The following is a 72,089-nucleotide window of genomic DNA, read 5'->3' on the forward strand; positions in this document are numbered from 1 at the left end:
AAAGAGGAGAGGAGGAGGCTCATGCAAATGAGTCCAACATATCAGGAAACCATGGTGCCTAATTACAACTGAACTGGGCTTGTGTGTGTGAATCTATACTGTAATCATGTGGTTAGAATCTCTGTGAATATACCAATGGTGCTATATTTTAGTTTTACATTTACTAGATAATACTGTGCCTTCTACTTCAAGTTTTTATACAACTTTGCTTTAGGCAAAGTGTGTGTGTGTGTGTGTGTGTAATAAACAGGTTCTGATAAATAGTTCCTGGTTTTGCCTGGGAAGTCAAGAGTTCTGGCCTTTACACTTTCTCTCTCATATGCCTCCCCAACTATCAGGCCTCTATCACAGACTTTTGAAGGTAATCTAGAAATTCCAACTGGTACACCAATTTGGATGGATTTAAAAGGGAGTTGGATTAATTCTTGGAGGAGAAGGCTATCAACGGCTACTATTCCTGATAGCTATATGCTACCTCCAGTATCAGGGACAGTAGACCTATCTATATTCACCAGCTGCTGGGGAACATGGGCAGGAGGTTGCTATTGCACCTATGTCCTGCTTGTGAGTTACTGGTCAACATCTGGTTGGCCACTGTGTGAACAGAGAGCTAGACTAGATGGACCCTTGGTCTGATCCAGCATGGCTCTCCTTATGTTCTTAACTGATTCTTTATTCTTTATGAAGCAGATACACATTTGCTTTGTTCTGAACGAATATATGCAAACAGCAGAAGGCCCCCTAGAATAGCCTTCCCTGACCTAGTACCCTCCAGATGTTTTGGACAAAAACTCCCATAATCCCTCACTATTGACCTAGCTGGCTGGGGCTGATGGGAGTTGTAGTCCTAAATCTCTGGAAGGCACCAGGTTGGGGATGGTTTCCCTAGAGGCTTGACATGGAACATACACATCATCTATCACATAGAAGGTTGGGTCAGCAGCATTTTGTGGCTCAGACTTTTTTCTATTGTGGCACCACAGATATGGAATGCTATTTCCAGAGAAGCCAACAAAGCTATTTTCCTAATATATTTTAAGAGGGATTTTCTCTCTCTCCCAGACATTTTAGGCGTGATTTGTATTGCTGTTGTCTTCTAATATTTAAGTGGGTTTTAATTTTGCCTAATGACCTAAGCCTTAAATTTAGATGTTCATGGATAATTTAAAAGTTTCAACTTGATATTTTCCACGTTATTGTTTTGTATACTACCTCGGGTGTTTATTTTATTACTTCTTGAAATATTTCTAACTTACTTTCCTCAAGGCTACTCCTAAAAGGTTCAAAGCAGAAAAACTGCTTTTATGATTTAGGAATGAAATACAATTTAAAAACATAAAATTTATGCCGCTGCACCAATGCAGCATATGAATTGCCAAGGGAAACTATATTCTCAATCATAAGCCTCATGGAAGAAGTGAGTCTTATACTTTTCCTTTAAAAAGAAATATACATCAAAAGAGATAGCTTTTGTCACTTCTTGGGAGAGGAGGTTCCACAATTGTAGAACCAAAAACAAAATGAGGAGAACATCCAACACAGGTCAGAAAAAGGGAGAAACGGGTTCTCGGGATGCAAAATGTTTATTTTCACAAAGCCTGACGCATTTCGGCCTGTACTTTATTCAAAGGCCTTCTTCAGGGGGTTATTAGAAGATAGTGTCTGCAGAATTTCTTCCAGCAAAATATTGTCCGTGTAATCATCTATGGCGGCTGGCATAGTTACAGGTAGTAAAACCTGCAGAATAGAGCTCATTTGATGAGTGATTTAAAGTATGAAGGTCCCAGTCCATGCAAGGCTTTAAAGGTTAAAAATAATACCTCCATTGGACCCAGAAGCACACTGGCAGCCATTGCGGCTGGCACAGAACGTGTTGAACATGCATTGGTTTTCCAGCATGGTGTGGAGAATATGGATAGGGATACACTTTTCTCCCTCTCCCATAATACAGGAACCCAGGGTCATCTCATGAAGCTGATTGGTGGGAGATTCAGGAGAGATAAAAAGAAGGGCTTCTTCACACAGCGCATAGTTAAACTATGGAATTCACTACCACAAGATGTGGTGATGGCCACCAATTTGGATGGCTTTAAAAGGGGGTTAGATAAATTCCTTGAGAAGACTATCAATGGCTACTAATTATGATGGCTATGTGCTACTTACAATATCCGAGGCAGTAAGCCTATGTGCACCAGTTGCTAGGGTACATGGGTGGGAGGGTGCTGTTGCACCATGTCCTGCTTGTAGGTCCCTATCAACCGTTGGCTGGCCACTGTGTATACAGAGTGCTGGACGAGATAGACCCTTGGTCTGATCCAGCATGGCTCTTCTTACGTTCTTAACACTTGTTTAGGAGTTGTGCTGCAGCATTGTGCACCTGTTGAAGCTTCCACGTTGCCTTCAAGGGCAGCACCACATAGAACGGTAGTCAAGTTATAGAACCAGCAACTACAACTTCCTTCTTAAGCAGCAGCTCTAGGTTTATTTATTTATTTATTGCATTTCTATACCACCCAATAGGCGGTTCACAAAACCACCCAGAGAGTTCCCTCAGACTTTTTACATTGTAAAATAGGGGTTACCATCACCCTGTCAATCATAGGCGGGCTTATGCCCTCCAGGCCACATTTAGGCACATTTAATCCGGCAAGGCAAGTGGAGGGTAATATATGCTAACCTCGAATACGATCTATTAGTGTGCTGCTGTCATTGATGCATCTTTTTTGTTTTAAGTACATGCGTCAGTGGTAGTACTGTATATCTTAGCGTAAACCAGGAAGGATCAAGGCGCTTTTTTGAAGAATGCAAACTGTTTCAGAATGTATTCTTTTCAGTTAAAATTCTTTGTTCTTCGAGCCAAAATGTTGAAAGGTATCTTGCTGGGCAGAGGGGGAAAAAATCATTATATCTCTTGGAATGAACTATAACCTAAAATGTTCAAGCCAAGAACATCAAGCTGGGCAATTTGAAGTTATTGGGAAGTTGCCACCGTACCTGTAGCTCTATAGAATTATATTGCTGGACTAAATAGGAGAAGAGGGGGCCAACTTCTCCCACAACATGAATTAAAGTTCATTCGAAAGTAGCCATTAAAACATACAGAAAAAGGATGACATTTTATGCTTGGTGGTATCTTGGAAATTCTATTTTTTCTTGATTATTAGCCTGCTGTTAGGGCCAATAATCAAGTTTCAATTAATAGGCTTAAGCCTCCTGTGCCTGCCTTTCATGATGGGAAATGCAAACCGGGTGGGATGGGGTGGGGGGAGTAAAAATCCTCATATTTTCTCATTCACTTGTACTTTGGTCCCAGCTATGACAGTAGGTGTTCTTTCCAGAAGAAAGAATTGCTGAACAACATCAGCCTGTGTCTATGTACATATGTACCTACTACAAAAGCTGAAATCACAATAAGGAACACTCATAGAATCGTAGAATAGTAGAGTTGGAAGGGGCCTATAAGGCCATCGAGTCCAATCCCCCCCACGCTCAATGCAGGAATCCACTCTAAAGCATACCTGACAGATGGTTGTCCAGCTGCCTTTTGAATGCCTCTAGTGTGGCAGAGGCCACAACCTCCCTAGGTAATTGGTTCCATTGTCGTACTGCTCTAACAGTGAGGAAGTTTTTCCTGATGTCCAGCTGGAATCTGGCTCTGAAGCAGAAGCTACTCATACCAACGTCTTTGATTGATTTTAATCAACAAACTGTCTGGATAGTTTCAGAGCATATAAAGAGGGGACACCAGATCTGATGCTCCTATCTCTTATGTATGTTAAGATAAAGCAACGTAACTTCGGAGGGTCTGCAGCTCCATGGTAAAGCACATCCTTTGCACGCAGAAGGTCTCCGTTTCAATCCCTGGTATCTCCAGGTAGGGCTGGGAAGGAATCCTGCCTAAAACTCTGGAGAGCTGCTGCCAGTCAGTGTCGACAATACTGGGCAAGATGGACCAATGGTCTGACTCTATATAAACAAGATTCCTATGTTCCTAACTTTATATAGACATTGTTGACTACAAAAACAAGAGTTTCTGAAGAACCTAGCTTGGCAGGTCACACATTGTGCAGGCCACTTAGGGGGTTGGACTAGCCATCTGAGAATTGGGTTCAAATCCCCACCCATTCATAAAACTCACTTGGTACTTGGACCAGTCACTATTGCTTAGCTTAACCTACCTTTCATGGTGGTTTGTAATGGTAAGGGGGGGCGGGGCGGGCGGAGCAAGGAAGATCCCTGAGTTGTTTGGAGAAATGGAGATATAAAATGCCATAATTAAACCATGACCAAAATGGGATGTTCTTGTTTGTTCAGTAACTTAGCTTGGGGCATTGGAAGGAGGCAGATGGTGGGGTAGCATGCTCCCCCAGACCAGTTCCAGAATCCTAGGCAGAAAACTGATGCATAGTCAGTGTTGTAGATGAGCCAGTAACCGGTTTGAAGTGCCGGGACGTTTTCATTAGTTGGGATTTATCATCTACTAGTCCTTTCAGACTACCTTGATCCCTCTAAGGTTTGCTGTAATCCTTACAGTGGCTTGGAGACAAATGGATTTTCCCAGCAACAGTATATACTCATGAGCTATTCCTGTTGTAACTGGGAGATGTATTGGATGGGCTTGCTCTTGAGTGGGCAATTAAGACCCGCTCTACGAAAGACCTGCTCTTGATGGAGATGAAAGGGGGTAGAAGTGGTTTGTTGATATAGATCAACAGAGCCCCATTTTGGGGGTGGGGCTAGGGCTGTAGGGGCGGCCTTGATGAGCAGTTGCACTTCGAAAATTTACTATACCATGGTGTGCCATTCCCTGGCAGCAAAACATGCTCCCCTGAGGCCTGCTATCTTCACAGCCCTGCCCCCAGGTATGTTTCTGTGCCTTAGGGGAACAGGGAGCACTTTGTGAGTGCCCTCCAAGTATTTTGCAAGCGTTCAGATCAAATGCCCACACTAGCTCAAGGCTTTACATTCATTCAGTTTGAACACTTTCAAAGGCTTGACCTCTTTTGGGAGGCTGCCAGATGCTCCTGCCTCTTTAAACACACCTGTGTCCTTAGATCAGGCTTGTAAATTTGCATATTGTCCTGATCCACCCACTTAATTTTTTAAAAAAAAATTGGGGGGGGTGTGGAGCAGGGAAGATTTATTTACTGTGAAAATTTGAATTCTTACCCTTGCAGAAAAGCAATCCTGGCGAAGTTTGAAAATGGGGAACAGGGGTGAGGTAGTGAATATGTTGTTCTGCTGGGAAAAAAACTGTGGCTTCTCTTTCTGTTTTGCAACTAGTAGATATCAATTTTGGAGTCACGCTTCAGGTTGCCTAGGCATGTCTTCATCACGGACTTTCCCTGAAGATCTTCTGAACCCGATATGCAAAGCTGTAATACTGCGCCATTCGTTGGTTCCATGATTTCCTTTCATGAATGTCATTTTAAAAAAACAACAAACCCAAACCTAGCATTCTTGATCTAGATGTAACTGTGCTGAAAGTAATCATGTTTGTGATTAAAAGCAAAATTTATCCTCAGATGTGTGCAAAGTACAAAGCACATTTTGAACGTTGTATTGAAAACCAGCAAACATGTTTTGCGACGTGTTTTGCCTTTTATGTTCAGCTTTCTTTTTTGTCATCAAGAGCCGGTGTAGTGTACTGGCCTAGAGTATTGGACTGGGAGTCGGGAAATCCGGGTTTCAGTACCAACTTAGCCATGGAAGCTCACTGGGTGACTGGACCAGTCACAGTCCAACCTACATCACAAGGTTGGTGTTTTGAGGATAAAATGGAGAGGAGAATTATGTATGCTGCCTTGGGCTCCTTAAGGAGGAAAAAAAGCAGAATATAAATGTAATAAATACCACACATAATATTTATAAACAAATATTATAAAAATAAAATAGTGTCTTACCAAAGTTTTACTAGATTTTTTAGGACCAACAGTATTCAGCCTTTCTCCACATGACATCTTATTTATTTATTACATTTATATCCCACCTTTTTTCCTCCAAGGAACCCAAGGCGGCATACATAGAATCATAGAATAGCAGAGTTGGAAGGGGCCTACAAGGCCATCGAGTCCAACCCCCTGCTCAATGCAGGAATCCACCCTAAAGCATCCCTGACAGATGGTTGTCCAGCTGCCTCTTGAATGCCTCTAGTGTGGGAGAGCCCACAACCTCCCTAGGTAGCTGATTCCATTGTCGCACTGCTCTTACAGTCAGGAAGTTTTTCCTGATGTCCAGCCGGAATCTGGCTTCCTTTAACTTGAGTCCGTTATTCCGTGTCCTGCACTCTGGGAGGATCGAGAAGAGATTCTGGCCCTCCTCTGTGTGACAACCTTTTAAGTATTTGAAGAGTGCTATCATGTCTCCCCTCAATCTTCTCTTCTCCAGGCTAAACATGCCCAGTTCTTTCAGTCTCTCTTCATAGGGCTTTGTTTCTAGACCTCTGATCATCCTGGTTGCCCTCTTCTGAACACGCTCCAGCTTGTCTGCGTCCTTCTTGAATTGTGGAGCCCAGAACTGGACGCAATACTCTAGATGAGGCCTAACCAGGGCCGAATAGAGAGGAACCAGTACCTCACGTGATTTGGAAGCTATACTTCTATTAATGCAGCCCAAAATAGCATTTGCCTTTCTTGCAGCCATATTGCACTGTTGGCTCATATTCAGCTTGTGATCTACAACAATTCCAAGATCTTTCTCGTTTGTAGTATTGCTGAGCCAAGTGTCCCCCATCTTGTAACTGTGCATTTGGTTTCTATTCCCTAAATGTAGAACTTGGCATTTATCCCTATTAAATTTCATTCTGTTGTTTTCAGCCCAGCACTCCAGCCTATCAAGATCACTTTGAAGTTTGTTTCTGTCTTCCAGGGTATTAGCTATCCCACCCAATTTTGTGTCATCTGCAAATTTGATCAGCGTTCCCTGCACCTCCTCGTCCAAATCATTAATAAAAATGTTGAAGAGCACTGGGCCCAGGACTGAGCCCTGCGGCACCCCACTCGTTGCCTCTCCCCAGTTTGAGAAGGTTCCATTGATAAGTACTCTTTGAGTCCGATTCTGTAGCCAACTGTGGATCCACCTAATAGTTGTTCCATCTAGCCCACTTTTAGCTAGTTTGTTAATCAGAATGTCATGTGGTACTTTGTCAAAAGCTTTGCTGAAGTCAAGATATAGTTCTCCTCTTCCTCGCACAGGCTGAGAGTCTGTGACTGGCCCAAAGTCACCCAGTAAGCTTCCATGACCAAGTGAGGACTAGAACTCGGATCTTCTGACTCCCAGTCCAACCCTCTAGCCACTATACCACACTGGCTCTTCCAGATACAGGAGCAGCAGTCCAACACATTTTGGGGGTGACGGCTCCAGTTTGAAGTAGGCTTCAGTAAGTGAACAGGGACCCATTCGCTTCCCTGAAGAGGGATGCAAGGTCTCTTTCCATGATGCCCTCCTAGCAGAACCCTACCTACGCATATGCTCCCCCTTTATTTCTTCTTGGCATCAATTAGATTGTAAGCTTGAGGGGAGGGATGGTCACACTTCGTAGCTCTGTAGACTTTTTGAGCTTAAAGGGTTGGGTATAAATATTATTTAAAACTAATAAATAAGGGAGCAATCCTATGGCCCCTAGACAGAGTCGCGGGGGTGGGGGGCATAGGATAGTTCCAATTCCTGGATCCGAGGTCAGAAACAGTGTTCACACCCAGGAGCCTAAGCTCCCCACCGCCTCCCTCTCACAGCCAACGTGGACAGAACCATGCTGGTTGCCTCCCCGAGCTTGCAAAAGCAACCTCAGAGGGGTGGGAAAGGGGTCGTGCTGGTGGGTGGGATCTGGGGAGGCCAGTTTACATCATATCCCCAGCCTTCTTCCCTCATGCTCCACGGAACCCCAGCTATGCTCTCTAGCCAAACTGCAGAGCAGGAGGAGCGTGGAGGTGAAGATGGCTTCCACCATCCCACCCACCCCGCTCGGCATTGGATGGCCATAAGCCTTTTAGTTCGGAGGCTTACAGCTATAAGCCTCTGGAGGGTTATGGCCATCCTAATAGGATTATGCCCCAAAACACTGCAAAATCAAATTAGACGAAGACAGTGATAGGGAAGTTTTAAAATTTAAAACACCTCTGCTTGATTTCTTGCAGGTGAAGCAATATGAAAAATAACTCTTTAAGTGATCAGTGATAAGAAATGGATATGCTTGCAAGTTTTATTGGTTAGGGGTTTAGGGGGCATCATTCCTGGAGTCTTACTGTGTATTCTTCAGAGTGTATCATGTCAAGTTTTTTTAAAAGTTTTTTTTACACCCTGAATTTTGGATATGAACTTAAATCGATTTTCTTCTGCCTGCAGGTTAAAGGAGTCCATTTTTGACGGCATCAACTGGGAACTGCTTCACTGTTCATTTTTCTGTTGCCTTATCTTTTCTGTTCAAACATAGATGTCCATTCCCCTTTCCTCTTCCATTACACAGGTAAGCTGTTGTATTGTGGGTAAGGAAACAATAATATTGATATTTAGCAGATATGTCATTCATGTCTTTAACCCTTGTGTTGCTGTCTGTCTTTTAATAAATAACAGATACTTCCATCCCAATGCAGGTAGCAGCCTCCACCCCATTCTGATGGGGCGTGTGGTGTGGACAATGAGTTAACCCACTTTCCCCAATGCTGCAATCCTTGCACTGTGTAGTACTCTAGCAAAGTGTAGAGATGGCAATGTGTTGGAAGAGTGGATCATGTTGGAAGTGCCATGTCAGGCGTGTTGAAAAAATACAAAATGGAAATAGAGTATAACTCATTTTTGGATTCCCAGTGTTTTCCAACTCTAGTCTATGGATAGATTTCTTTACAGTTTGTGATGTCTTGCAGCACTTAAGAAAAGGCTTCCTGGGTCAGACCAAAGGTCAGTCCGGAGGTCCATCAGTTGCCTCTGAGAAGGCCACAAGCAGGTCATGAACACAATTGCCGTCTCCTACTATTGTTCCCCAGCAACTAGCATACAGTGCCTTGCTGATTCTGAATCTGGAGACTCCATCTGTCAGTGATGGCTAATAGCCAACAAGAGCACAACATGATTCCATATGACCTTCCTGGAGCTCTTTCTATGAATCTTACCTGATGATGTCTGGGGGGCGCTTGCACAAATGCTTGAAAAACTTCATCCATCGGATCCAAACGTTAGATTAGCAATGGTTCATTATTGAAAGCTGCTGGGCATGTCTACATGGGGCCATATCCTTGGGATCATCCCGGGATCATCCCTGTGCATCCACATGACGCACAGGGCATCCCGGGAGCAGGGAGGGACAATCCCTCCCTTGCCCTGGGATATCGCCCTACCATTTAATTCTGATTTTTCCTGCGATCCCAGGATGATCCTGAGACTGCGGGATGTGTGGGCGACTATCCCGGTTTGTCCTGGTTCCTTGCGAGTAACCACGAGGAACTGGGAACTGAGCATGGAGCTCTTCAGGAGCTCTGTGCCCATCGGGGATACAGTGGGGAAAGCTGGAGTAATTTTTTTTTTTTAAAAAAATTACCTTTTCAAAGGAGCACTTGAGCACTCATCTTGAGTAAAAAAGATCCAAAATGGTGGGCGCAATGTCCTCCATCCTCCCGGGACGTCGTGCGCCGTGTTTAGACTGAAGGGGAGGATCTTGCAATCATCATATCGCGAGATATCCCCCTCGTCTAGCCATGCCCGCTGTTTCAAGGGGTGCAAATAATATGGGTTTGACATTAATTTGTGCAAAAAAAAATATGTTACCATAACATGCTAGTAATGGCTAATTTTAGTTCAAATAATGAGCTGTAGAAATGTAGCTATTTCCTCAGTGACTAGAATGATTTGGTGGAGGTGTGTCAGCATTGTCTTCCTTTTAATTAAGAGTATTCTTAAAAGATTTGTAGAATTGGTTGCCTATTTTCCATAGAAAATTATAGCATTTTGGTTAATGCCAAGGGTACAACTTCTTCCCTTCACTAGAAAGTCTCCCATCAATGTGATGCTGATGCCCTTATGTAGAGACTACAAAGAAGGCGAAGCTGTAGGTTGTGTGTGAGTGTGTTTTTCTTGTCTTTTTTTGCATTCTCACCACAATCCAGAAACTAGCATGACACCCAGACATAGTTTCTCTCCTCCCAGGCATCCCTTATTACTTTTCTGCTTCCTGACAGTCTTTAGGCTGCCAGCCCTGCTTCCCGGTAAGATATGTCTTACCAGTGTATTTTCTGGCAGCTCTCTGGAAATTGATAGCCAATATATGTCATTTCATAAAATGGAACCCTCAGGAGCTGTATGTTGAGTTGATATGAAACATGATTTGCTACTTGGCAATCTGGCCTACTAGCTTATGTAAAGCCCTTGTAGATGGCCACTTCTGAATTTGGTTTGCTACCTTTGTGAATAGACACTCTTAAAAAAACACGAAACCCACTTCCAAATAGCCGTGTTTTACCACTTTCTCTGTTGCATCTAGTATTTCTATTCCACAGAACGAAATACTGCCATTTGGAAGGGTGAGGTTTGATTGATCTATACTGCAGTTTTGTTTCCTCTTTTAAATCCGGCATGTCTATTAAATCTTGAATGCCTGTCCTCAGTCGGTCTCTGCTTTCTAAGTCTCCTTAAATTGTAAACCTCTTCTTCATCATCTTCTCACGTAACCTTCTCTTTCCCAATTTATGCTGTGTTCAGGAGTGGAGAAACTTGTTAAGCCCACGCTTATTTCTCTTGGTGATCTCATCTGCTCAGGTGAGTCCTCAACAGTCTCCTGTGATGAGTCTCTAAATCAACCGGTGACCTTCCCACCACTTCTCAGGGCCAAACTCAATGCGACAAATAGTTCTTTGTCTCTTTCTCCTCAGTGTTTTTGATTTAAGTGAAAGGCAAACTTGAAAAAGACTGCAGTTGGGAGTGAGAATTGGGAGGGGCTGCTTAACCCTTTCTCCTGCTGTTCATCTGCTAAAAATAAATAAATCTCTAACCATGCAAAGGGGAAAAGATGTCAGTATTGGCTTTTCTAAGGATGATGGATTCACAGAATGGACTTTTGTCATCATAAGATGACAGTATCAACCAAAAACAAAGTTTTAGTTCAAAGTTTTAGGAATTGCGAGGAGCTGGGACAAATCGCAGCACCCGGCCACATGTTCCACGGTCTTGGGCTCAGCCCGAGACCACAGAAAAAGCGGGGTCTAAAGGGGAGGGCGATATCCCGGGTCAAGGGAGGGATCATCCCTCCCAGATCCTGGGATCCCCTGTGCGTCATGTGGACGCACAGGGACGATCCCGGGGATCACCCCAGGATTTTGTCCAGTCTAGCTATGGCCCGAGAGGCAGCAGATTGAGAAGGAAAATAAGCAGCCATAATGGGGAGGCATCAGAGGCAACCAAGAGATCAGAGACAAAACATGGAACAATGAAATGCAGGAACATATCATTGGATTAATCACCAGTAAACTCAATATTTGTTTTAATTGGCAACATCACAGTTGTGAAGACTTTACAGCAGTCCTTGTTGACCCAATTCCATGTTTTACCTGAGCAATGTAGGCATGTTTTATACAAATTTTATGGAAGTTTCCTTTTACCCGTTCTGCACTTTTTGAAATGATGATTTACCAAGGCTGGTAGTAAAGAAACTTTGAAGAGGCAAGACTAGAAAGGATCGATGGATAGTACTATGGAAAAGTACTATATGAAATTGTAATCCCATGAATATATGCTTCCATATTCTTTTTCCAGTTTTCTTGGGCATTTTTGCTTTAATGAGATTTTGGCTCTCCTGAAAATACTGTAGCGCTTGCTTTTTGTATGGAGATAGGAAAATTCTTTTTGCTGATAGCTTGCTATTTGTGACTGATTGGGCCAGCTTGGTTTTAGTACAACCATCTTTTTCCCCACAAAATGGAATAGCAATAAATGGTTTTGTTTTGTTCCTTTGGATTTAGCCATTTGGAATATAAATTGTATATTGCCTGTTACGTTGAGGACAATATTTGACTTTTTAAATCTGGTTCATCTCACTGGGCATACATCGGGAGTTAGAATGCAAAATCGTGGCATTGTAAAACTAGTATTGCAGAATAGGAAACCTTTTGAGATAAATTGTGACAAAGTTGTATATGTGGCTAATCTCAGGTGCTTTTTTGCCTTTAACCAATGCTTAGTTTTCACCCATTTCCTTCAGAAGTGTCCATACTTCAAATGGCATATATGTTTGAATTCTTCATGAGATAAAAAGCCAGGTTTATATTTGATACTAACATCTAGCAGCAATCCAGTTTCACTTGCTGTAATTCTTCAGCGTTTCACTCTTGATTTAAGTGCATTAGGTAAAAGAATTAATCCTTAAGGTTAATCAAAGAGAGGCACCTGATAGGAAGTGTGTGAAGCTAGTATATGGATGGTGCGGCGGGATGGGAAGTTCTGAGTGTGTTTTGATGAATTCTTACAATACCAGAAATGAGGCTGGAAATACGTTCATTGAACAGGCAGTGACAAATAAGAATGAGAAAGCAGGGAGACTTGAGTAGAATACAGCAGGATGGAAGAAGAATGTGATGGAGGAAGTCTGTTCCTCTGAAGAAGAGATTGCCATATGTGCATTTGTGAATCATATGTCAACGAAATTTATTTATTCATAATATTTCTATTCCACTTTTCCATTTAAAGGATTAAATCCAATGTCATACAACCAGGCCTCCCCTTGCTCTTCTCCCCCTGCAGCCCCCTGCGTGATCCCTATATCTGTTCTGGAGGATCATTCAACCCTCTGGAGCAGATTTGGGGAGCACCGTGAGGGCTGCAAGAGGGAGGCGAAATCTGTTCCACCAGCTGTTTCTTTTCCACTGGTGGATGTCCAGTATTGGATAGAACCCAAAGTTTTCAAGGCAGCTCATAAAATATTTTTAAAATCATTAACAATAAAAAATAAATTATGCAATAATAATAATGATGATGATGATGATAAAAAGAAACTGCAGTGATTCATTCAGCTGCAGAATCTTTGGGAAGCTCTTAAATGTGCTAAACCAACTGAGTAAAACCTCTTGACCATGAAATGCCTAGGAAAAACGAAGTAGTCTTGACCAGATTTGGTATTAGGCAGATAGAAAAGGGAAGGGGGTTCCATATTCATTTTTTTATCTGTTGCTGTGTGGGTTTTTTTAATAAATATTTGCTACTGTTTATTATTCAGCATCAAGAGTAGACTAAATTCTCTCTAGATTAGAATGCACAAATAACATGGTCCCTGTTAGTATGGGTGCTTAGTCCATGATTCAGGTTGTTAATCTAGCACTGGGTTCAATCCAGGTGAGATGCATGTGTTAGTGATATGTCACATATGTCGTATAGATGGAGCGGTGAAGATACACAAGATAAAGGTTGACTTTTCAACCCATCATTCTATAGTTAGCAGTTGCCTGGCCAAATATTGTCTAATGGTCAAGTCCTGAAAATAAAGTCGTAAGAGATGGTTATGCTAATTAGGAAAACAAACCCACAGGTTAGTTAAATATTTATAATTTAATTCATTCCAGCTACAATTGTGAGAAATTATTATTTATAGCTACCAGTATTATGCAAATCTATGTCTGTTGAAGAGATCAAGCAGCATTTGGCTTTTATTTGGAGGGATAGGCAAAATAATTACAAATTTTGTTTGAAACTAAATATGTAGCATTTGAAAGAAGGCAGTAATTTAATTTTGAATGTGGTTATGGCTGTAGTGCAAAGTAAGCCGTTTGTGAGACTTAGGGAAGGGCTGTGAGAACACGGGACTCCCTCTTACTATGATGGCGAAATGATACTATTGGAAAAGTTGGGTGCCGCTTATATGAAAGCATTTTTTTATTTTTTATTTTGGCTTTGTGGTATATTTGACCGTGGTTAAACATTGTCAAACAATGCGCAGTTGATTGATTGGCTTTCCATCCTTATGCGAAACCCTAGAAGTGGTGAAAAGAGGTTGTATGAGTCACTCTAAACTTAGTGGCAAGGGTAGTTCATAAGCATTTCAAGAAAGGGAACAGACATGAATCAATAAGTTTGTACTGGTAGACAGAAACAGTGGAGAATATGCATGGCTGCTGTCCTCTTTTGAGCTTGCAATGTGATTTGGTGTGCACCCGGGAACGCTTACTAGGCTGGAGTCAGAGGTAAGGCATATTGGTGACAGCCAGAGCTGTTGAGAAGGATGAGATGGCAGCAAATTTAATTTATGCCCTCTAGCTGTCACTTGTAAGAAGATCTTGTTGTGTTGCCTCTTAGGAACTGGTCAACCTTGATCTAAGATCAAGGCATTCTGAGTTGACTGAAGTGCAGAAATGGGACAGAAAGGAAGGCCAGTGATGGAGTTATTGCACAAATATAAACAAGAGGTAACCAGGTCACACTTTTTGCAGTAGTACGTTGACAGCTACTATATTTCAGTCCCTTCACACCATTGATTTGTTCTTGAACAGAACATGCAAGACTGGTGACAGTGAAAAGAGTAGGTTGCAGTTAATATTGCTCCTTCCTGTCATTAATAATGATCCTAGCTCTGAGGATCCCTGAAGATGAACAAGCTAAAAATAATATTGGTAGTTATTGTGATCTTTATAGCTATAAGTTTTGGTCAGAGTATTTATATTTCAGCAGGTCTTACACCCTTCAGACTAGGGGGCCTGTGTAAACCCTACTTGAAGATCAGTGGATGACTTCTCACTATGTCACTAGCAGCTGAACCCTTGAGCAACCTCAATTGAAAAATATTGTGTTTGAGGAGATAAGACATTGCTTGAAGTTACAGTCCTTGAATTGCGAACCTGCGTGTGTGAACTTGCTTGTAGAAAGAAGAGGGGATGAGTGCTTTTGCACACTTCTAAGTACTCAATATTAACAACACATAACAATACTCAACACTTGTGATATTGTGGAACTTTAAGCAGATGTTTGTGTGTAAACTCATTTTCATATGAACTGCACATATACAAGACTGCCTCATTTCACTCTTCATGCATTTAATCATTTCTTGTGCATATATTTTTTTATAGTATTTATCAATTGCAACATGGACGCAAGCAAGAAAACAGATCCCCCTGTGTCAGTGGAAACAGTACAACAAAAGGCAAATCCTGATCGCAGTCCTGTACCATCTATTTATATACCGGAACAAGGGGGATACAAAGAAAAATTTGTAAATGCAGTGGAGGACAAATACAAATGTGAAAAGTGTCATCTTATACTGTGCAATCCAAGACAGACAGAATGTGGGCACCGGTATTGTGAAACCTGCATGAGTGGTTTGCTAAGGTGAGTGTGTCTTGGTATTATGTTGTGCTAGCAAGGTTAAAAAAATTCTGAAGTCATGGAGTTTACCTTCCAAATCTGAATTCTTTCCTGTTCAAGATCTGCAATAAACAGTTGTACGTGTTATTAAATATATGGGGGGGGGGGGAAGACGAGATTCAGAGTAAACACAAGGCGTAGTTTTATAACTGGGACTTCAAAAATTGTTTCACTGGGTCACTTTTTTTTAATCTTGCAAAAGCTGCGTTTGGGCTCCCCTCTGAGCTCACACTAGGTTTGGGATGCACTCAAGAAAGCAGCAAGACGTTTTGATGCTTTCCAAGTACCTTTGAAGCTCACTGAGACAGTAATTATGAGACTCAGCCCCCACTGGATTGGGAGAAAGTTAGGGTTGTGACTATTATTATTATTATTATTATTATTATTATTTATTTATTTATTTATTTAGCGCCATCAGTGTACATGGTGCTGTACAGAGTAAAACAATAAAATAGCAAAACCCTGCCGCGTAGGCTTACATTCTAATAAAATCATAATAAAACAATAGGAAGGGGAAGAGAATGCACCAAACAGGCACAGGGTAGAGTAAAACTAACAGTATAAAAGTCAGAACAAAATCAAGTTTTAAAAGCTTTAAGAAAAAGAAAAGTTTTTAGCTGAGCTTTAAAAGCTGCGGTTGAACTTGTAGTTCTCAAATGTTCTGGAAGAGCGTTCCAGGCGTAAGGGGCAGCAGAAGAAAATGGACGAAGCCGAGCAAGGGAAGTAGAGATCCTTGGGCAGGTGAGAAACATGGCATTAGAGGAGTGAAGAGCACGAGCTGGGCAATAGTGTGAGATGAGAGAGGAAAGATAGAAAAAAGACTACATATTTTAACTGTCTATTCGTGTTTGAGAACAGGATATTGAGAGAAAGGAGTTATGTTAACTGCCAATAATTAACATATGAAACCTTCGTTTTTTCCAAAGTAAAAAAGAAAGAAAGAATAGCTAAGAAATGCCAGAAAGGTAGTTTAACTTGCAAGTACATCCCTGGTAAGATGATGCGGGTGATTCTTGTTGTAAATGTTCGGCAGTTCTGAAATAACGTAGAGAAAAGACTAAGCAGTTGACATTTTCATACTTATTAGGTAGATATGAAACAGGTGCAAAAAGAAAAAGGGGAAATGAAAAACAACCCAGCTCAGGGCTTTTATAGTGGGTCTGAGCTTTTGGTTTGCATTATTGCTTGAGGCATTTGTTAATTGTAGGCTACTGCTGCTAAGCTCCTTGCACAGTATCAAGACTTCCTGTCCTTCCTGATTTATCAGTCTAAATATGCAGATATAGAAAAACACACCTTTACTGATTCCTACTGAAGAAAATGTGTGTGGTGGTGTTTTCCCCCCCAAGGGCTGGGGAGTCTAGTAATTTCTTTTTGAATATATATTGATTTTAAAAATAGAACACTGTTATCTAGTGTAGTTAATGGCTAATCAGAGAAAGGGATTTTTTTTAAAAAAATAGTCTTGACAAATGTGATTAAATTCACTAGGAGGAATGATATTTGTGCTATCTGGTTACCCTTTGCTGCTGTAAAATGCACAGACATTGTACATTGAGTGTTAGTCTATTTGTGTGTCTCTGTGTTTTACTATGAAAGTGTACTTTCTGTCACGATATATAAAATGTAAATCTAAATATTATATAAAACCTGGGAGGAAAGCAAATGGTTTTTGTGGGGTTTTATTTTTGAAAATCCTCTCACTTAGTTGATTTGCATACAGTAGCCCTTTTCTAAATAATACTTTTAAAAGTATTATTTTCAGTTATTGTGTAATTGGGGCAGAATCCACCAGGGTGTAACTGCTAACATAAATTTTGTTGTACTAGCATAAACTCCCATAAAGCTATTGGCATTGCACTAAGGTAGTTTACGCTCATGTAACATAATTTACGTTAGTGGATGCGCCCCCTTGGATGCTGTCCTTGGACTTCATTTCTCCTCTGCCCCCCATTCCCACACACTATTTGAAATGGATGAAATATGTGCCATGGTGATGGTGCTTTCAGAATTGTGGATGGACTTCAGTCGGTGCAAGCAATCCGCTTCTCAGGTCCCATGTACTTACTAGCATATAACAACTATGCTGTGGAACTTTTCACACTCTCTCTCGGTCATCTGAGGATACAGATGCAAGAACCACTGAAGATAGTTCAGTGAGGATAACTGCTCAGTATGCAGGAGTGGTTTAAAAAAGCAAACAGGATGCTTGAATGCACTCAATAAGAGCTAGAAGACAATTACACAGTATTGGGTGTTTGTTCGAATGCAGAATACAGTTTCCAGCATTCTTGTCTAGAATGGACACAAAATTGGAGCTTAAAGAAACTAAGAGAGTCAGTGCAGGTGTTTGGAAGTGTGACACTTTTAGCACGACCGCATTTAAAAGATGAGGATTAAATTTGCCAAAATAGCCATTGGGTAACTGATATTATTTATTTATTTATTACATTTTTATACCGCCCAATAGCCAAAGCTCTCTGGGCGGTTCACAAAAATTAAAACCATAATAAAACAACCAACAGGTTAAAAATACAAATGCAAAATACAGTATAAAAAGCACAACCAGGATAAAACCATGCAGCAAAAATTGATATAAGATTAAAATACAGAGTTAGAACAGTAAAATTTAAATTTAAGTTAAAATTAAGTGTTAAAATATTGAGAGAATAAAAATGCAAGCAATTGTACGCAACAGCAGTTCCAGCTTTTTGCACAACTGGAGTACAGTGAAACTCCGCTCCTCCATTGATCAGCAGGCAATTTGGCCTCCAACTTGGGCTCACATACAATCTGTGCACCAGTGCTTTGGGAAGAGTAGAGATGCTGGACTTCTATAAGAGGTGCAGACAGGTGCCCTGATGAAGGTTGTGTCCAAGTGTGTTGCAGTGCCCTGGCCTATGCATATGGAATTAGCTACCTAGGGAGTTTGTGGGCTCTCCCACACTAGAGGCCTTCAAGAGGCAGCTGGACAACCATCTGTCAGGGATGCTTTAGGGTGGATTGCTGGACATTGGCAGAGGAAAGTGACCACTGACTCGATGGCCTTATAGGCCCCTTCCAACTCTACTATTCTATGATTCTATGAAAGTGGAGAGGAGCGCCCGCTAGTACCTGATGGCTCATGGTGGACAGAGGGATCCATTGTGTATCAACCTTCTATATCAGCCTTGATGCTGTAGGCAAAGGAAGTCTTCGCTCAGTGGTATATTCCTTTAAGCCAGAGGCAGGCAACATGTGGCCCTCCAGATGTTGGACTACAACTCCCATCAGCCCCAGCCACCATAGCCAGTACTGAGGGCTGATGGGTATCACAGTCCAACATCTGGAGGGCCACATGTTGTCCAACCCTACACTAAGCTAATTTTTGTGTTTCATCCAAAACAGGCAAGTAATTGCTTGGTTTGGCCTGAATGAAGTGTTACAAGGGTGTTATGCTGTTTTTGCATGGGCCTTGTTCCAGTGTTGCAGCTACATTTTTATAATGTAAGCAGTGTTTACAATTTTATTTCCTGGCTTTTAAAGGCACACTTGAACAATAAGCTTATCATAGCCTGTTAACAGCATTTTCAGCTTTCAGTTCTTTATGGCATAAACGTCCACCAGTAGCAATAATAGGTCGATTTATGTTAATAATAATAATAAATTTATTTCTTACCCGCCTCTCCATTTTGATCGAGGCGGAGAACAACAATAAGCAATAAAATACATAAATCTGAATTAAAAACGTCCTAAAATATTCTAAAAACATCTTAAACATCTTACCGAAGAACAATAGTGCAAGAAGTTGTATTAAACTGCATTCATATCATCAAAAGAAAAAATGAACAGCAACATTCATTGTGATTTTATCTAGCCTGTTCTGTAAACCACAGAATTATATTAAAAATCCTGCAGTCAAGATATGTTTCAATATAGTTTTGCCATATGGTATTTACTGCTGATTCAGATTTAACATGCTGTGTATACAGTTGGTTGACTTACAATGCAAACCTGCACTTCTACTAGGAAGACTCCCATGGACTTCAGTAAGACTTACAGGTAGATTTCAGCCTTAATTCTTTTAAGGAGGTTAAGATGTTTTCATAACAATGCAATGCAATATAGTTAGGTAAGGCTCATGTTGTTGGCAAAGAGTGTGCAGATATTGTGTGCAAACATGCAAGAGGGAAGTAGTAATGCAATTCTGCTTAAAAATGGATTCTGAGACTCATAATGTACATTTTGATTTATTATCAACACTTGCCAACATATATGAAATGTTACATCTATGCAAACAGTTTTTGATGTAAGATCAGGTGTTTTTTTTCCCTTCTAGTGCCACAACTCCAAAATGTACAGCATGTCAAGAAACAATAGTGAAAGAGAAGGTATCGTTCCCCCCAAATTACTTATTGTGTGACTTAAACTATAACAACAGTAATTCCTACCGGGTTGTGTGGCTTCGCAAATCTATTTTATTATATATCCATATATTATACTATACGAAAGTGGCTTTTTAAATAATTGTCTATTTCAGACTTTGAACTTTTCAGGCTTCTTCCTAGCCCTTCCATAAAATCTCAATAAATGAGTTCCTCATCCATTTGATGACATATAGACATTTCATGTGGTTTTTGTGTTGTAATCTAGTACTTGTTGCATTATTTATCTGTACAATAATTTACAGTATAAACTTTGTGTAAAATTTACACAAATGGTCCAAAGGAAGGTTGGTTGAAAAGCCGTTCTTTAAAACAAATAATAAATGGAACAGCCCCCCACCCCACCCCAATCAGATGTGTCCCCAGAAGACTTCTTTGATTTTTTTCAATCCTGCTTAGATAGAAGTATAAATGTAAGCTAATCAAAATATCTTGGCTTGTATCTCTCTGCAATTTTTTTTTGTTAATGTCCACATTCAAAATACTAAAGGTACACTTCTTTTTATCCTTGCACATTAGGCTTTGGTATACTTTACCTCAATTTTATGTCTACTGTTTGTTCTTTTTATGTCTGGTAAGAGGAATCTCACCATTAAGAAGCCTCTAAGTTAATTATCATTGATATTAGTCTTGTTAGAAACAGTTGTTCTGCTAGTGAGATATAGTAGGATTTCCTTAAGAGTGGCTGGGGGAGTGAGTGAAACCTGTTTGTTGAAGAGCTTGGCTGGCAGTGCTCAAATACAGAGGTGAACAAATAGAAATGCACAGGATTATAAGGACTATACTGCAAGGATCCTAAGGGCTCATCTACACCAAGCAGGATATTCCACTGTGAAAGTAGTATGAAAGCAGTATATGGTACGTGTCATGGGCCCCAACAGTTGTCAGTGCACTTCAATACCACTATAAAGCAGTAGTGTGGCTCCTGCATTTTATATACCGCTTTCATACCACTTTCATAGTGGAATGTCTGCTTGGTGTAGATGAGCCCCAAGAGAAGGACTTCCCTCAAGTACATGCTTGTGTTAGGGCCACAAAACTCAATAAAGAGTTAAGGCCAACAATCCATGAGGCACAAAGCCAGCCTACATTATACAGACTTGGAAAATTAGCACATGCTTGAATTCTGCTTGCAAAGCACAAACTGACCTGGGAAAGGACAATTCATACCCCATTACCCTCCACAATCTAAATAATGAATAGAAACTTGCCCTCTCAGCCTTGAAGAGTCTGCTTCACATTTTGAGAACTCATGTTTTGTATATGCACATGATCAGGAAGAAGACCCGGAAAGTACAGATTTTTCTACCAGTAATGAACCTGAGAATATAAGAGCCCTACCAGATCAAACTGAAGGAGCATCTTGTTTCCATCATTGGTCAACCAGATAATTCCAAGAAGTGCATAATTTCTTGGAAGTGCATAGTGTCACTCAGCATATAGTTGAACTATTGGATTCGCTACTAGAAGGTGTAGTGATGGCCACCAATGTGTGGATGGCTTTAAAAGGAGACTAGATAGACTCATGGAAGAAAAGGCTATCAGTGACTACTGGTAATGATTCGGGATGAGGGAGAAATGATTTCTGTTCACATTTTAAGGTGAATTGACCTAATTTTGCACTTTTGAACCACTGTATGAACTGCAGCTTAGTTTTCCTTCAAAATCCGCACTTTTCTGAATTTTGCATTGATGTTCTCCAATAAAAAATGCATACAAAAATGCATGTATTAAGAGAAAATGCTTATGAGTTTACATGTAAACTGTAAAATTGAAAAGAAATGTGGAACTGAGAAAAATGGAAATTAACAGATTTGTCCATCTCTAGTCATGATGGCTATATATTACCTCCCTTATGGGAGTCAGTATTCCTTTGTATACCAGTTGCTGGGGAAACACGAGTGGGAGAGTGCTGTACACTCATGTCCTGCTTGTGGGCTTCCCACAGGCATCTCTGTGTGAACAGAATACAGGACCAGATAGGCCTTTGGCCTCATTCAGCATGGCTCTTCCTATGTTCCTATGAAACCCACAGAGGAATAACCGGAGGTTCTTTCAAGCTGCCATGGCTAATAGTTGCTGGTAGATGCATTCCCTACAAATTTGACTAATTCCGCATCTTGTGCAGTCTTTCCCATTGTAGGGAGCAGTATATACATTAAAATGTAGGTATTGTGAAAGTAAACGGACGTGTGGCACAAGTTTCTTTCCTGGATTAGGAATAAGAAAAGGGAGAAAAACTTGGTAATGCTTGACTACTCCAAAGCCTGTTGGCTGGAGGTTTTTTTAACTATTGTTTCATTTAAAAAAAACATTTCCTCACTTCATAATTCATTGATCTCTTCCCTCTTCATTTTCTCTTTGTTCCTAAGCTGGTCTTGTTGCATTCTTGGCTACAGAATCTTGTTCATTACATGTTGTCACTATCTTACTGCATTTCTCTCTTGCTTGATCTCTCATGGCAGATTTTTATTACCCTGTGTGAATTTTATTGCATCATAAAACCTATTTCATATCCCATGGGACATCTTCACAGGTCTGTCACTGTGTAGATGTTCTAAAATAAGGTCTTAAGTTTCAGTCCAAGTGGTCCATTAAAAGAGGACACATGTTTACTGTGCTGAGGTTAGATCCCACCTCTACTGCATATTTTGTAAACTGCTCTGAAATTTTGAATGGGGAGCGGTATATAAATATTGTAAATAAATAAATAAAAATTTGGTGGCTATGGACAAGTTACTTTTCTTTGGCTTCCATTTTCCAGTAAAGATGAACTATCTAAAAGACTGTAAAGCACTTTTAAAAGTGCAAAATACTCAATAAATGTGTGGTGATGGGAAAATTAGTGTTACTGTTGCTAGTAGCCCATGCTCAGCTGGTACATGCACCAAAAGAAACTTGTGGGTTTCATTCTGGTCAGAAGTGGTATGTGCTGCTTCACCGGACTAGGGTCTTCTTGGTTCCATGGGTCTAGAGAACTGTTGGAACCATTCAAAATCCATTTACTAGTATATGTAGTCTATGAACTTCTAGCTAAGCCATTCTTGATGGAAGAAAGGGGAGCAGAGAGTAAGATCAGACATGGACCATTCTTGACCACACTCCGATTTCTTCCCAGTGGACCACAAACATGACTCTCTCAATGTATGGTAAGGGAGAGGAGTGTGTACTGCCATTTTCTGTGAAATTGTGACTCTACGTTGCTGATAATATTGACAAATGTTATAGGCACAGAGCTTATTTCAAAGGTTGAAGATTTCATTGGATCACAAGCCACCTTTCTTCTATTTGTAAGGTTTCTTTATGGCTGGGCTTTTTTAAGGGCAAATCTGTACCAGCAGAATGTCTTCATGGCAACATGCAAAGGATCTCAGTACCAAGCTTTTGCTTTTGAAATGGGATGTCAGATCGTTGTCTGCCTTTGATTGGCTGGGAGACAAGCTAATAAATTATGGCTCCATGTTGCATTGCAAAACCAAGAGCATACCTTCTTGCGCATTAGCTAAAAGCAAATAATTTGAGCAAAGAACACTTGAAAATGCAGACAACCTTCAGACTTGTATACATAGCACAGAAGAACATGATACAAATACAAAATTCTCCTTCCTAAGCTATATCACACATCACAGCCATCCTGTTGCCCTGCTGTGCATGCAGAAATCAAGGGTTTTTTGTTGAACTGATTTATAGCCTGTCAGCCTGTGGTGACAATAGCAGCGACTGCACTCAAAACTGAAGTTAGCTAACACTCTTCTTGAGAGATTGTTCTGAAAACATTCCCCCTCATTTCATGTGCATCTGGTGGGTTTTTATATAGCTCTTCAAGAGTAGGCAGTTTTATGAGCCACTAGCAATTATGAATCAAGCAGGGCTGCACTTGGACCACTACTATAACTAACTGTTCAATGTTTCTTAATTCCAGATATTCAAGGATAATTGCTGTCGGAGGGAGCTTCTTGCCCTTCAGATATTCTGCAGAAATGAAAACAAAGGCTGCAGAGAACAATTAACCTTGGGACAGTTGCTTGTAAGTAGCAGGGTATCTTGCAATAATCCCTCCCAACACCACGCACTTTACTGAATGGGGTGTTCAGCATTGCGTTGGGCTAACTCTGAGGTCTCCCACATGGTGCCCCGGAGGGCAGTGGGCCCACAGATACCTCTCTTGGCACCCATCAGGCTCCCTGCTCCGTCTGATTTTTATTTTATTTCTTAAGATTTTCAAAAATTCCTTTTGTTTGTTTTTAACCAGGAAGCTGGCACGCTATAAAGCAAATTCATAGAATCATAGAATCATAGAATAGCAGAGTTGGAAGGGGCCTACAAGGCCATCGAGTCCAACCCCCTGCTCAATGCAGGAATCCACCCTAAAGCATCCCTGACAGATGGTTGCTGCCCTTTAGCCACCATCCTTATTTGGGTTAAAGAGAGTTGCTTTGAGTTTTGGAGCTCAGAGCCCACCTCTGCCTTGTATTATGTTCTTGGACATGTCGTTTAGCCTCACCAGTTTGCCTTCTGGGAAATGAATGTTTTGTGACCGGAGATGCCTAAAGGGCATCCATCTTAAGAATAGGCAACACCCCCAGTGGCAGCCATTTTGTGAGAGAACCAACAACATCCTCTCAAAATTCCAAATGTGTCCATTGACCCCCAAAATGTTGGGGACTTTGACACTTTAAATATTATTAATCTAAAAGGATATTTGCTGGTGCTTGGTGCTTGGTCTGAAAATATTGGTGTTTGGTCTGAAAATATAGATCACACTCAGTTTAATCTTCTGATCTCTTCTCCCGACCTCTCTTTCCACTGCTTTTTCTCACCTGGTGTAGTCCTCTTTAAATCAGGTCACACAGCCCAATTGTTTTTTTGTTTTGTTTTTGGTCTGGGGATGCTTGAGGAATTTGGTCATTGATAATTCTGATACGAATTGATCTGAGCTGTTCTGCAACTCCTGAGCTAATCTGCAGATCAGAATTGGATTTCATACTTCCCCAAGTGTTGCAGTGCAGTTCTTGGCTCTAAGAAAAGAGGGGGGGGGGGGGAAGGATCAAAACGCATTTAGAAATGCGTATTTTGAGATAAAATACACTTTGAGATGCATATTGCAAAAGACAAAACAATAAAACAAATCACAGATTAATGCAGAAGTGGAATGGTATGTAATAGACTGATCATCCCATCCCTAGTTATGACCCACTTGCTTAAAACCAACACACCAGAAGAAAGTGCAACTTGGGGGTGGGGTGGGATAGTGTAAGCCGACTTCTAATGCAATTTGGGTACAAATATTGGTTACCCTAAGATACCTGACAGATGGTGCATGTTCATATGTGTGAAAGGAACTGTTAGAAATGGTGGGAAGAGGAGGAGAGATATTTGGAACTGTGCAGTTATTATATACCGGACCAGGTTTAAGGTTCTTGTACTTGTGTACAAAGCCCTAAACAACTTGGGACCAGGATACCAGAGAGAGCGCCTTCTCCCCTATCAACCTGCCCAGTCACTGAGGTCATCCGAGGGCATGCTCCTGGTGGTTCAACATAGACCCGTTCTCCGATTGGAGTCCACCAGGGGAAGAGCCTTCAGTGTGGTGGCCCCCCTCCTATGGAATTCACTGCCTCTGGAGGTCAGACAGGCGCCAACTTTGTATTCCTTTCGGTGCCTCCTGAAAATGTCATTATTCCAGGAAGTCTTTCCTTAATGACCAGCCATGGTTCACTGTACATTTTGCTTCTTTTGCTTCTTTTAAAATCTATTTTAAAGTGTTTTATTCTGTTTTTATTTTAGCTTGTACACCGCTTTGAAATTTTCAATGGGGAGCGGTATATAAATATTGTAAATAAATAAATAAGTAAATATGCAATCTCTAAAAATGGTGGGGTATCAGTATTTATTTGCATTCTTTTTTCTTTCATGTTTTAATAAAGAAACTCTTAAGCAAGATTGGAAAAAAACCTTTACTCTTCTAAGAGTCAGTATCAAAGTTTTAGGAGTTTGTATCAAACCTTAGCACCAGTTTTGCAAAATAAGAAAAGAAAAGAGAATGTCCCAGTTCAGACAACATGTTAGTTTATTTATTTATTAAAACATTTGTATCCTGACCTATTATCACTGGGATCTCAGGACAGCATACAGATAAAATTGGAACAATATAAACATAAATAATTTACACAGCTAAAAATGTATTAAATCGTTAACACATTAGAACCGGTAGGAAATTTTTCAAAACAGTAAAACAATTAAAATCAATTAAAACTACCGTATTTCTTCAATTCTAAGACACACTTTCTCCCTCATATAAACATCTTTAAAAACGGGGTGCGTCTTAGAATCGCAGGCGTGTCTTAGGGTTTTCTTGTCTGTTGGTGATACTGAAATTAGTGTGCGTCTTACAATTGATGGCTTCTTACAATCGAAGAAATACGGGATTTAGCCTTTGATAAAAAGCCATGTTTTAACTTGGTGCCGAAATGAAGCCAGTGTCGGCGCCATTTGGTCCTCCAAGGGGAGGGCATGCCACAAGCGGGGTGCCACAACAGAGAAAGCCCTCTCCCATGTCCCACCATAGCATATGTTTCCCGTTGGTGGGACGCAGAGGAGGGCTCCTCCAACTGATCTCAGATCTCAGGCAGGCATATATAGGGAGAGGCGCTCCTTCAAGTACCAAAGTCCCAAGCCGTTTAGGGCTTTGAATGTCATTGCCAACACCTTGAATTCCGACCAGAAGCATATAGGCAGCCAAAACAATTCCTTTAAGACCAGTGTTATAATGGTCTTCATAAGATGTACCGGTCAGCAGCCTAGCTGTTGCATTTTGCATCAACTGCAATTTCCGAGTCGTCTTCAAGGGCAGCCCCACATAGAGTGCATTGCAGTAGTCTAATCGGGAAGTTACCAGCGTGTGGACTACTGTGGCTAGCTTGTCCCTGTCCAGGAAAGGTCGTAGCTAGTGGATCAGCCGAAGCTGACCCCAAGTATTCTGGGCCATGGAGTCCACCTGGGCTTCCAGTGACAAGGATGAATCTAGGAGCACTCTCAAGCTATGCACCTGCTCCTTCAGAGGGAGTGCAACCCCATCCAGAACAGGTCGTTTTCCCGATTCCTGGAGTTTTGAACCACCAATACACAGAGCTTCCATCTTATCAGTTCAACGCAGTGTGGAAATTCCACTTAACGGTTCAGTTTTTAAGGGGTACTCCCCACACATGTTCTGACTCTACCATTGTGTGACTGTGGGCTACTGTGGAGTTGAGTAAAATCCATCGTGACATTTGATTGACAGTTCCTCCGCCCTCTCTCCTTCCCTGGTCTTCCCAATGGTCTTCCCACCAGCTGTTGCTGAAAAAAAAACCCAATCCCGGCTACTCTCCTAGAGTGGCACTTGCTCCTTTCGCTGCTCTTGCCGGGGAACACTGTAGCCATTGGGAGACGTCAACGCAATGGAAAACTCCACGGAGCCCACCACACAACACACCAGTTTTGCAGCAATTCTCCTCTGCACAGTGTGGATATTCTGTGTGGAGTGTCCCCCCCCCCCCCAAAAAAAACCCTCCACCATTGCGTGGAGTTTTCCCGCCAGACAACACGTTTCTCAATGGTGATGTAAAAGCTGCACTGTGGAGTTCTAAAACCACCATTAAGAAATGTGTTGTCTGAACTGAGCCAACATAAAACTTATATAAACAGCCAGGTTCCTGAGTGTTTTTTCCCCAGTTCTGTGTTTAACGTAAAGATAAGTGTTTTAACATAAAGATGCTTTAACATAAATCTATGCTTTGATTAAAATGAGGGAGAGGGTGCTTTGACAGCTTTGCAGAGTTTGGGGTGGGGGTATTGGTTGACCTTAAATATGCTTAGCAAGGCTGATCATTGCTAAAGTAGCAAGAAACAAACAAAACCTGAGTGATTTGGTACATTTTTGCTTCAGACACATCTGAAAAATGACTGTCTGTTTGAAGAACTTCCATGCCCTCGTGCTGATTGTAAAGAGAAAATACTGAGAAAAGATTTGCCTGACCATGCAGAAAAGACCTGTAAATATCGGGAAACAATGTGTAAATACTGTAAAAGCCAAGTTCCAATGGTTATGATACAGGTGAGTGTATCCTTTATTTCTAATTTGCTTTAAAACTAAATATATAGTGAACGCTTTTAAAACTTTTAAATGGTATGGAGGCATCGCTCCCAGGAAATTGTGCCGTAGAGCCTATGAGCACTCATTGGAATGAAAACTCCCAACTTTCTTAAAACCTGCTCTGATCTCTCACACAATGGAACACAGTGTCCGCTACAAGAAGGTGCCCCATCTCTTTATTTGGGAAAATCTTACCAGGAAGTCATTCTATTTTTGCAAAAGGTTGTAAGCAGATGAGAGGGAGTTCTGCTCTTGATTAGAGGAAACCAGCTGCTTGGTTGGAGGCCTATTCTTTTTGTCACAAGACCAGTCACAACCATTTTAAATCTTATCAGGCAGCCTTTTGGTGACTCTCAAAATGAAACTGAAAAGCAAAGCAAACATTCTCTCTGCCTGTACCAGGGTGGGTGGAGGAATCAAAGCTGTGCAAGTGAGATTTTTTAATTGTTCTGTTTTAACTCAAGGATTCATAAACTCTACATGCCCTGTAGAGTCGGAAATCCCCTTTGTGGCTGAAGAACTAGTAAACTGATTTTCAAAGAAATAGTTACTTTTTGGGAGAAAGGTGTCTTTGGCATTGATTCTTAACGTTCTCATTACACCCACCCACCCACCCACCCACACACCCACATACATACATACATACATATATATATATATATATATATATATATATATATAAATTTAATGAAAACCAGCACAGAACTTTTATGCATATGCTAGCAGTTCTGATATAGGGCCTGTTCAGACAACACTCTAAACTATGGTTAGGCCACTAACACTTTTGCAGCAAATGGTTAGTGAGTGTGTTTAAACCATGGTTATGTAGCCACCATGGTTAGAAATGGTTCACAAGACATGCCAAATCATGGTTCAAACAACATGCTAAACCACAATATTTAGCTTAAAATGCTTAACCACCCGTAGGTTAAGTATCATCTGAAAGTAAAATCAGCGTCCACTGCTTAAAATGGTGCATGGCGATAGTTACACATTCTTCACAAAATAGTTAATTCACTTAAAATGAGGGGTGGGGGAATCCCCAAATGAATACATGTGGCTATTTTATATTTAAAGGAAAAGCAGGCGATGAGAAACAAACGAAATAACAACTGGGTTATATCCAGTGGCGGTTTGCCTTGGTGGATAATGTTTCCACTCATACAAGTCAAGGCATGTAATTTATGCCATTTCCCTCCGAAGTATTGCAGCCCTTAATTCCACTGCAATGTGATGGTTACTCAGGTGGTTAATTTGCCATTGTTGCCTGGTGTGTGTGTGTGTGTGTTTTCTCCCACACAGGGTGGTATAGCGTTGTGTGTGAACAGGCTCAGAGAGAGAAGGAAAAAGGTTTTGACACTTCGGTTTCAAATATATAGTTAATAGAAGCAAACCATATATTTAAATAAGTGTTGAGATACAATTGGCAACTGTAGGATATATGTTCAAGGGCAGCAAGAGCGATAAGATCTTCAATCCATTGAATGATAGGTGGTGGGTATTGATCCTTTACCCCAAGTATGTAAATTAACTCATGCCTAGTTTTCCAAATCAGGAGATATTTCCGCCAGTCATACATTGAAATTCAGTTTAACCAATTCAGAAATATCTCTAGGCACCTGTATTCCCAAATATGTCTAGACACCAGTGGAATTGCCATTTAGAAACTACATTTCCATTTATTAACTTAATTCAACCTAGTGGCATTAATTCAGATTTTGACCAGTTGATAGTATAACCTGAAAATATACCATAGAATCATAGAATCGCAGAGTTGGAAGGGGCCTACAAGGCCATCGAGTCCAAGCCCCTGCTCAATGCAGGAATCTACCCTAAAGCATCCCTGACAGATGGTTGTCCAGCTGCCTCTTGAAGGCCTCTAGTGTGGGAGAGCCCACAACCTCCCTAGATAACTGATTCCACCGTCGCACTGCTCTAACAGTCAGGAAGTTTTTCCTGATGTCCAGCTGGAATTTTTCCTGATGTCCAGCTGGAACCAAAGGCATCAATCATTAATTTTGGCATAGACGACTCTAACCTGATAAATACAAATCATCTACAAGGTTACCTTTGGCTAGTGCTTTCTTTTTCAAATAGTGTGCATGCTTGCCAATGATTTCAGGAAGGAAAGACCCATGGTTTTGTGCTCTTAAATAAGAGAATAAAGAATGTTTTGAATGCATATTGTCTGCTTTAGAAAATATAATAAATTCCATCATTTTTTTCCTGTTTAGTTCAGTGTATTGAGATAGAAATTATGAAGAGGACTTCTTTACTGTCTGAAAATTATTATGAACTTTCAATCATGTGTTGTCTGGTTTTTCCTGTCTTCCTCCTAGAAACATGAAGATGCAGATTGCCCTTGTGTTATGGTTACGTGTCCTCACAAATGCAGTGTCTCAGCACTCCTGAGGAAAGAGGTAAGAGATCATATTCCAGAGTCATTCATAAAAATTAAAGAATATCTTGTCCTATATTACTCTGCATAAAATGTTGTTTTTAGTAACATTGTGAAAGAAATTTGCCAGAAACAGCTCCTCTCTCTCTCTCTCTCTCTCTCTCTCTCTCTCTCTCTCTCTCTCTCTCTAAAAAGCAAATCTTTCTACTCCTAAAATCAAGTTTAAAGACATTTCAAGACTTCCAGGAAGTCATATTACAGATTTCTAAATAAGTAAATAAAAATAAATCTGCATTGATTGCATCCATTTTTTCCTCCCTTCAGTCTTAGCAAAATACTAATTTTAAATAATTATTTACTGTGGGTATCAGAGAAGAACTTGTAGGTACTCTGTAAGCATTAGTATTGTGTACTTAATATTAGTTAGAAGTTCGTAATCTGTATTATTTGTCCATTGCTTCTTTTTACCGAACATTAGGACAAAAATATGCTCTCTCTTTTTTTAAACATCAGATTTTGACATTTTATTCAGTCATGAAAACTTTAGAAAATTAAGAATTATTTCCATATGTGCTTTTTGTCAGGGGAGAAGTTTGTGGAAATTCTAGCTTAATATTCCCATGGATAAAATCCAACATTACTCCTAGAGTAGATCCATTGAAATGAATGGGAATTAACGTAGTCATGACTAACAAATACCATTCATTTCAATTGGTCTACTCTAAGTACATTGGATTTTACCCCTTGCCTGCTAATTCTCCCCTGCAAGAGCACTCTAGCCAATTTTTTTTCTTGGGAGGGGGGTGTTTCCCCAGCCATCTTCAAAACCGGAAATAAGCCCGGCTGGATGAAAGAGGACCTTGGGAGAGAATGTGTGGTGCCAGGGTTAAGCATCCCATATCCTGTCCTTTTGATTCTTTTTTTTCCAGTTCCCCTCCCCCTTCCACACACAACATACTGCACATTACCATTTAAATGTTATACATATTTGGGAAACATGCTGCCCAAGATAATGTGGTGTTCTACCTTTAGAGCATTTAGGTAGAACCAGGTTTACTGGGACTAATTAGGTAAAGACTGGATTCGCACAACACGGTAACCCACACTGAATGGTTGAGTGTGGGTTGTTGTTGAGCCATAGGTTGGTTATTGAACTGTGGGTTAATATGTTGTCTGAGTCCTGGATATATCCCTCAGGGTGGCTTGTTAACCATGCAGTATGGGTTGTTTTTCTTGAACAAGCCACCTTGACAGCCTATGGTTTGTAATTGGGTTGTTGGTTAGCAAGCCACACTGCATGGTTAACAAGCCACCTGTGGAAAATGTCCTGAGTTCAAACATGCTAACCCATGGGTTAATGTGCTGTATGAACAGCCCCAAATACTTGCTTCTTCTGGTGTGATGACACATAATACTTAGCTGTCTGTATGGGTTAATGCTGTTGGCTTCCTTGGATATAATATACTAAAGTTTGTTTAATGGTGGTCTATTATGGAAGTTGGAGGTGGTAGGTAAGTTGCTGGAAAGTGTTAACTAGATGTTTTTGATATATGTATGTGAGAGAACTTGAAGAATGCTAGGTATTTCATTGGATATAATAATAAGCTTTGATAGTTAACACAATTATAGGACTGTAGGAGGTGTTCTCAAATGGGGAGCAGGCCTGCTTCAAGTTGAAGTTGAACATGTCTAATCTGTTGTGGGGAATGTACTAAATCTCTCAAAGTGTTGCTAACAACCCCCCCCCCCAAGCATCTTTGAAAGATAGAGCAGCGTCATGACTTCTTGACTGCTGTGGGGCCTGGTCCTCTAAGAGGGTCCCAGGTTCAATTACTGATATCTCCAAGTAGGGTTAGAGAAACTGCCAGTCAGTGTCAACATTACTAGGCTAGATGGACAATATAGGGCAGCTTCTTTTGTTCCTACGTATTCTGCCTATAAGTGAAGTGATTTGAGGAGATGGTAGAAGAACCAGGTGAAGGAGTAGCACACACATTCTAGGAAATCACATAGTTGCATGTGAGTTGTCCAGGTTTGTCGTGAGCAGGCAGTACACAGATAATGCAGTAAATATAGAACAAGACAATTGTAGTTTAATAAAGCTTAAAAAAAACACATAGAGGCAATCTGAGGTTAAGCCCTTGGAGAATTTACCTAATTTAAATAAAGAAATAAAAAAGATGATCTGAAATCTGGGTCCAGAAATATTGGCTTGGCTTACTAGTCAGCCATTATTCGTGGACACCACCAACTCTATCCCCTTCCCCAACTCTTTTTGCATGCTCAGAGAGCTTGGTAGAAAAGCAGTATCACTTCTAACTTGTGCTGCAGGGTGGAGAAGCTAAGAAAAGTGGGAGCCTCTTCCGCTGCTTCATTTCCTAGCTCTGAACTTGAATGCAAAGGTGATAGCTTCAGGAAGGGGAGATACTACTGGGTGACCTGTTTGTGAGGGGGCCAGGGGCATTTCCTCCTGGTGAGCTGGCAAGTGGATTTGTGGACAGCTGGAGTGAAAATGCATTCCTTGCTATAAGCCATTATTTAGTAGCACATCCTGTCATGGTAGATTTAGGTCTATGAAAATGAATCAAGGCCAACTGCACCCTTCGTCAATATGGATTTTTGCCCGGGCTGATGTCAAGCCACTTTGAAAACGTTTGATCCTTGAGAATTATAGAATGCTTATTGCTGTCTGTCTGTTTTCTGGGGTTGTGTGTTCCTTAGATTCTTTTGCAGCTTCTAGTGCATAAGAGTTTCTGGGTTAGCTCTTTAAAATCCTTCTAGATTCTTTGTGCTTTGAAAGTAGGGGCACATAGCTATTAGTCCCATTGCAGTGCTGTAGAACACCTCTGAAACTATTTCTTCTCTACCTACCTAATACACACAATAAACAAGAAGTCCTCGTGGTCCTGCAATCATTCCCATCAACTGTGAGGATGAACTGAGGACCGAGGCAAGTTGAAGCTCTATAGAGATTGAACATGCTGTTTGAGAGCTTCTAGGCACTGAAATAGGCAACGATAAACCATACCCTACAACAGCCTTTGCCCCCAATCTGGAGACCTCATGATGTGTTGGGACTACAACTTCCAGCATTCCCCAGCCAGTCATTCCTGGCTGGGGAATGCCTGGAGTTGTAGTTGCAACACATCATGAGTTCACCAGGATGGAGACAGCAGCGCTAAAAGATCCTAAAGCATTTCATGGAAAGATAAGGACCATCATTACATTTATTTACTAGTTGCCCTTTTTCTTCCTCTTATCTGTTTTGTCCTTAGTTGCTGTCCTCTAACCCAAAGCTAGCTGAATTTCCAGAGGGCTGTAAATGCTGAGTGTGAAAGAACTTTTTGCTACTTAAGTAATACTTATTTCTGCGTGCTGCTTTAGTAACTATGAGACCTGCTTCCGCCCCCCCCCCCCCCCAATTACAAATGTATATGTTTGTTTCATGCAATATTCGTTCTAAGTCTCTGTCATTTTGTTCTATATTCTTATCACTGGGAATCTGCATGACATGTTTGGGAAAAATCAGTTCTGAATTAAACTTTTTGGTGGTGGGTTGTTGGGGGATGTGCATTAATACAGCGAAACCATTATCAAGAGTTGGTTGGCTCAGTGGACCATGGATATTAATGTGCCTTTTAGAGGAATTGGTCTTCAGAAATCAAAAGTTCATGGAAAACACATGGAAAAAAACCACTTTTTTTGAATCAGGCTAAAATGGTCGTCAGATAAGGTTTCACTGTAGATGTGTCACTTCGTATATTCTATTGGAATGTTCATGTGATTACATGTGTTTGTGTATATCCCCAAGTATAACTACAGGTAATATGAACACATGTTTTTGAAATAAACAAACAAACAAAAACCAACAACCACCACACAATAGCGTGTGCCCTTTATATTTTTGAAACCATATTGTGCATACATTTTCCGTCAAAAAAACTCACATCTTTTTCCTATTGCAGTTGAATGCACATTTGTCAGAATGTATTAATGCCCCAAGTACCTGTAGTTTTAAGCGTTATGGCTGCACTTTTCAGGTCAGTATATAATAATTTATATACTTGATGAAAGTCTGCAATAAGAAAACAATATTATTGATAGCTCTCTTGACTGGACTTGATGTCTCTTGTTATCGGTTAAAGAGAAATGCATCCAGTTACTTGAGTCATTTAAAGCTATGCATTGATTTTTTTTCCTTAGAAATTTTAATGTGTAAAGAACACGTTTCCAAGAACAATGATGCCAGGATTTCAGTAATCTCTCTCTTACGTAACAAATTTATTGAATTTGGAATATGAAAGATACTTTTTCACTCCTCAAGAAAGCAGACTGTGATTACTTCAACTCTTGCTGTAATGAAACTTCCCAGTCCTTACTGCTTGTCTACAATAGACTCCATAACAGGCTTAAGCCACTGAAACAGTTGATGTGCAACTTCTGCTACTGTGCATTTCTCTGGGTTATATGCACAGGTTCCATGTTTAGGAAATCATGCTCAAAGAGATTGAATCGTGTAGCATTCTTAATGCATCTGAGCAAGTAGGTTCATTTTCTAAACTCTGAACAGCACAAATGAAGCTACCAGAAATTAATGACCACAGTAGAAGATGGGAAATTTTTGAATAAGACTTTTCACTATATTTTCTTTGCAATATATATTTTCCCCCATACATGATATCACTAGCAAAATCCAGCAAGATCCAATAAAGAAGGGGTATGCATGAAGAGTAGCTTATTCAAATAAAAAATTATACAGGGGCTGGATAAACTCCTGCCTGAAACCTTGGAGAGACTCTGCCAGTCAGCTCCTGTAGATAGACCAGTGGTCTGACTTTGTATGAGGCAGCTTCCTGTGTTCTTAAGATCCAGTCTAGACTGTAGGCTTGTCATTTATGTTTGTTTGTTAATTTGAACTTTAAACCTCCTCTTAACTCAAATATGAACTCACAAAACTCTTGTGTGCATCTGCCCACTCCAAGCTGAAAGACATGTGTTTTGTGTGAGGGGAATATTGATCTCCAAGTGATCTACAGTTCTCACTGTTTTAAAACTGGCTTATATTTGTAGTGTAGGCATGCCATAAGATCAGTGTCTTCCTCCAAGGGATTCTTAACACCTGATGCCACTGGGAACTTGGTTACAACCAAAGCATTCAACACAGACACAACTGCTCTCGATGGTAGAAATAGTCTGTCTTGTTAGCACTGCTTGCTCTTATCTTATCACCATTCGTTATTTTTAATGCTGTGTGTTGTGGATATATGTATGTGGGTACATATAGTTTGAATACAATATACAGAACATGTACTGAAGACCATAAAAATACTCAGTTTGCAATTTAACTTGTTTCCCCCCCCAAAAAAATTGTCACACACAGTAAAATATAGTATGACTAAAATGAGATGCAAATGTGGTCTTCACCTTACATACTCTGCATATTATTTGCTTTGTGTGTGACCTTATGTAGCAGTTAATCATACTGATGTGTGTATTTCTGTAAGGATAGCAGATTTACTGATCATCTCAAAGCCTTAAGCAATGGGCCAGTTCGCATGTAACAACAGCCCATTGGTTAAACAATCCATGGGCTGTTGGGGACAAGAAGGAGAGAATGGACGTGCTGTTTGCAGTGGAGCCACCTCTTCTGTTTTTAACCAACAACCTACAATAGGCCCGTTAGAAGATCGTTGAGTGTGACATGCAAACTCAAAGTGCTGGGATGTTTAGGAGCTAAACAACCCAGTGGTTAGCCCAACAACAAAATTGGGTTAACAGCTGGGCTGCTAAGCGAGTTTACATGTCACGCTCAACAACCTACAAGCAGGCTGATCGTAGATTATTGATTAAAAGTAGGAATAGTGGATGTGTGGGAGGCAGTGCACCTGCTCATCTCCACTGTCTCCCACTTGTGCATGGGTTGTTCAAACCATGGGCTGTTACTATGTGTAAACTAGGTCAATGTGTTCTTCAAACTCTCTAGAGTGGGAGATTCTACTCCCTGTTCAAACAGTGCTGCCATTTCTAGGGTTGATGAATTAGTGTCCACCTTTTTTCCTTTCATTTTGTTCTCTATTCACTCAGTGAAGACATACATATATAAAAGCATCAAAACATGTGTAGCTTAAACACTTTTTTGATTACCTGGAAATTTTTATATACAATCCCCCAAATTCTGCTTAATTCATAACTAATTTATTTTAAAACTGCAGGTTTAATATAATTGTTTAATATAACAATTTTAATATAACCATTCTCCCAAAGCTTACAGTGCCCCAGTCACCGCATCCAACTGCCCTGTCTGAGCTGACATTCATAGAATATGAAGCTCATCTAGGTATGTCTAACTCACTGGCCCTGTTCAGACAACACGCTAAACCATGCTGCTTAACCACAAAATGGTTAACAGAATCCCGTTAACCATTTTGTGGTTAAGGAGCATGGTTTAGCGTGTTGTCTGAACGGGGCCAGAGTAAATATATTACACTACACCAGCATCATGTTCCCACAGTGGCTAACCAGATGCCCCTGGGCAGCCCACAAGCAGAACATGAAGGCAGTAGCCTTCTCTCTTGTGTTCCCCAGGAAATAGTATGCAGAGTCATACTGCCTTCGATCCTTGAAGTAGCATGTAATTGCTGATAGCCATTTGCCATGAGTTTGTCCATAACCCTCTTTAAAGCAATCTAAGCTAACAGCTGATGGCCACAGCAGCAAATTCCAGTTCTGGGCTGCGTGACAAAGTCCTTCATTTTGTCTGACCTGAATCTCCTGCTAGTCAGATTCATTGGATGACTCCAGGTTCCAGTGTTATGAGTGAAGGAGGAAAACTTCAATGGGCAGTTTCCAATTTGATGCTGCTACTAATGTTGTGCCTGGTGCAAGTGATGCTTAGCGTAGCACAACATAATTCACATTAGCGATAGTGTCAAATTGGATGCTGCCTCTTCCCTCCACTTTGTCCACACCATGTGTAACAATGGAACTTTGCCCGGCATTCAGTATCTGTGTCGTATGGACCATCTTTCTCATTTCAGCCTTACAGCTCCAAGGCTCTGAAATTGGAAGGGGAGATGCAGTTCCTATGGTCAGCAGTCATGGGAGGGGACAGTTTAGTGGAATGGGATGGCTTGTTCGTGATTCATCTTTTAAAGAGATATTGGCACTGTAGAAAGTTGAGCTCTTGTCACTCTGCTCATCTTAAATTCTCTGTATCCATGTACTGTTGAAATAAATAGGGATTTGTTTCAGGACAGGGTTTGATGGATTGAGCCTTTACCATCTGAAGGCTGACTAGTGTGTTTTCTTTAGTGGTTATACAAAAAGTTCTGAAATGCAAGTTAAAATACAAATATTTTCTTGTATAGTCGTTGTTTTTTTAAAGAAATGTAGGAAGATGTTTTGGCCCAACACTCCTTATTAGAAAGTTGGTTCTGTGTTGTATATGATTATTATTATTATTATTATTATTATTATTGTGGATTTCTTATAATAATATGTCTGACAATGCATCAGTGGGTCAATCGCAATATTACTTTGTGGAGGGTGGGTTGGTGCTGCATTTCAGTACAGGTTTGGTTAAGAAATGAAGTTGGCTAAAGCATATTCTTTGTCACAGGGAACAAATCAACAAGTTAAAACACATGAAGCCACCTCAGCAGTACAGCATGTAGACTTATTGAAAGAGTGGAGTAATTGTCTAGAAAATAAGGTACATCTCCTACTCACCTTGTCCTTCATTACTTTTATATTTTATAAATCTAATAGAGGTACAGTTATGAGAGTTGAGAATGGCTAGTAAAATACTTGTCTGTTTCCAAAAGCAATGAAATCACTTTAGTTTCAAGATTAAAACCCCCCACAAAACTGCATCAAGGGTAAAATAAGAAATATTGGAGGAGGTTTTCATTAATTGGTAGCACTCTTTAACTGGCTAATGACAGTTTTCTCCATCTCATAAAACAAAGCAAGTAATATAAATACTGCATTGCTACTGGCTTTTTTCTTTTTCTTTTTAAAAGTTTTTAATGGGGGCTACTGAATTGGTTCAGTATTGAAGGAGGGCCAATAGCTCATTGATAGAGAACACCTTTTGCATACAGAAGGCCCCAGATTTAATTCCATGCATCTCAAATGTAAAGGGTCTTGATAGTTAGGCCGAGGTCTATTTGATCAATTACCCTGACTCCTTTTTTTTTAATTAGTAGGATTTTAGTTTCTCAAAGGATGCTTTTTTTTTTTGGCCTATGAAAAGTGTGCTAAAATCTTTATGCTCCAAGGCAAAATTGATTTGTTTTTCTACGTGGGATCTAATCTCGAGTTACAGATCATATTATTGCTACCATCTCTAAAGACCAAGAGCAAAAGCTGATTGGCATAACACTGCTCACTTGTCACTATTTTTATAGGGAAGATTTGGGGGGAGAGTGTATAGAGGTGTTGACTGACCCTTATATTAGTGCAAATTGAGACCCAGGAAACAAAAGCTCCATATGCAAAAGGTGTGTGTGTGTGTGTGTGTGTTTGTTTAGGATGTGAGAGACTTTGTTGGCAAGAGGCTGTAGCAAGCTTTGGTTAGCAAGTATATTTTAAAGAAGGTTAAAAAAATACAGCCATTTCACTTCCCACCTCTTTAAATACCTTCCAGTTTTAACTTAAACAATTTGAATAACTGGAAATCTAATGAGATTGTACAGTTACTGGAATCGTTAATTGTGCATGCTATGTATATGCTGATAAAATTAATAATGATTAATATGATTTTCTCTGCTTAAAGTCTGGTTAAACCCATGAAAAGATGAGTGCAAAGAAGGTTCTTTTTTTCGCTTAACTGAGCTATACCTGCGCTGCAAACTTCAACAGTCATTCCCTTTCCTCAGCAGACACTGGAAAGTAAAGTTCTGTGAGCATGACTAAAGAGCTCTACCAAAGAGTTCTGGCGTCCTCACCAAACTACAATTCCCACAATTCTTTGGAGGAACCCACGACAGTTAAACTGTCTCTTCAGAAATGACTTTACTATTTTTTTATTGAAGACATTTTTGTATGTATGGAAATAAGTTGCAGATTCAAGCCTTGCTTAGACATTTTTCCACGGTATGATGTCAGTGCCTGGTTGTTTCGTTTTGTAAATGATAATTAGAACTGGTGGAGTTTCCAATATCAGTCATGGTGATATGAATTCAAATTTAGAATCATGTCCCCATCTCTGATAAAACCAGTTAGGTGATGAAAGAGGATTTTTTTTTTGCCTGTGGCATAGTTAGAGGCATTTTATCAACTCTGATATGAACTGAGAAGTTTGCTCATTTGTGGTTTCGTTTCTAATAATAGTTTTCTGAAATAGTAATAGAATGTAATGTTCTACTGTACTTAATTGGCTTGCCCAGTGAAATAGCTGGAAAATGGCAAGTACCACAAGTATATGTCACGTGGAAGAGGAACCAGTAAGTGAAGGATTTTTATTCCAGATGCTTATCTTGAGATTGATGGCCCCAGGGACAACAAGATGATGTGCATCCCTTCTGGAACATCAGCTTGTGTAATATCTTCTAAAATCTAGGTTTTGGGGTGCTTGTTTTGCAACACTAGGCCAGGGCACATGTCCCTTCTGTGATGTCTTGGAGGATTCTTGGGTGTCCCTTCTGGGAAGTCTCATAGAGCCAGGATCTACGGGAGAGCTTAGATTGAATGTACTACTTCTGGTAGGGCAACTAGTCTTTGAATTATGCCACCTTAGAGGGCTACCTATAATCGGCTTGAGTGGTGATGTTCACCCTGTCCCCATGTGAAATAAGCTAAATAGACTTGTCCCAGCTTTGTTGTCTCTTGGGAATATGAAAGCTCTATCTCCTTAGTATTTCTGTGCCTTAAAACAGTAGCTTTCAGCAAGTGCAATTTCGGTTTGGGGGCAGGGAGAAAAAGGAAACTTTTTGTTTGGGCATGCATGTGTCTTGATTATAAAATAAAGGCCAATCACTTTATAAAGAATTTGTCCCCTCATCTTAGGATAGAAATTTGGATTCTCCCCCCCCCCCTTTTAAATACGGACACAGGTGTATTTTTACTGTTCTTGATAGGCAGTATTGTGTTGGATTCATTTGAGAAATTTTCACAATTTTTTAGATGGACCACAAATGGTGTTCCTTGGCAGTCTCTGATATTATTTCAGGTGCATGATGAACATCCTCTCTCTAGCTGTTTTCTTTACTGTTTTGCTGATGAATGATGAATGTAATGAACATGTTTTGCCAGAACATGAGGGCAGTGTTCCAGGTGTGAGATGTTTTAAGGAAGAAAAGCATTGATGAATGGAGCAGAGATCCTGACAGTGTTCCATGCAGTGAATAAAACATGATAGTTGTTCTTTGTGTTTCCAGTACATAGTTTCGCAGGCGGACTAAGAATTTTAAAAGAACAAAAACAGTAGTTAATTTCTTTTAGAGAATACCTCCAGTGCATTTCCCCTGCTCTTTCATATTGTTCTCTGAATGTGTAGCTTTCATTCACAGAAATCATTACAGGCTGTTTTGGCTTCCTGCCTTTACTTGCAGAATCACTCACATTCCATAGTTACAATAACTTCAGCCATGACCACAGAAGATGCCCCCAGTGAACTCATTCTTTTTTTAATCACAAAGGGGTTGAAGCAATTTTAATCATCCTCTCTCTTTACTAAGCAATCACGGCCTGGTTAATACGGAGGTCTTGGACAGCCAGCATGGATCACTGTTGAATAGTGCAGTTTGCTTATCCCCAGGAACTAAATGTTTGGAAGGTTTGAAAAAGTACACTTCGTTTAGAAGAGTTACGACCATTTTCTTTTCCATCTTAATGCCTACTAATTCAGTATTGAAAGGCTGAGAGAAAAAGCCATTAAAAATGTTCACCTTCTTCATGGTCTCTGTGATTCACACATAGAGGTCATGTGCCTGCACGGAACAGTCATTCAGAACGTTCTAGAACTAAACAGAGTTTTAGGTGGGAGCTCTGCCCCACCTCCTCTGCGCATGTTGAGGCGTGGCTCCCAACTGCCTCTCAGTTCCGTCTGCTGCAACAACTAGCTTCATTTGGAACATTCTCTCACCTCACGGCAAAACCCTCCTGGGATGCTGAACAGAGGTCTCTTTCCTTCTTTCTCCTTTCTTGTCTTCCTTTCCTATTTTCTCAGAGTTCTTCTTTATTTCAGTGCTCCTTTGGGGCACATGGCCTGCAAGGCCTTCTTCAAAAAATTTACCTGCTATGACGGGAAGATAACGTTAACCAACTGACACTTGGACTACCTTCTCTGTCTTGGAGAGGCACACAGGTTGGACTCCTTCACTCACTGCCAGGGCTTTATAAAGGAGGCCAGAAGAAGCAGAATAACACTGAAACAGAGGAACAAGCCTTCAGGACAGCCAACACAGGCACACTGAACCGGCCTCTGCATACTGCCTTGGCGTCCATTTGCAAAAAGCCAGCTCTGGCTCTCTCTGCTTCTTCCAATGCACACAATGGAAAGTGCTTCAGGGCAATTGTCCCCAATATCAGGAGAACTAGCCCCTGTTGTACCAACATCTTTAGCCATCCTCTCAGACCAACAAACTGGCCTTTCAGTACTGATGGTCGAGACCGAGCAGGTCAAATAGACCATTCCCATAATAAATGCCCAGCTAACCCTTGGACACCAGAACCAAAAAAGTAAAAGACAGCTTGTAGGATAGTCTGACATTGAACCCACGCCAGTTCCAAGCCAGCCACTGTCGGCACAGACCGCACCTCAAACTCTTATGTGATAGCTGACACCAATCCTAGAGAAGCTACAACTCCCACATGATCATAACTTCCTAGATGATATCCAGTGCCTCGGCTTAGTATTGGAGGACAAATTCTGGAAGTGTTTCTCACTGAAAACATAATATCACCCCTCTCAAGATTGTTCCCCAAGAAAGTACAGGTCCCCTCGGTACTGACAGATCTCACTGACTCCTTGGCCTCTTCTGGAGGTTTTCTCCATCATTGCTACAATATGCCATGGGGAAGCCATAGACGCCATCACTTCTACAGGTCTCCTTCCCATTATTGTGAAGACCGTTCACCGCAAAGATGACCATTATGTGTATAGAGATAGAAACTATCTGTGTAACTATTCCACAACCAACATTCTTGTTCCCCTCATTTTCTAGAATGATGCAAGGTAACGTTTTACCATGCAACACCTTCCCACAGTATCTAAACCACTTGATGCTCAGTTACCGAAAATTACAGCAGTACCAAGCTTTTACAAGTCTGGTCTCTCTCTCTCTACCCTCCTCTTCCAGCCAAAAATCAGCCAACTGGCCACTCTCCTCTATCTAGACACCTAATGCCCCCTCTTCCACATAAGACGACTATTGCTTAGACTCTTTTCCCACTTCATATGTCCAGGCCTCAACCTCTTCACTGGCTGCTGCTGTAGGGGAACAAAATTACTTCTCCCTGTCAAATGACATAAGTCATACACAGAACATATCCTCAGAATGGCAAAATCCCTCGGGCTAAAAGGGTGCAACCAAAGTTAACTCCACCAATTACTATCCTGATGCTTCCAACATTACGAAATATAATTAACCAATCCTGGGTGAAACCTTCTCCTGCCCACTTCTAGAAAAATAGAAAACTTATATAGGGTCCAGGAAGAGGACTGCATCTTCCTCTTCAAACACTTCGCACCAAACAGAAGAATCGCAATTGAAGACAAGATAAAAGTTATCCTCCGTCCCTGTGGATTCAGAGGGAAGGAAATTAGATTCAATGGGAAGGATTAGCATTCTGTGTGGTGAAATACGAGGTATGTATGGCAGCCTACCAACAGTTTTTATGGGAGAAAGCAACTCCCTTCTTCAACCATCTCCCAGGAGACACCAAAAACTTCACACTGATTTTCCAAGCAGGCTAACAAATTAACACAGCCTGCCACATGGCCCACTGTGAGTCTAAGGCTATGGCAGCTACTATGTCTTTGACATGTTAAACCTGGCTTTGCACTGCAGGACTCTCCTCCAGGGTCTACGTCAAGCAGTATATTGCACTATGAAAGCGGTATGAAAGTTGTATATAAAAGGCAGGAGCCACACCAAGCAGGGTATAGCACTATGTAAGTGGTATGAAAGTGGTATATGTTATGTGTCAATGGGCCCCAACAGTTGTCAGTGCGCTTTAATACTGCTATAAAGCAGTTGTGTGGCTCCTGCCTTTTATATACCGCTTTCATAGTGCATCCTGCTTGGTGTAGATTAGGCCCAGGAGACCAAATTGAGAGTGGAGAAACTTCCATTAAATGGTGAAGGTCTTTTTAATGCATCCACAGATGACTGTCTTGACTGTATCTACAAAATAAAGAGACCAGCCTGGAAGATGGAAATGAGATCCCAATCCTCAGTGATGTCTATCAACTAACTACATCCATACTGGTAATGCCAATGGCCATCTTGGTGCCAAACTAACTTGGCCCAAACCGAACTTCTAGAAAGGCTCGTACTCCTCTTTTCAGACCATTTCAGAATAAATATTGCCAATCCACTCATGGTAAACACCCTGACCAATCCAAACGGTGTCTTCGACTCCCACAATGGAATCCAGCTACTGGTTCTTTTCCACCCGAACAGCTTAAACCCTTTCTCCATGCTTGGAGGTCCATCACACCAAATGGGTACTTTCTATCATGACCCGAGGCTGTTCTATTGAATTAAAAGATAACTCCCCCATAGGGAACTTTCGCTCTACCTGTCTTACAAGAGAAGAAATCACTGCTCTTTTGAGCAAGGATGTGATAGAAAAACTCCCCTGTTCAAAGTTTCTTCTCCAGGTAATTTACAGTCCCCAAAAAGACCGCAGTCTTCGACCTATACTCAGCCTTTGGGATAGAAATGGCTACATTTGATCCAAAGAAATTAGGGATAACTTTGCAACACTTACTTTCACACTCTGGCCTAACCTACACCAAGCAGGATATTGCACTATGAAAGCTGTATATAAAAGACAGGAGCCACACCAAGCAGGATATAGCGGTATGAAAGCGATATATGGTATGTGTCATTGGGCCCCAACAGTTGTCAGTGCACTTCACTACCGCTATAAAGCAGTAGTGTGGCTCCTGCCTTTTATATACCGCTTTCATAGTGCAGTATCCTGCTTGATGTAGATTAGGCTTCTGATTCAAGCCCATTTCTCAGATTTGCATTGGGCACCAAATTCTTACAGTTCAAGGTTCTCCCTTTCGCCTTAGCCACGGCTCCAAGAGTCTTTATGAAGGGTATGACAGTAGAGGCGGCACATCTGAGACTTAAAGGAATGGTTGTTTTTCCATACATAGATGAGTGGCTTTTCTTAGTACCCTCTCAACACTGCCTACGCACCAACATCAACATTGCCTTCTCACTTCTGGAATCTCTTGGCCTGCAAGTCAACAACAAAAAGTCCACTCTCATTCCATCTCAAACCCAACAATTCATAGGGGCACTTATTGACTCCACTTGAGCCTGTGCCTACCTATCAGAAGACAGAGTGGACACCCTACAATGTCTCACACAGGAACCAAAGACTTCTTCCAACGCCTCCTTGGGCTCATGGCCTTCATCACCTTAGTAACTCTGTTAATTTTATTTATTTATTTATTTATTTTATTTATTTATTTATTTTATATACCGCCCCATAGCCGAAGCTCTCCAGGCGGTTTACAAACATGCATACATATGAGGCCATTCCAGTCAAAGCTCCTACCAACCTTCAACCAAGAAACAGAACCCCCCAGACTTGTCTTCCTGATTCAGTCCAGTGTTCCCTGAACTGGTGGATGATTCCGGCACACCTCTTGCGGGGGCTCAATATCTGGGCTTCCCATCCATCCCTAGCAGTCACTGCTTCTCTTCTAGGGAGCACGCTTTGGTTCATTCACGATCAAGGACTGTGGTCCTGTCAGGAGATAATCCTACACAACAGTCAACTTCAGCTTCTTGTTGTTGCCAAAACTCTATGGTCACTTGACTCTTCCGTTAAGGGATGATCCATCCAAACTGCAAAGGACAATATCATGGTTGTCTTCTATATAAACAAGCAGGGCAGGGTGAGATCCCTTACTCTTCTTCGACTCAACCTCAATTTCTGGGGCTGTATTGCCCCAGTCTCCATGCACCATGCAGGAATGTCCCACACACTCTTCCCGACTCGCTCAGCAGATTGGGAACCTCCTCTCACTAGTAGGAGGCTTTGCAGCAGTCACAGTACAACTCTAACGCACGTGGGGCACCCCATCTACCAACCCTTTTGCTACAGCACTGAATATGAAACGGCAGTCTTTCTGCAGCAGGGCTGGTCACAGCCCAGACTCTCGCAAAAACTGTTTCCTTCTTCATTGGGGATTCATTCTAACCTATGTGTTCCCCCTGGATATCAGAGCTCGTGCTGATGTGGCTTTAGGCAGAGTGGTCCTTTCTTCAATTCTGACATGACATCTTCCTCTGGTGAGTCTCTTGCTTTCCAGTCTCCCATATGTATGAGTCACAAAGATCATGAAGAAGAACAGGTCGCTTACCTGTAACTGTGAGTGGTTATCTGTGAACTCAGATAACCCACCACGCTCCCCGCTTTGATGCCTCACCTTCTTTATTCCTCCACTGTGACGGACTCGGAACTGAGAGGCAGCTGGGAGCCACACCTAGAGCATGCAGAGAGGAGGTGGGCAGGGCTCCTGCCTAAAACTCTGTTTACCTCTAGAATGTTCCAAATTACTGTTCTGTGTAGGCGCATAATCCATAGGTGTGAGTTCACAACCTGAAGAACCGCAGTTTCAGGTAAGCAACCTGTCCTTGCAGGAAGGGTTGGAAAATACTCTGGCGTTATATCCAATGTTGCATGAGAAAGAAGAAAAGCTGATGCAATGGATCTTTCCCTTCCTCCCTCCCCCATGCAGCTTCTTGTCTGCAAACCCTGCAAACCCTTTCAAGAAGGTAATGAGAACCTGCCAAATATTGTGGGCTGATGGGCCAAAATTGGGAACCTGGCAGGTGCAGTGGGAAGAAGATAAGGGAAAGATCCACTGTGTGAACTGCATTCTGCTCACAACACGTTGAATATAATCCCCTAGACGCAATGAAGAGGAAAATTTATGGGCTATTTCTCGATGGCTTGTGAGGGACAGTAGATACCTTTCCATTTTGGTGGAGTAATTGTAGATATTTTTTTTCCAGGTGGCCCTGCTCCAGAACGAAAGTTTGGAAAAAAACAAGAGTATACAGACTTTACATAACCAAATTTGTAGCTTTGAAATAGAAATTGAGAGACAGAAGGAAATGCTACGGAGTAATGAATCTAAAATACATCACTTACAGGTACGATCTTGACTCTTCCCGTGTTAAAGCTAATCATTGCAACTGATTTCTTTGCCTTTCTCTGTGATAATTAATTCTGCAGTTCTAAACACACCTGCCTGGCAGTGGGTCCAGTTGAACTCACTCCTATGTATGAATAGACATGCATAGGGCTGTGCAGTAAGAGGACATCTGTGAGAACAAGTTCTTTCTTCATAGCCTCTGGGCATTTGTACGAGTTCTGTACCCACGTAGGGGCATACTTTACATTGACAAAAATACAAGGAATTTGTTTGAGCTTTTGTCCAAGGAAAAGCAGTGATCACAAGAATTGATTATAAAGGCAGGAAATACGAGCAAGGTTTTGCTCTATGGGAGGAAAGCAGTCCCCAATCTTCATTTAAACATTCTAATATATTATTTCTGTTCTCAGGGGTGACCAGACTACACAAGCAACCCAAGTAGCCCCATGAGAATGGCATGTAATCTGAATGGGGTGTAATCTGAATGGGTTGCCACAAGGATCCCTTGAAATGTTGCAGACCAACCTGAGGTGGAAAGCTTGAATTGCATCTGCCCATTCGAAGACTTGCATCCTCTGCAACATAGCAATGGCTCCTTAGTTAGGGCAGTGCAGCTCTGGAATGGCAAAACGTATTCGACATGGACCTGTCTATAATGTGTGTTTTTCAGTCTTTTTAATGTCGTCACATTCATTTTGGCCCTCTTCAGTGACTCTGAGGGACAAGCTTTTATTGTGCAGATAAATATTCCCACCCACAGAACTTCTGTTTTGTCTGGATTAAGCTTCAGCTTGGTCACCTTCTGCTTCCCAGCACCTATTCAGGAGTTCCACAGCCTCCCTGGATGATGATGATGATTGCATTTATATTCTGCCTTTTTTCCTTCAAGGAACCCAGGGCAGTGTACCTTTGCAAAACCGCCCAGAGAGCTTCAGCTGTGGGGTGGTACATAAATGTAATGAAATAAATAAATAAATAAATAAATAAATAATCCTCCTCCTCTCCATTTCATCCTCACAACAACAACCCTGTGAAGTAGGTTGGGCTGAGAGTCTGTGACTGTCCCAAAGTCACCCAGTGGGTTTCCATGGCCGAGTGGGGACTAGAACCCGGATCTCCTGACTCCCAGTCCAACACTTTAGCCACTATACCACACTGGCTCTCAGATTAGTAGGTGGGAAAGAGAGCTAGAGCTGCATGTCATGTGCCTATTGGTGACACTGCAGCCCCAAGCGTCTGGATTGCTTTCCCCAGCAGTTTAATATAGAAGTTAGATAGTGTGGAGGACAACTTTGCAGTTCCCCATAGCCCAAAGGCCATGGGGCAAAGCAGACATTCCCCAAGGTCACCTTCTGAGACTGACCTGCCAGGTAAGGGCAGAGCTGCCGTAGCACTGTGCCCCCTAAACCCACACCAACCAGGTGATTCAATTCATGTTCCAACTGCTCCATTTTGCTGCTTTTATTGTGCTTTCATGAATTGATCGATTGTTTACATTTTATGTAAACTGTGTTGGGAGATGTTTTGCCTGAACAATGGTATAAAAACCCCGACTTTATCTAAGGGGGGGGGAGCTTCAAGCGCGCAAGTGAAAGCAATTAAAAGTGAAAGCGAGCACATTCTCAATCTATTTTAGAAGTCAAAGGTAGTATTTTCGAACAGCGAAGACTTCCCAGAGTTTAGATATCTCTGTTTGTCATTAGGCTGCTTATCTATAATAAATAGATGTGCATAATACCACAGTACATACTTGTCTAAAGAGTAAAAGAAGGGAAAAAAACACATTGTGGCTTGTGCTGGTAAGTGAAAAGCCATTGCAATGTAAATATGAATTGACTGAAATAGCAAAAAAAATAGCCCTCCTCTCTCTCTCTCCCTCATTGAGTGCCAGTGTGCAGTTCCAGCCCTCTCTGTTAACCAGGGGCTCTTCAAAATAGGGCATTTAGCTCTTAACAAAGACATTGTGCAGTTATCCCATCTTTTCCTCCTCACTGGCGTTTATACGGTAAGAAAAATCTGAAGAAGTGGTGGGAAAACCTGAGAAGGCTGCAAAGGGAAGACATCAGTGTCCTGTCATCCCCCACCCCTGGTGGTAAAATTCTGTGAATGAGTTCCATAATAACAGCCTCATCTGGACATAGTCCAGGGTTAAAGGGTAGATGTGCAGGCTGCAAGGTCACACACTCCCTTCCTCCAGCCCTTCCTCCTCATGTACATATTGGGGAGGAACCATAGCTCAGGAGCAGAACGCACACTTTGCATGCAGAAGATCCCAGCTTCAATCCCTGGCATCCTTGGGGTGTGCGTGGTGGGAAAGACCCCAGAGAGCTTCTGCCAGTCAGAGCAGACAATAATGAGTGAGATGGACAAATAGTCCAACTTGATATAAAGGCAGCTTAGAGGGGCCATGTTAGGAATTACATGCTTTGCATGCAGAAGGTCCATGGTTCGATCTTCCGCTTCTCCGGGTAGGGTGAGGAAAGAATCCTGCCTGAAGCTCTTGAGAGCGGCTGCCAGTCAGTGTCGACAATACTGGGCTAGAAAGACTAATGGTCTGGCTCAGTATAAGGCAGCTTCCAATGTTCCTATATTTCTGTGCCACACTTTAGTATTGTTGAAATTAAACTAGACCTCCTTTAACAGTGGCTAAGGCAAACACAGGGGCTGTCTGAGTCTAGCTGTTGAAATGTAGGCCTGGTCCCAATCCTTAGCTACTGTAAACTCAGTAATAAATCTCCACTGGTCCTGAAAGAGACTCTTGCCAGCCTGCCGTCATAGGCTGTTTGCAATTTTTGTAAGGAAGAATTGCTCTGTTTTTTCTCCTGAGAAGACAATCTGGAACAGAAGACTACTGTTACCCATGGAAGAATTCATTATCTCTCTTTGATATTGTTGTCTGAAGTCATTCTCCATAACACAGTTGGTTAAGAATTTTTGTTTTGTTTTTATGACAGTTCAGAAATGTTGGAATTATAGTAGGCATGGACATAATTTTTAAATGACGGTTTCTAGTTTTGTTTGTTCGTTAGTTTTTTTGGAAGGGCAGGCGTGGTTCAATTTAAGCAGAGCAATGTGTGTTAGCAGTCGGTAGAGGTCTTGTACAATGTATGCTTATCCATTTGAAAACTGTGTAAAAATGTGGAACTTCTATTGATTTTTCAAATGCCGTAACTGGGAAGAACAAAAATTATTCTTAGCTGGTATTGGGTTAAGCTGATACTTTTTTTCAATTCAGTTCTTCCATGACTCATTGAGCTGAAGACGTTTGAGGTCATGTTTCCTTCTTGCAGTCATTGCAATGAATGAAAAAGGAGGCAATTGTAGAATCTCCCACAAGAGTTAAATTAAGGAGTCAGGCGTGTTATCTAGGGGAAGTAAAGTTTAGCATCCAAGAGTGACTTCAAGAGCCATTTGTGCTTTAGCTTGGTGCTCCTCCTCACATGCTCAGATCCCCTCTCCATGTTCTATAAAAACCATAGTTTGCTGTTATTTCCAAGCCAAGCAGATGATGGTTTGCCAAACAAGGACTTGAGGGAGAGAATCGGAATGCATGAGGTGAGGGGGAGAACGCAAGGCGGCAATCGTGATTTGCTGTTACGTACGAACCAAGCCTTATTGGCCCACAGCTGTCACACTTAGCCACTCACTGCCAAGTCTCCTTGCAGAAAAGCTGACAGTCTTATTGATGAACCAATGTTCAGAACTATCAAAGATTGTATATGCTTCCATATCTAACTTGGATTTATGCCAGTCTCTTTGTTCAAACTTTATCATATATAACTTAGAAGGCAACTGTGGCCATTTCACAGCTTGCTTTAAATAACCTTGGTGTTGACCAGGGGTTAAGGAGTTGAACTTGTTCATAGGATTCATTGGTTTGAATCCTACCTGAGTCAGGTGTTCACTGGATAATCTCAGGCAAGTCATTGTCGTGTTTCTCTGAAAACTCCTGCTTTCGATAGGAGGCAAATGATGAGGCCTGCTAAGTAATCCAAAAAAGCCTTTATTAAGCAACAAGCATCTCTTCCACCTGAAGAGAGTCTAATCTCTTGGAAACTCCTCCCTAGACAAAACTATGCAAACTAAGCGAGACAATTGTCCGACCAAGGAGAACAGGAAGCCTTTCCCCAAAAAAACGTAACTTCAGAGAGCTTGGTGCAGAGGCAGGTTCTGGCGCAATTCTAGCCAGACCGACCTTCTCACGCCTTCCTTCTGCTCAGTGCACTTTAGCTTCCTGCGGACCCTAGCATCAGCTAGCTTGTCGGGGCACTCTCCTCCGGAAGAAAGCTCACTTCCCACTGAGTGTGTAGGATTTGGCATTGAGGAGATAAGCTCTGGAGAGAGCTGACTCCCAGCTGGTGAATCGCCCGTGAGAGCTTTCTCCCCCACTGGTACAGGCTGGCTGGTGTCTGGCGCTGCCTCCTCTAGTTCCGAATCTGAGTCTGATTGATTACCTGAAACACTGTCTCTCAAAACAGGGGCAGTAGCGTTAGCCATGACAGTCATAGGGACATCTTTCTCTGATCTTGCCCATGTGCATTGACAGGAGCAAGAATCCAGGTATCCCACCTCCATAACCATGTGGAGACACAACATTGGGATACAGCTTACACATGTGAGTCCAGATTGCATGGCCAGTTGCAGGTTTTTATATAGGAACCAAACCACAAAAAATTGACTTGTTCATGTCACATTTTATGCACATAAACTGCATAAGTGAACATTATGGCCCTGTGTGGATGTTGGAGGAAGCAAGAATGCACTCACATGTAAGAGCTACATTAGGGAGACATATCATCTGATTTGGGGCATTATTTTGCAGCCTCATGTCTATGATTGGCAAAACGAGATTAATGAATTATCTGTTTGACAAGATTAATGTGACACTAGAGTATTCCAATTTTGGAGGGCAGGACAGGGGTCCCCAAATGGCTCACCTGTTTCAGAAACCATTCCAAATATAATAAGTTCTGCTGCTTTCTCTTCTTGCCTGCAATTAAAAATTATAGAAGTTGAAAGTTCTACCTGGAGCAAATATTTTATCTAAAACAGCAACATTGATTTGGAATAACACTTGCTGGTAGCAAGAATTATTGCATTTAGTATAATTTTATAGCCTAAAGTTGAAATCGCTTCTGGCTAAAATTCCTGCTCTTCGAAATTGTGTGGGGCAATGAATTGTCTTAGAATGTACACAGCCCATTGTTTCAAATTTGAGCCCATGAATGAACTGTATTCTATATCTATTCTCCATTGTTTTTCAAATGTACTTTGATTTAGATATACTGGGAAATGATGCTGTAATGAGTTTCTAGAACCCAGGTCCTGAGTGAGATAGAATTAAATCTGCTAGTTGGTGGGGCACGTAACCCACCCACTTTTAAAGGTAAACTCCTACTAAAAGAAGGCAGAATTCCTGCAGATGTAGCCTGGCACACTCCTTCAGAAACCTTCTCATGTTGCATGACACAATTGCATCTTACAGTGATGGAACTGGTAGGTATGGAGAGGAGAGGGGAGCAAGGCTTATACCTATGGCTGCACTATATTTTTCTCTCTGATTTCTTTGAAACACACACACACACACACTTGCTTGCTGCTCACAAATACCTTCCACTTGCACTTCCCACAAAACAATAGCTGTTTCTTTCAATGCCCCCCAAAACACAGAGCCATGTGCTCCTTTGGTGTAAGATTTTACTTTTAAGTGTTTGCTTTGCTTTGTGCAAACATTACAGTAATTTTTACAGCTTGGCCATGAATGGATAGCCAAGCTATTGTTGGTCATACTCAAAACTGTATATCAAGTTGGTGAGGCAGAATAGAGTGTTTACTCAAATTGCCTTCTGTTACTATTCAGGCTTGGGAGGTTATGCTAGAGTCTGGCCCTTGCCATGTATTGTTTGTTTATTTGAAATGTTTACCGAACAGTCTTGTAACACCCTTCTTCTGGTATTTCTGTATTTTTTGTCTATGGCTTTCCTTGAGACTTACATATTATAATTATTTACTGTTTTAAAAAAGCGAGTGATAGACAGTCAAGCAGAGAAGCTGAAAGAACTGGACAAAGAGATCCGTCCCTTCCGGCAGAACTGGGAGGAAGCCGACAGCATGAAGAGTAGTGTTGAGTCCCTCCAGAACAGAGTGACGGAGCTGGAAAGCGTTGATAAGACTGCAGGGCAAGGAGCTAGAAATTCAGGTAAATCTGAACACAAGGCAGTGAAGTAATGGCAGATTCTGCCAAAATACAAATTAGATTTTCTGAAAGGGATTTCTTGCTGGGGATGCTTCTTGAGAGTTAGTAGGCTGATTCAGTTCTGGGAGGTTCATTCAACTAGTGCTAATTCCAGTGTATTTTTGCTACATCAACTGAGGGCTTCAACTCATGTACCTCCCTACGTTGGGGAGCAGGGGCTACGGCTCTGTGGTCAAGCAGCTGCTTTGCATACAGAAGGTCCAAAGTTCAACTCCCAGCATCTCTAGGTAGGGCTGGGAAAAAATCCTGCCTAAATCCCTGGAGAACTTTTGCTAGTTGGTGTCGACAATATTGGGCTAGATGGATCAGTGGCTTGACTCAGTATAGTTATGTGGCTGGTGGGGTCAAGTACTGGAGCAGACCAGGTTATGCAGTTTGTGTGTACAAATCATGGATGATGCTATAAGTTGAATTGAGGCTGTTCTTACTTTTTTAATTTATGCATTTTCAGATAATGTAGGCATTATTCCCAAATAAGTTACAGATAGCTTTTCCCCCCAGCTTGAATTTAAAAACAAAAACAAAAATAATTGCAGTTGTCTCATTAGAAAAATGGGGGGAAATCCGAGAATTCTATTTTTTATTATTATTATTAATAGTTTCTTCATTTACAGTTTGTGGTTGCCTTTACTGTACAGCTTATAGTCTTTCATGTGCAGTTCAGAGGAATGAGATCTGATACAATAAAAAGGTCATTGCCTTATTCAATGAACAAAGAAATGAAACCGCAAATTAGCAGAATGACACGGGCCCTTCTGAGTGGCTCACACAATGTTGCTTAGTTCAAAGGCAAATCGGTACATAAAAAGAATTTCCCCAAAGAATAGCCATCTGTTAATTCAGCTTGCATTGCCTCTTATAAGTATGCAGTCCATCCATTCCTGAATTGAATTCAGCATCTGATGCTCAGGTGGGGCTCCCATTGCTGGTTGTGGCAAATGGAACTTCAAAAGCACACAGAGCACTTTTCCTCTACCGTTTCAAACAGAGGAAGAAGCGCTCTTGCATGGATGGGGCCTGTATTGCTCATGACAGCAGAATCCTGATAGAAACAAGAATCCCAAATAACCCTATAGCACAACCTTCCCCAAACTGGCACCCTCCAACCTGGGTCTACAATAGGGGTAGGCAACCTTTTCGGGTCCATGGGCACATTTGGCAATTTGAGAAACTCTCTTGGGCAGCACCACAACATGGCTACCGTGGGAGGTGTGACTTACCAAATAGAAGACACACAAGTCTGTTTTTCTTCCCCCCCTTTTTTTTTCTTGGGTGTGTGGCAGAGGAAAGTATCAGCTTAGAACTGCCCTCCATCTTCAATTCTGAAGAATGTCTCTGAGCCCCCTATGTGATCCAGAGGCATTCATGGGAAATGAAGATAGCGGTGGATCGAGGCCCTCACTTTGCTTTGAAGTGATCACAGCTGCTGGTAAGAAAATCTGGTAATACTTTTAAAAACATAAAAGGGATAGGGCACTTGGCGGGCGCCAAGAAAAGAGTCCAAGGGTGCACTGCTACCCAGAAGCTCTATGTTACCAACCTCTGGACTACAACATCCATCATCCCCAGCCAGTATGGCCATTAGGGCCCCAATTTTACAAATGGAGCCATATTTTAGAAAAGGCGAAATAACTTTAATGGCTGTAAATATTGTAACTATTCCAATTGATAATAGACCTTCTATTGCAGTTTTTCCTAATGTGGCACAGATGTGTTGGACTGCAACTCCCATCATCCCCAGCTGACATGGCTAATTGTTATTTATTAAATTGGAAGAGTGAAGAGCATTTATAGTCATTAAAGATATACTTCTATAAAATACTTTCCCCCCTTCAATACTTAGTTGAAATTGCACAGATTTGCTTTGAAACTTTTTGAGTAAATCATTGCATCCTCAACATTAATAACAAATTCACAGCAAAATGTGCTTCAGTTCTTAAGACAGGATCAAAGTATTCATTACAATTTTGCCATGGACTTCAGTGCAGATCTACTTACATGAACAAGATCCTTAATCTTTCAACTTTCATATGTTGCTTATGTTGAGTTCTCAACTCTCACAAATTTGGGGGTGGGGTGGTAGAAAAAACTGAAGATAATGAAAAAAACTGGCCCTTTGAATCTTAAAAAAAATTAAATGAGTTCTTTCTTTTCCTTTTAGGTCTTCTAGAATCACAGTTATCTAGGCATGATCAAATGCTGAGTGTTCATGACATCCGTCTTGCTGACATGGATCTCCGATTCCAAGTTCTGGAAACAGCTAGTTACAATGGAATATTAATCTGGAAAATCCGAGATTATAAACGTCGGAAGCAAGAGGCTGTCATGGGGAAGACTTTGTCCTTATACAGCCAACCTTTTTATACAGGATACTTTGGCTATAAGATGTGTGCCAGGGTTTATCTCAATGGAGATGGAATGGGTAAAGGGACGCACTTGTCCTTATTCTTTGTCATAATGCGGGGAGAATACGATGCGTTGCTTCCGTGGCCATTCAAGCAGAAAGTCACCCTTATGTTGATGGATCAGGGACCTTCTCGGCGCCATTTAGGAGATGCTTTCAAACCAGACCCCAACAGCAGTAGTTTCAAGAAACCCACTGGAGAAATGAATATTGCTTCTGGCTGTCCAGTCTTTGTTGCACAAACTGTTCTAGAAAATGGAACATATATTAAAGATGATACTATTTTTATTAAAGTCATAGTGGATACATCGGACCTACCAGACCCCTGACGTATAGCAGAGAGGCAGATTCAACAGAAGACAACTCCATTTGGGGCTCTTTTTTATATCTGTCTTCAATGAGAGGTCCCTAAAGCTCAGAAGGGACCACCTTGTGTAAAACAGAACGAAGAGTTTGGAGGTATAACTTACATAGGGTTCGATGCCAAACGTAGCAATCCATTAAGAAATCATACCATGGTATATTTTCTAAACTAGTAGGAACACTTCACGTTCTGACAAGTCACTTAATCCTCATGAGGACAAAGATTACAGTCAGAAAAGCTTTTCGTAATTTATTGATAATCTAATCAGTTGGAAGGAAGAAGACAAAGAAAGTATCCTATGCTGAATTAAAACATCAGACTTTTCTTCCTTTTGAACTAGAAAACAAAAGTAAAAGTTCACATGTGGGTTAGCTAGAAACTGTCAGCATGTTAAGTAAAAAAAAGAAGAAATTATGAAGTAATGTTGCAGTTAAAGATATTATTACTTTAAAAATCTAAGTGCAATCTTGTCTGAAATATAGTATATTGTCTATTTTTAAGGCCTCATCTGGTCTCTGTTTTAAAATAATTACTTTGTCAGAAGACCTCAACAAAATGTCTAGATCTTCTTAAAAGTGTCTAAATCAGAGTCATATTTTTGTTTAGAGTTCTATTAATTGCTACAGAAAACATTTTATTTTAAAACTGTTGATAGACTGATATTTCTTGGAAGAAAAAAAAGATCAAATGCAGGTTATCACTTGTGATATGAAAAGAAACTATTCAACTACTGCTGTTATTTCTCTTTAGAAATGTAAACCTACAATATATGTCGTAGTTAATGACACTATTTCAAAATTAAGAAAAAAATAATCACTCATGGATGCTGTGCATCATTATCAGATTTATAATTTTCACCCTAAAATAGGGCATTTGTTGAACTTTGGAGTTCTAAACGGAATCCTGTATGTTTTTAAAGTTCTGCCTCATGCGCTCAGAGCAAGCTCTATAAAATATATATGTGTGTGTGTGTGTGTATATATAAATATATATATATAATCTATTTTTTGCTAAAGCATAAATGTGCAACATATTTTTGGTGTTTGAGAGGAAGTGTAGTGTTGAGTAATACCTATATGGGAAACCTGCTTATTAATCCTCTACGTAGAAAATACCACATCTTACAGAGGATAATCTGTTAGGCGAAAGCAGCGTCTTAATGGGGAAACGGTGGCTTGCATGCATTCATGTGCCTTAGCTGTGATGTGCTGCTTTATAGCTCATAGCTTTGTATTCAGATTTTAATTTCAGATTCCTGAAATAGTCATTTTTAACTGGACTTTAGGCATAATGTGCTGACTGGTCTGTACAGCCCACCAATGTTTTTCAGCATGCAGAAATTAGAAGCCGAGACCCTGTGCTTCTGGCGTACCAGAGATTCCATCAATTCAGTGTCATGGAATACTACTTATTCAGGTGCTATCTTTCTGCGCACAATGCTCCTATGGAGCCGGGACTTCTGACAGTGTCCCCTATTTCCAAGGCAGTAGCAGAACTTCTGCATGGTGCCATGCTTTTAGGTAGCAGAGCTAACATAATTCCAAATTGGCTCAATTCAGAATTGTGAGGGAATATATTAACCGGTACATTCATGATGGTTGTTTTCTGGCAGACTGACACATACCCCTGCAGGGAAATCCACAGGATTCTCCTATTTAAACAACTACCTGAGCTTTACTATAAAAGCATTTTTTCCAGCCTTTGAATCATGCTGATTGCAACCCACAGAACTTACTGACTTCTGTTTTAATAGTCCCTTGTGCGACTAGTAAGTCTAATGGCATAGCTTGACTGTACACCAACCATGTGGGTGCTGCTTTAATTGCATGGGTGCCGTGTAACACATGAGTGCTCCCCTAGACTGAGCTGATGTACATGTGGGAAAGGAATTGCGTACCCTGTTCTCTAGCCAGCCATGTTGTATCCACTGAACTTTCCACTTGGGTAGGGTGTTATAGCCAGAGTTCATGTCTAGGGCTCAGTTGAATTTCCATGTCTTTTGAAGTTAAGTTTCTTGCTCTTGCCATTGTCTTTTATGGCTGTGCCTTCCCACGCAGTGCCTGCCAGAAGTATTTTTCTGTTAATAAATATACAGTGCATGCTGAGTGGTCCTCATGGGTTTTTTTCAGGCACCTGCTTGAATACTGCCTGCTTTTGGGCAGCCAAAGCATTCAGTAGCAACATGTCTTCCTCTTCTTGCCTTCCATCGTTCAGGTACTGTATTTTCTCTTATGGTACTGAGTTGTCAACTGATACCAATTACTGTAAGAAGGCATGTGTTAGAATTCTAGCTCTGATACAAAAGGAAGACTTCCTGCCGACGATCTGTGTGGTGCAGTTTTATGCAGGCTGATGTAAACCCACCACCTTCTGCTTTAGGGAAAAAGAGTTAACTCGGCTTGTGACACTATTCTAATAGTCATGAATTATAGGCAGCTGAGCTTTTGTATATGCATTACAGAATTTTACTGAAAACAGGATTCCCTAGTGGAAATGTCCAAAGGGCTCACCTACCCATTGCTACTACATCATGGAAACTTTTACAAATGTGATCTTCTACGAACAGTTTGCGTCCTGTTTGAATATGATGCTATTAGAAGATAATTGCGTTATAATCAAGGACCTATGCAGTGCAGCATACTTTTTAAAGCAAACATTATTTTTTTAAAACCCTTGAAAATGTGAATAGCCTGTTCTTTGTCCTAGTCTGCAAATGGCTACTAAGAACTTTGACTTATAAACTGCCATCAATTCTCTGGTGTGTTAATAGATTCAGAGAGTTCTGATATGAACTTAGGTCAACTGCTTCCCAAAGCTTAAATCTTTTGGGGCCATATCATAATTAGGACTAGTGCACTTTATTAAAACTTACCTGTTACTACAATTAAACAAGGCCAAACATCAGAGTAAATCATAGAATCATAGAATGGTGGAGTTGGAAGGGTGCAACGCCCTGCTCATATGGCACCTGTTGTGGCAGTGTTGCTAGCATTATTTCTCCCCACCATTATTTGGAGGGTTTTTCTGCCTGTCACCCTCATAAATGAATACAGCTACCGCCGTTCAAAGAGCAGATTGTTGGTGGGTGCATTCACAACAAACATGATTACTGAGTACAAGGTAGACTTGGACCTTCTTTGTGGGGTGGTATTAGCTTTTAGTAGGAAGGGGTTTTGTTCTTCAAAATGGTTCAACTTGGAACTGTATAAATACAACAATCTTTGGGCCTGGCTAGACGAGGGGGTTTGAGGTGGATGATCTCTTGATTTTATGATCGTGACATCGTCCCCCTCATCTACACGCGTCGCAGCCGTCATTTTAGATTTTTTTAAATGAAAAGGAGCGCACGAGCATTCAAACGAGACCGTGAGGTTTTTTGTTTTTTTAAAAAAAAACCTCACGCTCCCCCCACCCCACCCCGATGGGCCCAGAACTCCTAAGGAGATCCATGTCCGGTTCCCGGTTACTCGTGAGGAGTCAGAGGGAAACTGATGGCGGGACACATGTCCCGAGACCATGGGATCATCCCAAGACTGCGGGAAAAAGTGGGATGGAAGGATAGGGCAATATCCCAGGGAAAGGGAGGAATCATCCCTCCCTGGTCCCAGGATGCCCTGTGCATCATGTGGATGCACAGGGGTGGTCCTGGGGATATCGCCCTGTCTAGCGATGCCGTTTGTCACACACTCTGGTTACCTAATGTTTTTAATACAGGCATAGCAAGCAAGCCAATTCCTGGCAAAATCATATTTGGCACGGGCCATTTGTTTGAGATAATTTTTGCAGCCTGGACTACCATTTTATATGTTCTTGATCCCAATACCCTTCTTTATGAAAGATCTTAGCCCAAAGATCCAGGGCTCACAAGTACAAGGTTTGGCTCATTCTATGTCTATTTTGATTTCTTCACCTTTTGAACAATAACTCTCCACAGTATGTTTGGCTGGACCATCATTCATGATCCCAGCTTGGGAAGGAAACAGCCTCTTGAAAATTCTGATATATTTAGACCTGGTTGATACGTAATGGCAGCATTTGGCAGCAAATCATGGGTTAATTAACCAATTGTGAGAACGTGTACTGCATGCAAGTCCCTTCTAGTGTGCAGTAACAACCTATGAACACCCTGTTTGTATGTTGTGACCTCCGAACCCAGACCCTTTGGGTTGTTTGTGAGTAAAACAACACAAAGCTAATTTAAGATTTGTTCTTTAATTAATTAAACCATGATTTTTCACCTAATGCTGCCTTTACATGCAAACTGCCCCTTAATCTCTGCAGATACAATCTACAAATGGAATGATGGTTTTTATTAATTGTACCGCTTACTTTTCTTCCCTTTATTTTTCCTTCATCAAGGAGACCAGAATTATTTGCCCTTGTAGCCTATCTCAAAAAGTCAGGTAGGTAATCAAATATCTTTGAAAATCACATTAAAATAAGGCATAACAAATAGTACACCAGAAGCAGCTTGACTCTGGTTGCCAAAAACAAGCCCTTATTTATTTATTTTTTTAAAAAGCTCTTAAAATGCTTTCAAAAGATGTTCAGATTTGACTCTTGCAAGATTTTAGGAGAAATGATTCTCCAGTTGGGAAGAAGGACACAGCCCCAAAGTATACCTCTCTCTTCATGGTCTTGTAAGTCCAAGCTAATGGTATATGGATCATAACTTTAAAAAGTACACTTGCTTGGCCTTCACTCATAATGGGACACAATAAGCTAAGGCAGATAGTGAGATACCTTCTATAAAGGAAGCTCCTCTCTGGGTGGGTAGAGGGCATTGAGGAGGAAGCGAGGAAATCCAAAGGATTATTGATTTATCAAATAGACATTTTAGTGATACCTTCTGGATTCCTTTCGTCTCTTGCATGATGCCCTTAACTGGTAAAGCCCTCCTACAGCCTTGCAACGCCAGTAATAAAACCAGAGTGCCACTGGTATCACTTAACCCTCTAGCATTTAGGGTTTCAATACAAGTCCATAGAATTCGATGTTAAAGTAAAATCCTGGCCATTGGCCTTTGAGGACCTCTTTCAAAGTACAGTCCCAATGCTGCTATTTTACCCCTACACTAGATGTCCAAACAGCTTTTGTTGCTTGCATTTAACAAAGCACTTTAGTCCGCTACATCAAATAATATTGTACCATACGTGTCTACCCTATTTGCAATCTTTTTTTAAAGTCTCAAATCCAAACAGGATGAAACTGTTCCGGTGCCTAAAGATCAATGTATGATCCTTCCGCTTGACCGTATTTGCATTGCTTGTTTTTGTTTCAGTGACTGTCTACAACACAATTCTTAAGTAAGATGTAGATGGCTTATATGCAGCATTGATTTTCAGCCTTGTGCTGTAACTTTCATTGTTCTTGAGAAGAATGTAGAATGGGGGGGGGGAGTGGAGGTATGGCTTTACAGGTAATGGAATGTAATAGGACTCTTTACCTGTAATGGTGAGATGCGCTCCAATTTTCTTTTAAAAGTAAAGTTGGTTTCCATGTGAAGATACGGAATGTTTATGTTGTGCCTGGCCAATATTTTCGATTTCCAAATAAAGATTTGGTTTAATGACAGACCCTGCAAAGAATGGAGATTGTATTGCTCAAAATGATACCAGTTTGTCCTACTTCCAGAAGATTTTGAATGAGTTTTTAAAACCTCACCTGTTTATAGCTCTTTCCATCATGCTGAACAGGCATTTCACTGATAAATCAGGCTCTTAGAATATTGATTATTTGGTGCACACAAAGGCTAGTAGACAGTGGTTATTACAGGAAATGTTTTCTGCACCTTCCAGTAATTCCTGTGGTCTTGATGCCTTCATACTTGCAAACTATGCAAATATATAAATAGGTGGGTAGGTTTTAAAATAACAATTTGGGAATTTAATTTCAGTTATGGACCTAATAAACCACCCAGAGAGCTTCGGCTGTGGGGCAGTATATAAATGTAATAAATAAAGTGGTACATACCTGAACCCTTCTAAATGCTTGAACTCTCTCTCTTTCTCTCTCTCTCTGAATTTGTCCCCAAAATTGCTCTTTTGAGAGCAGGGCCAGCCCTACCATTAGGCAGGGTAAGGCAGCCGCCTCAGGTGGCAGAGGCTGGAAAGCAGCAGCAAGGTGTTAAAGAAGAGAGCTGGGTGCCCTATAGCCTGCTCTCCGCCCCCTAAGTTAGCCTGCTGCCTTCAGGCTCAGCAGAGAACGTTATCACATTATCAGTGTTGAAGTCAGCTTAATCTGCCAGGAGTGTCAAATCCAAGGAGATTTTGGGGGAAGGGGGCATCTGTGAACACAGTTCAAAAAAAGAACTCTTCCCCCCCCCCCTCCATGGGGCACGCAACCCTTTAATGGATTACAGCCTTAATTAGCTACAAATCATGTGTGTTTTTCTTTCTTTCTTTCATGGAATGGAAAAGAAACTTTAAAAACAACCCCGAGTCACGAAATTAGTCCTTGTCTTGGAAGTACAGTTGCCTCCTTCTCTCTCCTCACCTCCACTCCTTTGCTATAAAGGTGAGGAGCTTCTGGATGTTAGCAAGCTATCTTGATTGTTTGGGCATGGAAGAGTCAGAACATGTAAATTCAGCCTTGCCTAGTGTGAAGTAGGGGTTTGGTGCTTCTTTGAAACACCCATATGTGAAAACCCATCGTTTGCCATAGGGTTCATGTGTCCTTCAGCATGAAAGTGAGAGTAGTAATGGGCAGATCAGAATAGACAATAAATAAATTGACAGCATATAAATGTCTACCAGCTTTCACAATTAACTGTGTTTAATACTTTTTCACTGTTATCAATCCAAAAATAGTTATTAAAGCCAATAAATCTGGGATTTCAGTTTATTTAAAATAATAACTTGGTGCTTGGTGCATCTTTCGTCTGTGCACCGCTTTACAAATATCAGTCAAGCCTCAAAATAAGGATTGCTTTATTTATGTAGAAACTGAAATTGAATGTTACACGGAGGAAAAGTCAGTGTTGGTGCTATATAGGATACACGGGCTCTTACCTCCTTGTGCTATTTTCAGGCCACAGAAGCATACTTTTTGATCTCTATCCCATAAAGAAGGGGACAAGGAACCCACTTTACAGATTGTAAAGTCTATAACTGACATATCAGCCGTCATGCTTTGGGAACATATTTGTAATGTGATAACTCAAATGTCCATGTAATAATGTCCCTTAACTCTTTGGAACTGATTAGATTAATGGAAAATTTAAAGTGCATATTCTCATGTGTGCCCAGTAATACAGATAACCTGTGTCTTGGTTTTATAAAATCTTCTGATACAGCAATTTCTGTTTCTTGTTTTAGAGGATTAAGTTTTTAAGGGCTTTATTGGATAAGGCAAAGTTTAAAAATATTTTTAAGTGCATGACTTAATTCTGGCTCTGTCAACTTTTGCACTGTGAATATTTTAATTAACGTATTTTAAACACAAAATGTTGAGGGCTTAATACTTCCTGCCTTTTAACCCAAGGGTCACTTCTACCATTACGTTCTTGCTTCCATGGCATAGCTCTTGAAATGTATTCTTGAGGGATGTGTATATGGAATCCATATAGTCATTTTGTGAGACTCGGTCACCTGCTGAACTTGATCATAAATTATTTGTGTGAACTGCTGAGTTTGAGGTTGCAGTCTCCACTGATAAAGGAAAAAAGCTGACCCTTTCTGATAAAATGTTTTTCATGTATGCATCCCTGAGAATCACTTCTTTTAAGCAGCCATCCTTTGGATGTAAAATATTATGCTGGAACTGATCCCTAGTCTTTGTTGAGACCAGTGCTAGGTGGAAGAAAGTGTGTGTATGGATGCAGTTCAGGGCATCCTTTATTGTTTTGAAGCGGTGATACATCACAAATGGGATCTGGTTAATCCTAAATTATCCTGTAGCGTATTGGCAAGACTATGTAGCTTTTTGTCTTCCACCATGATAGTTGCCCTGATCCTAAATATTTGGTTGCAGTTCTGACACAATGTTGAGTTTAAATTGCTGCAACAGCTATTGGTACACCCTATTCCAAGCACTGATTTGTGAGGTGTATCAAAGCTTAGGATCAGGCAGTAAGTGTCTGTATTAATTCCTTAGGGTTTACATGAATACTTCACATTTTGTAGACATGCAGCTTGAACAAGAATCCCAGGTCTACAGTCCCATAATGCGTTTGAACCTAAGATCTGGATTCCACCCCCACTTGCCCTCCACAATGCTGATTAGATTCATCCACCCATTAAGGAACTTGAATGGTCGTTTTTGTCCTTGAGAACAAAACAGTTGCCACTTCTGGCTGTGAGCTGCTCAGTAAACTGGGTTTTTGAGATAAGCCGCCATCATCCTGTAGGAGCTCATTGGCTGAAGAATGTATTCTGAGCTTTAAATGGAGCTGTTGCTTATGAGCAAAACATTTTCCATTTATGACCCCTTTCAATGGCAGAGAGTTACATTTTGGGTACTTACAGAATGTGTGTGTGGGGGGGGAATCATGCTTCAGTTGAGGCACTGAATCATCCATATAGTATTATTTTCCAGGTAGCTCTCTAAGAATGTAAATCTTCTGCATTTTGTATGAGTATAAGAAAAGGTGTTTTTTTCCCCCCACTGTGATCCAAAAGCTCCAATGGTTTAGGGATAAATAAGGGATGTTTGAGGCATCCCATGTTGAATTATGGACTATTAATCCATTATTCTTTAGGACAAGTAGGATAACCTTTTAACATCCATAAAATGCCATTAATTGAATGAGCTGGGGAAAATGGGCATCCTTTTCCAAGAAGAAATATCTGTTAAATACATCAGTAATCATGAACTGTGTACAAATCAGTCTGTATAAAACTTGTGATTTCTTTTTATTTCATATTCTTTGGTAAAAGGTACATTGGTTGTGTTCAGTTTTCTGATCCAGAAACAAAGACCAAAGAAGGCCAACCTCATTTGATTGTGTATATTCTGCCTGTCTTAATTATTGATAGCTATAAAGGATACAGTGCAAGTAAGTGAATTGGTAATCAATGGTTTTTGTATGTTTTTTTTAAGGAAAGGAAACTTTAAAGTGTATAATTTATTTCTCAGCAATACCATGTTGTTAATAACGATTAGCAACGTGTCCTAATTTCCCAATAGCATTATTATATGTTGTCCTTCAGTTCGTTGTATTGTTATTTGGTATTTATTTGTGTTTGAAGGTCTTGCTATGTCTTGTGTTTTGATGCTAATAAATGAGAACAGTGTGTAGAATGCAAAACTTTGAAATGCTGAACTGTATTAAAGGAAAAAAAATAAACCTAAGTAGGAAGTCATATTTTTTAATAAACGGAATTGTGTTTTAATTTTATCATATGGTATTGACTCACAAAGTTGCAGTAACTGTTTACCCATTTTCAATTCACTTGGATGGCTCCTTGGACCATGTTCTCTTTTAATTTAGAGTATGAATGCATCCCTGCATAGACATGTTTCCCCAAAGGATTAGAATTTATAATGGAAGTTGTTAGTTAGTAAACAGAGAAAAATAATGGAGTAGCATTTATGACCAATAATTATTTAAGGACACGTTTTAAAAATGCCAGGCTAGGTTTCTTTCTTTGAAATACCAATTCTCTGGCCAGTTTCTGTGCACATGCTATGCCTAGATTTATCTTGGTGTGGCCAACACAATTCTGTAGATGTCTATTCAAAAGTAAGTCCCATTAAATTTGAGTTGGATTACTCCTAGGAGGAGTGTAGGGTTATAGTTTTAGGCTGCAATGCTAAACCCAGTTACCCCGGAGTAAGCCAGTTGAACTCAATGGGACTTACTTCTGAGTAGATATGTATAGGATTGCCATGTTAGAGTGGTATTTAGTGGGGGAATGAACTGATTTCACAGCCCACCCTTTTCAGATATAGTTCACTCCCTTAGTTTAATTGCTTGGACAAAGAACTGATTAGTATGTTATTAATAGAAAGTAAAACAATAGTTGGAAAGTTTAGATAGAAGGCAGCCTAAAACACACAAGTTCTCGATATATCGGAGAGAAGGGGTTGCAACAATGTAAAACTTAATCAATTTGATTTTTGACAGCCTTCTCATATAAATGAAACAAGAAGACAGATGAGTTTGAAATAAAACAAAATAATGAAAAGGTGCAATATACTCAGAGTTGGGACTTTTTCAATTAATTTAATACCATAACAAAGCGATCTTAGAAAACCAAGATATTTTAAATGTTTTAAGCAAAATTCTTTTACATAGTCGAAGATATAAAGGATTCACAACATAAGAAGAGGCTTGCTGGATCAGACAAAGGGTCCATCCAGTCCAACTCTCTTTACACTGTAGCCAAACAGTTGTCAACCAGAGACCCACAAGCAACAGCACTCTCCCACCCATGTTCCTCGGCAATTGCTCAGTAAACTAAATATTTTCCAGTATGGAGAAAAGAAAAAACAACTCGAAAATCTGTCATAGAAACATAAAATTCTAACTGCTATTTACTTAAATGTGATCGTTTGACCACTTAAGACAGTGATTTAAGTTTCAGCCAATTTATTAAGCCAGATGAAATTAAATACAAATATATGTAAAATATGACAGAGAAAATGCCCAATATAAGCAAGCATAAAATGGGTTTTAAGGGAAGAAAATGTGACAAGAATTCATGAGTTAAAATATAAATAACAAGCCAGTAGAGGCATAGAATGCTAACGTATTGTGGGTTCTAGGTTGTGTTAGCAGAACCACAATATTCAAGAATTGAGAAGTATTTTACTATTTTGCTCAGCCATGATATGAATTTGGAGTACTGTATTGCGTTTTGGGTGTCACGATGCCAAGGATATTGGCAATTCAGAAAGGATTTGGTGGAAAGTTAGATCGCTTCATGCGAACTTTGAATCATGAGAAAGGTGAATGCAGCATGTGGCTCTAGAGAAAAAGATGTAGGAAGAGACAGACACCTCTCAAATAAGTCTACATATTAAAGTGAAGGAAAAACAAACTTTTATATATTAAATGTTCCGACTAAAGCCAAGCTGGGGAGTTCTTTCATCTGTCAGTTCAAAAGCAAAAATTAACTAGTGGTGTCCTTTTTCCTTTTATCATTATCAGCACTGATTGAGGATTAGACAAATTTGTTTGGGTATTAGACGAATTCGTTGAGGTTAAGGCTATGCCTACTAATCATGATATCTGGATGCCAACTTTCTTCAACCGGGAGCCCCCTATATGTTTTAGGCTGTAATTCCCAGTATTCCTGGCCATTGGCCATGCTGGCTGGGGATGGTGGGAGCTGAAATCCAAAACATCTGGAGGGCACTAGATTGGGAGAAGCTGTAGGCATAGACTACTGTCAGGTATGGAAGAAGTGTACTTCTGAATAAAGACCAGATACTGGTGAACACCAATGGGAAGGGGCTATTATCCTTAAGTTGTAATTGTGGGCTTTCCAGAGGCACTTGGTTGATCACTATGGGAAATGGGATGCTGGTCCATGTAGACCTTTTATCTGATCTAGTAAGGCTACTCTTATGGGCCAAGGGATCACTTTACAAGTCGGGGTGGGGGCCTTCCACTTCTGCTACTTCACATTTTAGTATATATTGTAAAAAATCACTTGTCCCCATAAGATGCTACAATTGAATTACGTTTCACACAGTAAGGATGACTAAAGGTTTGACTTTGCCATGTGATAACCATCTTAATTCACTGCGTATGAACAAAGATCTGCAAGTACCTCCTGAATTAAATGGAAGACTGCACTCTTGAAGCTATCTGTAGTATCCTAGTTAGGATACTGACCTTCATCTCAAACATGAAACTTGCTTAGTGTTTTAATAAAGTCTCAGCCTTTGCATGATTAATCCTAAAAAGTATTTGGTAAGGAACGATTACTCACTGAAATCAAAAGGACATCACTACCATTTGCAGATAAGGATACAGTAATTAAGATAATTTCTCATGTATGTGATAGCATTCTGCACAAGGAGATTGAAGGAAATGATATTGCAGTCTGGATTCCTTGAAAATAAAGTTAGGGCTGTTTCTCTCACCCTACTCCCACCTCACTAGTTTACTGAGTTTTTTTCTAAGCTTGGAACCTAAAAATCTAATTTCAAATATAACTTTCAGGGATGTGCTGTGACACACTTAAAAGATGTAGAGTATATGAAGATATTTCCAACAGCTACATCTTTTTCATATTTACTCTAGAGAAGAGACAGGAAGCCCAATTCAGATTTGAAAAACCCACCTACCCACTCCTGACATGGTCTTAATCCACAGACCCAGGAATCATAGAATCATAGAATAGTAGAGTTGGAAGGGGCCTGTAAGGCCATAGAGTCCAACCCCCTGCTCAATGCAGGAATCCACCTTAAAGCATCTCTGACAGAAGGTTGTCCAGCTGCCTCTAGTGTGGGAGAGCTCACAACCTCCCTAGGTAACTGGTTCCATTGTCGTACTGCTCCAATAGTCAGGAAGTTTTTCCTGATGTCCAGGAAAAGAGAAACCATGCTTTGTTGGGTTGTGAACGCTGAGTTGTTTGTGCTTAACAACCCATAGTTAAACCACAGTACAGGGTTTGCATGTAACAACAAGCCACTATTCAATAACAACCATTTATTTATTTATTTATTTATAAGCCGCCTTTTGTCCAATGCTGGGCCTCAAGGTGGCATTACAAAATTTAAACATACACATTTAAAACCTATAAATAGAAATATACAAAGTTAAAAATATATTAAATATATTCCAATATTAAAACATTTAAACTGACCTATGTGCAACCCATACTCTGGCTTGTCGTTACATGCAAGCCAGGGCAAGATGTCATATTTATTGCGTGAATGCAGATAACATGCATGTGCTTTTCTACAAAAATAGCAACCTCAAGACTGGAGGATGGGCTGGGGAGTTTCTCTCGCTCCCATAGTCCTGACAAAAATTGCATCTCAGAAGCTCTGTTTGCATTTATTTATTTATTTTATTACATTTATATATCGCCCCACAGCTGAAGCTCTCTGGGCGGTTTACAATTAAAAACAATAAACATTAAAAGTACGCAAAAATTAAAAAAACATAAAAACAGTATAAAAACAACAGTATCCATTTAAAGACAACAATTCTGGGGTCCATTAAAAACAAACTTAACGTTGTTAAATGCTGTTAAAAAATTTCAAGGGAAGTTCCCATTGACAGTAGTGGAGACTTTCCTTGAAATGCAAATAGCAGCTTCTGAGAACTGATTTTTGTTAGGACTGTAGAAGAGAGAGAGAAAGCTTGCTCAGACTTCCTTGTCTTTGCTATTTACATAACAAAGACATGACCGTTAATTGCATTTGCACAATTAACATCAGTCTAGTTTTGTCCTCTGATACCTCTTGCCCTTAAATGTATGTAGACTAAAAAAATATATAGAACAGAAGAGGCAAAAAGATAGTTTTTAAGTAATGAGCCCTGAAGAGCACCATTCTTTAATAGCCAAATCTGACAGAGCACATATAACAGAAGTGGGGCAGTTCACAATGTTAGTATGCTGCCCAAATAACGTGTGACACTAATGTAATGACATGTCAGGGGCAAAAGGGACTTTCCCAATGTTTCTCATCTTTCGCATTAAGTGATCACACACCAGCAGATGAAATGGGGAAGGGAGAATGGGGAAAGGCTACTGTGCAAATATTACCTGACATCTGCTGCCACTTCCAAAGGTATTTCTGCATTACCTTAGGGGACTCAAGTATTTGTCAAGGGCTAAACTATGCTGTATACTAATAATGTAGTGTGCAGCTGATCCTCACATTCTTTATTACTTCCAAGTAAATGCGCAATCTGGATTGGGATCACCTTGTGAGAATAGGGAAGGTTCAGTTGCCCTGAAATCGCCCCTGCACAGAGACTAAGGCCATAGCTAGACCTAAGGTTTATCCCTGGATCATCCAGGGGTCAAACCTGTTCATCTAGGTGACACACAGAGGATCCAGTGCTCAGGCAGGGGCGAACCCTGGATGATCCCAGGATAAACCTTAGGTCTAGCTGTGGCCTAAGAGAAAAAAGAAAAAGGAATAAAATCTGCATTAGCACCATTTACGGCGAGGCAAATTTTATTTATTTATTTATTTTATTACATTTTTAAACCAAAGCTTTGCTGGTTGGGACGTTTGCTGGTAATGTCCCCTACACTTGCAGTACTCTTGATCTGATTTGGGGTCCTGCGTGCTTACTTGGAAGTAAAAAAAAGAAATGAGGATCAGCTGCATGCTACATTTTTAAGGTACCATATATAATTTATTAACCCTCAGTTCTTCACCAATAACTTGACTTGACATACCTGTGGTGACTTCAGGATTGTTACCCGCCTTTGAGTTTATGTCAGAATTGCTGATTCTTTGTATACAGGGCCTCATAGTCACCTGACCATTCTCAGTAGAGTCTTGGGTCTCCACAGTTTTCTCTTAGGTTTTTCAACATTAACCCACAAAGGGTGATGCCTATACATCCCAGAAAGCCTCAAATGTACACAGTTTGAGTGAGGAAATCCCTGTGGAAATTTTTTCACTGAAATTTGGTCAGATGTGAATACCTTTCTCAACCATAAAAACCTTGGGTTTTGTTTACAACTCTTATAGCTGCAGGAGGAGAAAAGTGCTAACCATAGCTGCTTTCTCCATGTTGCCACTTTTTTCTCTCAGAGCAGCAATAAACTGCTGGTTCACCTCAAATAGCAGTTAAGAAAAATAATTTGCCCTCCTCACCTAACCTAGTTTAAAGGAGTATCTCTGGCCTCTAGATAGTTTGGGTCCAGCTTGCTTGGACTGCCTTCTCCCATACCAATCTGCCCACAATCTAACATCAGAGACCTTGTTTGTGTGTCTGCCTGTCAAAACGAATAGGTGGGCGGATATGAGGGATACACCTTTTCTACAGCAGCTACCACCATACCCCATTTATGGAACTCTTTTCAAACTGATGTTTTCCCCATCATTGCAAAGTCTTCAGGTGGGCTCTAAAGACCTATTTGTTTACCTAGGCCTACAATTGGGCATAGGACTTCATTAGTTGCTGTTTTGTATATAGTATTATCTGGTTTTGTTTCTTAATTTTAATGTTATTTATGTATTTATTTATTATCGCATTTTTATACCGCCCAATAGCCAAAGCTCTCTGGGCAGTTCACAAAAATTAAAACCATTCAAAGTATAAAACAAACGGGATAAAAGCATGATATAAAATACAATATGAAAACACAACCATAGAATCATGGAATCATAGAATAGCAGAGTTGGAAGGGGCCTACAAGGCCATTGAGTCCAACCCCCTGCTCAATGCAGGAATCCACCCTAAAGCATCCCTGACAGATCCCTGACCAGAATAAAATCAACAGCAGTGCAGAAATACTAATTTTAAATACAAATTTAAAACAGCAAAGTTAAAATTAAATTTATAGACTGTTAAAATGCTGAGAGAATAAAAAGGTCTTCACCTGGCATCTGAAAGAATATAGTGTAGGTGCCATGCAAACCTCCTTAGGGAGCTCATTCCACAGCTGGGGTGCCACAGCAAAGAAGGCCCTCCTCCTGGTAGTAGCCTGCCTTACTTTCTTTGGCAGGGGCTCACGGAAAAGGGCCCCTGAAGATGACCGGGCAGGTACATATGGGAGGAGACATTCCTTAAGATAGCCTGGCCCCAAGCCGTTTAGGGCTTTAAATGTTAATACCAGCACTTTGAATCGGGCCCAGACCAGGACTGGCAGCCAATGAAGCTGGAAAATGACTGACGTGATGTGGTCTCGTTGGCCAGTCCCTGTTAGTAAACGGGCTGCCCTGTTTTGTGCCAGTTGAAGTTTCTGGACTGTTTTCAAAGGCAGCTCCACGTACAACGCATTGCAGTAATCCAAACGAGAGGTTATCAGAGCATGGATAACTGTAGCTAGGCTATCTCTGTCCAGATAAGGCCGCAGTTGGTATATCAGCCTATGCTGATAAAAGATGCTCTTTGCCAGTGAGTTCATGTTATTAATTATTTGTTTTTAATTATTTTTAATTATTTTTTATTATATTTGTATTGGTTTAAAGTTTGTACAACAAACAGCAGAAAACAGCAAACTCAGGTCCAAGATAATTTTAATTGTGTTTTTATTGTTTTTATTCTATTTGTTCCCCGCCCTGAAATCTTCAGAAAGGGAGTGGTATATAAATATTGATGATGATTATGATGATGATAATGGTTGAATATGCTTGACACATTTTAGAATTGAGGACTCCTTCTTCAGAAACTTGAAAAATTTAGAAATTCCTATACCTCTTCAGATAGAGCAGCCTAAAAAACCAAAAGAGTGACATTTTCTTTTCTCGTTGACTCATAACCTTTGTATCACAGCTGGTGGGCCTCAGAGTTCTAGTGAAAATCAGAGTAGATCCTGCAAGCCTGGTCTGCCTACACATGCA

The 72,089-nt window shown here is 40.7% G+C and overlaps 1 protein-coding gene and 1 long non-coding RNA gene across 3 annotated transcripts; both read left to right on the forward strand.

Moving 5' to 3' along the window:
* Positions 1-8,060: 8,060 nt before the first annotated feature.
* TRAF3 (TNF receptor associated factor 3) lies at positions 8,061-58,567 on the forward strand. Of its 2 annotated transcripts, XM_063118076.1 has the most exons (11): positions 8,061-8,464; positions 15,036-15,294; positions 19,649-19,700; positions 23,677-23,781; positions 27,682-27,849; positions 30,228-30,308; positions 34,252-34,326; positions 37,905-37,997; positions 46,495-46,635; positions 52,662-52,836; positions 55,055-58,567. In XM_063118076.1, exons 2-11 carry the CDS (start codon positions 15,053-15,055, stop codon positions 55,624-55,626), a joined length of 1,704 nt encoding a protein of 567 aa, XP_062974146.1. In that variant the 5' UTR covers positions 8,061-8,464; positions 15,036-15,052; the 3' UTR covers positions 55,627-58,567. The 2 variants fall into 2 exon arrangements, with proteins under 2 accessions (XP_062974146.1, XP_062974145.1); XM_063118075.1 differs by lacking the exon at positions 8,061-8,464 and having other exon boundaries at positions 14,713-15,294.
* Positions 58,568-59,342: 775 nt separating this feature from the next.
* LOC134393140 (uncharacterized) lies at positions 59,343-64,977 on the forward strand. Its single transcript, XR_010025081.1, has 2 exons — positions 59,343-61,556; positions 61,603-64,977. It is a non-coding gene; the product is annotated as an uncharacterized LOC134393140 (long non-coding RNA).
* The last annotated feature ends 7,112 nt before the right edge of the window (positions 64,978-72,089 follow it).

The sequence above is a fragment of the Elgaria multicarinata genome, chromosome 2 (genome assembly GCF_023053635.1).
Source record: "Elgaria multicarinata webbii isolate HBS135686 ecotype San Diego chromosome 2, rElgMul1.1.pri, whole genome shotgun sequence".
NCBI classification, from domain to species: domain Eukaryota; kingdom Metazoa; phylum Chordata; class Lepidosauria; order Squamata; family Anguidae; genus Elgaria; species Elgaria multicarinata.

Excerpts from the sequence above, each read along its gene's own strand:
- TRAF3 (XM_063118075.1), top strand. The coding sequence starts at position 14,957 with ATGAACTGCACATATACAAGACTGCCTCATTTCACTCTTCATGCATTT. Across the intron at positions 46,636-52,661 it reads CTAAAATACATCACTTACAG|CGAGTGATAGACAGTCAAGC; the intron begins GTACGATCTTGA and ends GTTTTAAAAAAG. Across the intron at positions 52,837-55,054 it reads GCAAGGAGCTAGAAATTCAG|GTCTTCTAGAATCACAGTTA; the intron begins GTAAATCTGAAC and ends TTTTCCTTTTAG.